The 72,089-nt window shown below is 33.0% G+C and overlaps 6 long non-coding RNA genes across 11 annotated transcripts; 3 read left to right on the top strand and 3 right to left on the bottom strand.

Moving 5' to 3' along the window:
• Positions 1-2,239: 2,239 nt before the first annotated feature.
• LOC149387828 (uncharacterized) lies at positions 2,240-3,644 on the top strand. Of its 2 annotated transcripts, none has more exons than XR_016300886.1 (3): positions 2,240-2,710; positions 2,899-3,072; positions 3,296-3,644. It is a non-coding gene; the product is annotated as an uncharacterized LOC149387828 (long non-coding RNA). The 2 variants fall into 2 exon arrangements; XR_016300885.1 differs by having other exon boundaries at positions 2,858-3,072.
• Positions 3,645-7,976: 4,332 nt separating this feature from the next.
• LOC149387827 (uncharacterized) lies at positions 7,977-11,436 on the bottom strand. Of its 2 annotated transcripts, XR_016300903.1 has the most exons (3): positions 11,320-11,436; positions 11,130-11,191; positions 7,977-8,067 (listed from the first exon to the last, which is right to left on the bottom strand). It is a non-coding gene; the product is annotated as an uncharacterized LOC149387827 (long non-coding RNA). The 2 variants fall into 2 exon arrangements; XR_016300902.1 differs by lacking the exon at positions 7,977-8,067 and having other exon boundaries at positions 11,122-11,191.
• Positions 11,437-24,965: 13,529 nt separating this feature from the next.
• Positions 24,966-32,925, bottom strand: LOC149387826 (uncharacterized). Its single transcript, XR_016300947.1, has 3 exons — positions 32,805-32,925; positions 32,615-32,676; positions 24,966-25,111 (listed from the first exon to the last, which is right to left on the bottom strand). It is a non-coding gene; the product is annotated as an uncharacterized LOC149387826 (long non-coding RNA).
• A 7,651-nt stretch (positions 32,926-40,576) lies between these two features.
• Positions 40,577-42,156, top strand: LOC149387825 (uncharacterized). 3 transcript variants are annotated; one of them, XR_016300845.1, is made up of 3 exons: positions 40,577-41,223; positions 41,417-41,585; positions 41,808-42,156. It is a non-coding gene; the product is annotated as an uncharacterized LOC149387825 (long non-coding RNA). The 3 variants fall into 3 exon arrangements; XR_016300844.1 differs by having other exon boundaries at positions 41,412-41,585; XR_016300843.1 differs by having other exon boundaries at positions 41,371-41,585.
• A 4,269-nt stretch (positions 42,157-46,425) lies between these two features.
• LOC149387824 (uncharacterized) lies at positions 46,426-49,940 on the bottom strand. 2 transcript variants are annotated; one of them, XR_016300946.1, is made up of 3 exons: positions 49,824-49,940; positions 49,634-49,695; positions 46,426-46,571 (listed from the first exon to the last, which is right to left on the bottom strand). It is a non-coding gene; the product is annotated as an uncharacterized LOC149387824 (long non-coding RNA). The 2 variants fall into 2 exon arrangements; XR_016300945.1 differs by lacking the exon at positions 46,426-46,571 and having other exon boundaries at positions 49,633-49,695.
• Positions 49,941-58,436: 8,496 nt separating this feature from the next.
• On the top strand, positions 58,437-59,172 carry LOC149387823 (uncharacterized). The gene is made up of 2 exons (XR_016300932.1): positions 58,437-58,601; positions 58,824-59,172. It is a non-coding gene; the product is annotated as an uncharacterized LOC149387823 (long non-coding RNA).
• The last annotated feature ends 12,917 nt before the right edge of the window (positions 59,173-72,089 follow it).

Below are 72,089 nucleotides of genomic sequence, written 5' to 3'. Positions count from 1 at the left end.
CTAATGCTTTTATCTTCTGCCAACCGAAATTTTTTACATTTCATTCATGTCCCACCTCGTTTTATTAGTTATTTTGTTGGACATAACATTAAATGACATTTCTCTCTAACCAAACAAATAATGGTTCGAATAGAATTAACCATGCAAGTGCCACTGTGAAGTTTCAAGACACATGAATGTGAACTAAAATAAATATCCACTTTCTATTCAAAAAGCCATGTTTACGCATGAAACATTATATATAATACGACAACAATATATATATATATATATATATATATGTGTGTGTGTGTGTGTGTGTGTGTGTGTGTGTGTATTGAGCAGGAAATAAAATTTCAGGAAAGGCAGATGTGTCTAAATTTATTTCATAAGGGTAAATTAAAATAATTATTTTATCATATGCTTAATTATTTCAACTCATTTAATTGTTCACTTGATTAAAAAATATGGTTATAAGTATATACTTGTCATGTGTAAACATATAAGATATATGTATGTCTATGGAATTTATGTATGGTATTATATATGTATTTATGTTATTATAAACCAAACCAAATATCAAATATCAGCCAGTTTACTGGTTCTTGAAAGGAAAAAATAAAAAGGTCCAGTCAAACCTATGTGTAATTGTGTGTTTTAGTCTTGCTCTTAATACAAAATTTCTCTCTTTCCTAAATAACAAGTTTCAAAGCACAAAAAGGACACCATGCATGATTGCCAGTATGAGTGGGATGCAATAATGGTGGGATGCAGAACATTCAACGAATTATTTTTTGTTTCAGCCATGAACTCAAATTATTAGTTTAAATTTTATATATATATATATATATATATCAAAATTTAAAAGCAGATTCATATATGAAGACAAAAGTCCCAATAGGACATATTTTTAACTGTAAATGTGTGAGTTGTCTATGCTTCTACTCGAGCATGATCAACTTTTTGTTTGCTCAACTTGCTCTCCATATATTTATTGTTTTGCGTTCATAGGCTCACAATTTTTTTTTTTTTTTAATATAAGCTTATTGTTTCTCACGAATTAACAAGTAATAAAAGACAATTTAAAATAATGATTGCATAACCACAAGTTTCCCTATAAATATAGACTTCATCCACAACAAGTTTTCATATCTTTCAACAAACACAGAAGTTAATAACATCACTGCGCTTCTCATCTCTCTCTCTCTCTCTCTCTCTCTCCCACTCTCTAAATTTGCCTATATCAAGTATCAACCACAAAAAGTTAATATCACCGCTAGAAGCATTTAAAAAAAATATTACCGCTACTCTCTCCCTCTCGCTTGATGTATATATATATATATATATACAAGCAAAATGCCCGCGCGTTGCTTGATGTCTTTTAACAGTAAATTATTGAAATAATAAAAAAAAAATTAATGATGAACATGACGTCAAATAACTTACTAATTGTTAAGATTACATCAATAATATTTCATACATATATTTACATATCTTAATTTATAATGACTGAATTGTACAACTCAAATTGTACCAATGTTATATTTTATTTTACTTCAATGAAAAAAATTATATACACATATACAATAATTACCATATTACAAATCCTATTTCTAAAAATCAAATAGAGAATAAATACAAAATTGCAAATATAGATTATATATACATCTAAGTGAGGAAATTTTCTTCATAGTTAATATTTGTATTATTATTGAAAATCACAATTTTTTTTTTTTTTTTATAAAATACACATTTCTAATTATAAATAAATATTTAGCTTCTACACCTTTTTCTTTATTGTTTTTTACATGTAATTTGAGATAGTTGATACAAAACATATACGAAATAGATCAATAACATCATTGTAAATATAAGAGAAACTACATCGAAGACAATATGCAAAGTTGCAAATACAGTCTATGATGCTATATTTTTGTGTGTTTTTATTAAAATTGCTCTACAAATGTGTATTATTCTAGTGGGCTTTCTTTTAAAAAAGAATAGTGGGCTTTTATAAAGCCCATCTGAAACCCTACTACCCCATTATCTCCTCTGCATTTCTCTTTTCACAGCCGCTTCCCCCTCTCTCTCTATACCGATCGTCAATGGCGAAACCTCCATTTTTTACTACCACCAAAAATACATATGCACGCCATAGTCTCGGACATAGTAGAAATATGTGGCTGCGGTGAAACGTCTATGGTATCGGTCTCAGTATCAGACAGTTCGTATTCGATTTATTTGAACCGGTAATCGCATCTCAAACGTATTATTTTTCAGTAGTTATACCTCTACTTTTTTATTCTCTGTAGGGTTTTCTTTTTTTGTTTCATTTGCCCAAAATAAGAAAAATAAGTATTTAACTTGTTATAAGAAAAATATTTCTTTCTTTCTGATGCAAAAAACTTTTCCCAAAAAATCCCAGCCTCTCATCAACGAAAAGAATGAGACCACCACTTCTCCATCCACGGGTGAAGGCTACTTCGCCGATCAGGTCTCATTTTGATGATGTTGTGATTTAAGTTCTGCTAACATTTTTTTGGAAATATTATGGAGGGATTTTTTTATTTTATTTTTTCATGGTAAAACACTTATCTGGGTATTAGTATTAAGCAATTTTCTATAGAAAGACTAATAAAAATAAAGCTTATATATTTCCAATTTGTTGACAGATGCTCCATTATTTTTTTAAGGGGAAGATCTTCTGAACTTCATCAAGTAGGATCTTCTGGTAATCCTTTCCTATCAAAACAATTTAATTAATCTATTTTTTTTGTGCGATACTCGATCTCTCATGAGTCCAGCTTTTCTTTCTTTCTCTTATTGTTCTCGATTGTATTTTTTTTGTTCTATTCTGAAATATACACTTTTTCTCCAGACTGTTCTAATTTACTTGATCATTTCCCCATGTTCGTCAAGATTAGTTCTGCGCTGATGTCGAAGTTGAAGGTCTAGATCTTCCGGCTTATTTACTATCTTAGGCTGAGTATTGCGGATCACATACACTCGGCTTCGAGGACTGCCATTGCCGCATCTTCAACTTCAAGTGGTGGTTCGAACTGATCCACGGGTGAACGTTACCTCGCCGATCAGGTCTGATTTTGTTACGTGTGGTGATGGAGGAAAAGTGAGACTGAACAAAGAGAATGAACAAAAAAAAGTAAAAGAATGAACAAAAGTAAAAAAAAAAAAAAGGTAAAAGAATGAACAAAAGATTAAAAAATGAAGTTAAACACAACAAATAGAAATTGATTGTGGTCAGATTGTTACATATTGATGTACAATGGCTGAATTTGTTGTATTGGTCTGATTGTAGTTTTGAAGACGAAAGAGCAGAAGTTGGTGTCGATTTCTTCGGTGAAGGAGCATGGAATATATAGGCCGCTTGGAAAGAAATGAAAAACTTTCCAGAAATTTCATGAAATAGCTGTTGATGATTTTTGCAATGCAAATATCTGGAGAATTCCAGACAATTAATTTACTTCGGGCAGCTCCAACGATTTAAAACTGTCATATGTGGATGTCGGTTTGTATTCCAGAATATTCTAAGTCAGAGTGGCATTTTTGTGATTTTTTTTTCTTTTAGGAGTAGTTGTAATATTTTAATCAGAATGACATTGGCATGCCATGTAATTATGAGACTTTTAAAGGGTATTTTTGTCAAATTTTTTAAGTGTACTGTAGACTTAACAGTAATATGAGTCTGCGTGAATAGTGATTCCGGATTCTCCTTTATATATATATAATAATATATATATATATATATACATATTATATTTATGTTTGTGTTAATTAAAGGAGACATTGGGGTGTATGTTTATAGATGCTGACAGAAGATAGAGAGCACAGATGATTTGAAATGCATGGAAGCTATAGCATCTCACTCATTCGTGCTCTCTATCTTTCTGTCGTCGTCACTTTGATATACAACATTATCACCTAAAGTCCCTCTGGTATAACCTGGTGTTTTTTAATCTAAATTTTTTTTATTTTTTTTATTTACTGTGTTATATTGTTCGTGGGGTATTTTTATGATAGTAGAGTTAATCTTTTGCTTTTATTACAGACGCATTGATTTTAAAATTTTGCCGATCTACATACATCTCTAGGGTTTTTTATGTATATGTATATTTCTAGGGCTGACCTCTAATTTCAGCGTGGCATACAATTTACAGATTCTCATTTGATTATGAGTGTATCGATGATCAAGTTCATTTCATATTTCTGATGCGTGATTTTCCTACCGAAAGCTAGTTTTGAAAATCCACTCTTTCCATTTAATGTTTTGAATACCTTTTTATTTTACTTTATCGTGACAGATTATTGCAATCCGTATATTTATTCCACTGTTAAGATATATCTGAAGAAATAATTCACCCATACAAATAACATATGAGTTCTGTTATGAACTAGTATTTTTTTTTAGCAACTACAAAACAAAAGCTTTGTTTGGCTTAGTTTAAGTGTTGTATATGTAATTTTGAGATGTTCTTTTCAATACCATCTGTATCAGTGTGCATACATTGGAATGTTTCTAAGAGCTGGAATCTATTTAGTGGCAAGTGTTTCGACACGTTTTTATCGTAAAAGGGTGTTTTGATGTCTGATGTCATAATTATTAAAAAGAAGAAGAAGAAATTTGAAGTCTCATTATGTACATTTTTTATTTATTAGAAGCAAAAATAACTTCCCGTTTATTGCAAACCCTAAACCTACATTATTAGCTATATATAACAAAAAACAAAATATAAGCAAAATAACATATATATATCTATGTATGGATTATATTTAATTTCTGCAGATTCAAAACCCTAGAATTGGAGGACGGTGGTGACCGAAAAGCCCTTTTGGAATGGTGGTGACCGGAAAAACCCTTTTGTAGGAACGATGTGATGAAATCAAGTGTGTCTTATTTGGTGAAAGCCAATATCATTCTTCAATAATCTTACCAGCTATTGTAACTTTGGACGATTACAGTTAATGTCGCCACAAACATTATACGACTAATTGGAAGAATGTATATGGGACTGAATGCAAATTAAGTTGTTTTTTAAGTCTTTATCTTTCTGGGAGAGTGTTTTTGAGGGATATAACTTTTTATAATGCCTTTTTATCAAGGGGTATACTTGCAAACATGGATTTAAATGTCGCCGAAATTCCCCGATTTTCGCCGGCGGTGTCGTTTTCGCCGGGAAAACGGCCGACGAACTCATGAAAGTCGTTTTTCCATGTTATTTCGTTTGATTTTCTCTGAAAATGACATGCCGTTTGTCCATGTTATGTCGTTTTCGGCTTGAAACTATAAACTCATATTCTGGAAAAATAAAATGGCGGAAGCAAAATGAGGAAGAAGAAGATGAGAGAGGGGAGAGGAGAGAGACGAAGTGAGAAGAGGGAGAGAGAGAGAGAGAGACCTGACCTACAATACACTACGTATATAATATACAATCACTGCATAATAGATAACATATCATATCATGACCTGACCTATATGCACTAAGGCCCATTTTCAACAAAAATGTGTAATAAGTGGGAAAATTACAATACTAACGCTTATACGCTTCTTTCAAAACATTATAATGTTTTTCTTTTTTTTTTTGAAATATTTAGGATATTAATACATTCAATATACACTCTTTAGTATATATATTACACAATTATACAATTTCAGTCTACATATTTTAGTATACAATTACATGGTACTGTATAAAAAAAAAATTAAAGTGATAACAATGATAAGAGTATACAAAATAATTGAATGAGCGAAAGACACAAATACTACTTCAAAAATGTTAATTTCGATGATAAAATTAATAAGAGCGTTCATTTTGCAGGTGCGTTTGCGCTTGGCCAATTTTGACGCACGTAGGTAAGAACTCAAATTATTATGATGAAATCATGAATTAGGACTACCAACATAATTGCAATCTGTATTGTATAATTTTGTAATAATTTTATTTAGCACTGCAGTTAAATAGCCTTCTTCAATCATTGAAATTTTATTTTAACAGCCAACGTTCGATTGATAATTGAAAATTCGTTACTCAACTTATTAACTAATCGAAAGGGTCAAAAATACCTTTTGACCGGTTTTAAATTAAAAAATAAATAAAATAATAAATTATTTACATGGCAGTTTCTTAACTTAATTAATATTTAATTAAATTTCTTTCTCCATATAATTGTTGATAAGTGTTAATGACAGTTTATCATAGTTTTGTTTTTTGTTTGCTGTTTAAATTGATTAATGGTAGTTTAACAAATGGGTTTTAGAATTACTTGTTTTTTTACGCTATAGTAGTTTATAACACACTTTTTTATTTAAAATATTCAGAAATGAAAGCTTACCCATAAATAATTGAAATCATACATGCATGTATTATACAAAGAATAATCAAACACGTGCAATTTATGATACTACATAACAAAAAATTGAAACGTAAAAGTCCTTGAATGCTCTCTTTCCTGGATTCAGGCTGAAATACAGCTCAATTAAAAAATAAATATTAATTATTAACTATACGAGATTTAGAAAGAAAAAATCAGAAACACATAATTGATAATTGTAGTAACTGTTATTACATATAGTGAACGCCGTTAAATAAAACTTGTTATCGTAGAGGGAGACATCTGGCTGAAAAAGCATAACATGCAATGACTAATGACTAAGTTAAGAATTGGAGAGATCGTGATTGTACCACCTTGCTTGTGTTTAGCAGCTGCTGACAAGTAACAGACATGTAATAACATTTGCCACGTTATAATAAGGAAGAATTTCGCAATAATGCGTTTTTTATGAGCAAAAAACAGCTGTATTTATATATATAGACAAATGTCAAGCGTATAAGAGAGGAAAGAAAATACAGCTGCCCAAAGCGACGTGGCTTGCTCAGGATTCATTAGCTTGTTCTTAATTTTTTTTTTAATTAATCTATGTAGATAAATGAAAGTTCAGGAAGTATATAACAACAACTCTTTTAATGAGTTGGTTTTGATTGCGAGATTCTACAAAGAAAACATGTCTGAAAATATTTTTGTATTGTTATGAGAAATATCTGATGTTGGACTTAATGTTATGATAGTACCTATAATAATAGAACCGAGAGAGAGAGTATGTGGATAGTAACAAATCTATTTTGAAAGGCGGTTTGACCCATTCTTGTTTGCTTTCTTCAAGTTTCATTATATCTCTGTAACAGTTTAAGAAGAAAAAAGCTTGCGTTTATGCATTGTTTTGAATAATGAAATGTTAAGCCACTTCTGATTCTAATTTTAAATTTTTTTGTATTATGCATTCATATATGTTAACGTTTGGATGGGAGGTATATCCAGGGTGGGCAAAGAAGGGGTGAGAGAGAGATAGAGAGATTGAATTCATAGAATCATCAATCAATATGAAAAACCATACACAATTCCGAGCCCAATACACCAAAACCTACTAGAAAATAAACTCTGTTCACAATTCAAGAAGTGAACCAATCCCTCCGATTAGACTCCACTATCCAGCTAATAGAAAATTAATAGTCTAAAATAATAGATTAAACAACTCTTTTCATAAGCCTACCCACTCCGAACACTTATTTATACTAAAACATAATTAAATAAATAAATAGCATGTAACTCAATAACTAATGTACTAATTTACCAAACCTAAGAGCAGCCAATGCATATGTCACGACCCGCGAGCTCTAGCTCGCACGCGAGCCGCGAAGTACTTACATCTCTTTCCTCCAGAATATTTAAATAAACATAGCATTTGTATATAGTAAGCGGAAATAAATTAAATAGCTATAAGACATATATCATAAGTAATAGAATTTTCGGGGAAATTTTTCGCTTTTATTTCACATACAAGTCTTATAGCGACTATATACATAACAAAACACACTCGTTTGTTTTGGACATATCTTACATATAACTTATATACAAACATGGACGCAAAACAAGTAACTAGAATACAAGTTTACTAGTTACATAATAAAACACCATTTTTCCCCGTTTAAAACAAAAACTCTCATTGCCACAGGTCGAGCGACGCAAGCCTGGACTAGATCTCCTCCTTCTACCCGAGTAAAGCCTTTCCTTTGCCTACATTACCAAGGGTCATAAACTATGAGTCGAAAGACTCAGCAAGTGGGAGTCTATCTAGTAATAAAAGCGACTAGATGACATGTGACGTGCACATAACACATAAATTATGCATGAAAGACATATGATTCCTATCATATGATATGCAAGCACGTGCATACTTACTACATGTGAACTTGTCATCCTGATCTTCAGGTCATCCAACCACCCACTGCAACAACCCTCAGAATGACAAGTAGCCAACCCTCAGACCCGAGCAATTTAATCATGAGGGTGACTCCAAGTTTTAAACTTCGTCTAGGATCCTCTAATGGTACCATCTCCAATCATAGGGGCGCTCAGGAGCTCCCTGAAAGCTCAGACGTGCCCGGCACGCCGGCAGTTACCAATTACAACACTGCGCCCGTCAGGTATCCCTGACAAAAACACAAGTCTTCAGACTTGCTGGTACCACCGACATCTGTTCTTTTTAAATGTTTGGTACCCGATGGAATCAGAGTACAGCCCTAAACTACAACGGGAAGAGCATCGTTTCGAGTAAAACTCGATTAAATATTGTTTAATATGCTCGTCATAGTATTTTGAAAGAGAAATCAAGGTGTGACCCTTGTAGTCCCTAGAACAGATATCTCAGCTGGAATCTGAGAAACGTCTGTCCCTGCTTTTCCCGTAAACCCGTCTATCGGGTGAATCTAAAATTAGTAAGTCAAAGGAAGATTAACTAATCAAATAAGAAACGGCTTGGGTTGTTAGCGGGTTACGCTTGAACTTAACGGGACAAACCCGAAGCTACATTTTCAATAATAGTAGCCGAAGCCTTAATCTTGATTAGTTTGTCAAATTCATGGGCTTTCAACTACTCTTGTTTACTAACACAGTAAAATGCACATAAACATGTGATTCCCTTGGTAAGTAGTTGACTTAATTCCCACTTACATGGACTCCTGATTCGCTAGCTCCTTCCCCCTCTAACGCCTAATCGTTACGGCGATAGCTGAAAATATCTGAGGAATAAAATGGAGCGTTGAACACCATTAGTTCTGCACTAGCAGAAATACTAGTCTACAAATTCTCATCCCAGAGAAACTGAACAAGGCGCACGGAACTCATATCCGTCACACGCAAAACATACGTTCTTACTTAAGAGAATCAGAGAAAACAAGAACACGATTCCCACATGAAACAGTGATCAAGAGAGAGAACAAGTCCTACAAGTAGCGACTAAACATGAAACTCGAGATTAGCTATGCTAAGGAAGCATTTAATAACCCAAATCCCTTGGGCCGAGCCCAAAACTAGAACCGAAACTCAACGTTAAGAACCCAAGAGGGAGAAAAACTTGTTCCTTTCCACAACGATCCACAAGAACCAAAATCACTACTCTTAGACTTGTAAAGAAAGTCTTACCTCTAAGATCATAGAAATTAGAATAACCCGTTGGTTAGACTATAAGCGTAGTTAATAAAACAACCCGTTTAAAAACTATAGATATAGGTTTTGAAAATAATACTAATCTTAATTATGGAAATATGTTATAATAAGTAAAATAATTAATTAAAAATAATTAGAATACTTAGCTTAAATAATAATCAAGAAAGAATAATAATAAGTAAGGTTGTACAAACCTTTATTTTCAAAACCACTTAATTATTTTTTTTCAAAACTTAATACTTGTAATAAGAAACATAAAATATGGTTTAGCTTAATTATGAGCTGTAACAAAAATACTTTAAGCTTAATCATAAGCTTATAGGTTATAAAATTATTTTTGAAAAACATTACAATACGGGAATGTTTCGGATTCAATCACACACGTTCGGTACTCGTAATTCACGGAAACCGACACTCACGGAAACCGACACTCTCGGTTTATCTCGAACCCACGAACCATAGCACACCTGAAGCACCCGATTTGAATCCGAAACAACTCACTAACTCACGTGATTAGTATCATAAACGTACATAACTATTTTACGAATAATATTACATATTATAGTTAAAAGACTTTTAGTAGAAACGACTCGGTTAACAATTAGAGTCGGGAGCCGGTACATTCACGACTCGTCGTCGCCGCCGTCGCTGTTCAAACGCATCGTCGCCGACGCGGAAACGAAAGGATGCCGAGTCGCTGTCGTCGCTGCGTAACTCACTCTGCCTCGACACGCTGAGGTTTCGCAGCCCGTGTCTGCACCGTCGCTGCGCGCTGTCACAGCCTCAAGACATCTCACCGAGCCGTTGACGTATCGCTCGAACTGAACAGCCCCTCTTTGCCTTGTCGCTGAACCCGAACAGCCCTCGCTGCTCGCCCGCGACTCGCCGGAACCATCCTTGCTGCATCCTCGTACCTGCGGTACGAGCTCGGAGAGACACGCAGCACCAACAAGAGAGCATGGTTAGATTAAAAATTGAACCGAGGATACCCAAGTTTCTCGATTCGAAATCAATTCCCGAACAAGGCATTCGGAAATCGAACACTCACCCGATCCTAACCCGTCCCACGCTCAGCAACAACAACAACAAAAACCAAAGACGAGCAACACTTTCAACCAAGTAAATTTTCTAAAAAGAACCTATGTTATTCACATCCTAGCGAGTCTCCGACTCGTCTAAAAACACCACAAATTCAGATCCGATCCTACGCATATCAGTACCACACCACAGACAAAACAAAAATCCACTCAACATACTTCAAAGCCAAGCACATACTCTGAAATCCGAAACCTCCAAAAATCAGCCCAAAAGTGAACCAAAACACAACTTACGTGAAAACTGAAATTGAACAAGTAAAACTCCAATTTTCAACACTTAAAATCAGAGTCCTAATCAACAATTAACTGATTCAAGCATCACACATGAAAACCCCCAATTTTCCCTTCCAAATTTTCGGCCAAAATATCCATAAAAATCTGAAAATCCTAACTCAAATAATTTCAGCTCACTACAAGCACAAACCGAGCCCAAACACAAGCAACCCACGAAATCAACCAAATGAACTCAAAAACCCCTAATAGGAAAACATAGGAATCGGACTAGAAACAAAGAAAACGAGTTGGATTTCCTACCTTGATGTAGAAAACGAACCCACAACTCTCGGCTTCTCCTACTCCACGAAATCCCGCTCAACCTTGTGGAGAGAACAAAATCGGAGCCAATGATTCTCAGCGTGATTGAAGAAGATGAACGAAGGAAAAGAAAAAGAAATGGAGATGAAGAAGATGAATAACGGGAAGGAGAAGAAGAGGACGAACTCACCTAAACCACTCCGGCGTCTCTCGGTCGTTGTTCTCTCTTTTTTTTTTCTTCCGTGCGTTTTTTTTTTTCCCCTTCTTGCTTTGGTTTGTTCCAACGTGAAAGTGAAAAGATAAGGGTAATAGAAGAGTCTAGAATACTATATGTGTGGCTGAGAAATTAATGGGATAAGGACCAAAAATAATCCTACTAACTTCCTCATTCTCAAATTTCCTTTCAAATAAACCACCTTTTGTTTGCAAATCGATCCTTTTACTCTCAAAATAAACATCTCGTCCATAATTAAATGGAAACGATTTAGAAAATAAACCGAGATAATTTCTCGTTGATTCTAATTTATTTTGAATATATTTAAGGTGTTTCGGAAATTATTTTCACTCCCGAGACTCTTCTTAGTACTCGAGGACTCACCGAAAATATTATTCGGGAAATTAAAATCATTCGAGTCCAACTCGAAATTCTCAACTCATTCCGAAATCTTTAATTGACCTTAAATATTTATTTTCTAAATCTAGGACCATTTCACGCTCTAGTGAAATTATAATTTGCAACAATACTCGATTCAAGGAAAAAACTCGTTCATTGATTCCAACGTTCACAAGACGAGTTACACAAAAAGCCTTACTTTACAGCATACCTCCGATGAGTCTACGGAACTGATGCTTCTGAGGAAGGGTGACAGATAGGCTAAAGGGTGGGCTTTCAGCTTTTCTATGAGGGGGTTTTTAATATTATTTTATTATTATAATGCTTTAGCTAGCTATAATGCTTTAACCCTATAGGCTACGTAAGCTAGCTAGGGTTTGTGAAAGCTCACACGTCCATTCACCTCTGCTCTCCTCAAAACCTGGTGGTACATTAATCTCTCTCTTCTCTGACACTCCCTTCCTCTGCCTCGTCACCTTGATACGTAATAACGTGTGATATATTAAAGCGGATTTATATATGTATGGTTCATTGATTTCAACTATCGCAATTATTGATTTTTGCATAAATGAGATTGTCGTTCGTCATATATAAATTGGGTTCACCGGCTTATCTGCTGTTTTTTAAGACCACAAGCAAAAAGTCACGCGCATGAGAATAGTTTGCGATGAAAAAGAAGAAGAAGAGAGCACAGTGGTTCCCAAAAAGTTCAACAAAGCTCTTCTTACTCTATCTATCTACTTCTTCTCACTTAATTCCTCGTCACGTGACTTCTATTATTATGGCTGTGTATTGCGATGACGATGTGATATGCCCTTGAAAAAGACGTAAATCATAAATAAACAACTAATTAACATATATATGGTTGTGCGTTGAATATAGGAATCTAACCACACTATGTGTATATATAAAAGCCGGAGGAAAATGTTTTTCTTTTAATCTTAATACTACCTTAATTTAACTGTTAACTATTTTCTTTCTCTCTCTCTTTTTTTTTTTGCTAGCAAACTGTTAACTATTTTCAGGAATCCCCGGTGGGCGATGACGAACAATTTTCATAGCAAGTTAGCAACTTCTTCAACTATAAAAAGTTTTGCCTAAAAATTAAAACCCGTCACAAAAGTATTAACAAAGAGAGTGAGAATAAAGAAACCCACATCCTCATTTTAAAGGAATAATACTAGAATTATGATCACTTTAATAATTTTGTACCAAAATTCATTAATTACATTTTAATAAAAAAAATTATTACTTATCTATAGGAGAGAGAAATGTTTGGTATCAAAATATTTCTAAATGACTAGTCATTTAATTTTTTTTTGTATTTATTTCTTAATCATTTAATTTAATTACATTTAATATTTTAACAAACACATTATGTTTAAAAAATAAATAAACTAACACATTTAACTCTCTCTCTCTCTCTCTCTCTCTCTCTCTCTCTCTCTCTCTCTCTCTTGCGTGGCTGATTATATGGGTTGTTAAATGCTAACGGCGTCGGACTGCATAAAAGCGACGTATGGTTCATTTTCGTTCTTGATATTTATTTTGTTCTTCGTGTTAGATTTTGTTCTTCCTTTACATTTTTTTCCTAGTTTAGAGTTTAGATCTTTTCATTAATATATAATGTATGCGAAATGGAGTGATATGTGAAGTAAATTAATATAATTTTTTAAAAGTTTTTTGGAATCTGGAAAAAAAAATTATTTCTTTGAAGATCTATTGATATCTTTGTCAATAAATTTTTGTACGTCAATAAATCTTCAAAGAATATGAAAGTGAAGTATTAAAAGAGATGTAATTTATAAGAGAAATGAAAAAGGAAATTAATAAAGTTAAAAAGGTGAATGTACAAAAGGCAGTAATAGTTCCAAATTAAAACACAAGTAATGGGTTTTGATACTATCAAAATGATCATAATTTCGATATTATCTCAATTTTAAATATATGTTTCTCTTTACTCTGGTTTCCATCGAATCTTCTCGAATCTAAATAATTCAATAAAAATTAAATTGGTTGTCGTTTTTTCTTAATTAGATTTTTCATGTTTTACGCATACCCAATTTTTCTTGTGTTGTTTAAATGGAGAGAATATATAAAAGAAAGGAAATTATGATGGAAAATGTTTAACTAACATTGGGATTTCATTGGAAAAATTACATGGATGGTATTTTAAAAGTGCAACGTTCCAAATATAGTTGGTGTTTTGAATCCTTTCAAAGTTTAGAGGTTTTCAAACTGTAAATGTCATCTTTCTTTTAAATAAAATAGTAAACAGTAAATTAAATTAAATATAACCCAAAACAGTAACAATTTTTGGATTAAAAAAAATCTATAAACATAAAAAAAATGACAATTAAAAACTTGAAAAAGATTATTTTTGTGATAAATATTTGGACCATATTAGTTTTAAAAAAAACACTATCACAAACAATTTTCACAAATATATTCTATTTTTCATGAAAAATAGGGTGGAAAATAAAGCGTCTAAATTTTAAATGCGGGCCGTATAAATTTCTATTTTCTCACTTTATTCTCATATTTACCCTTTATTTTCCATAACATCAAAAACAAGATATAATTTTTATTTTTCCTCTTAATTTCACTTCCATTTATATGATCACTCGTGTTTTCTCATTCTCTCATATATTGAATTCCAAACGGGTAACAGAGGATAGTCTATGAGGTGTCAGTTTCCTTCTAATACAATTCTTGCGTATGCGGTCAATCGTGGTATCCTTTTTTTTTTTTATATACAATTAAGAAGTAAAAAGTTATTCAACTTTTCGTTTTGTTGCAACTATTTACGATTTTGTATCTTAAGAAGCATAATAGAATTTCAAGGAATATGCAAATAAAAAAATAAAAATAAAAACTTGTAAATTTCGGATTCACACATCTTATAATACAATGAACTTGATAAGATTATAGCTAGTTTCTAGTAATGGTATCCGATTCTCTACCAAAGTTCATTGAAAAGACCAAGCATTTTGTGCCTTTCTTTTTCTTCTAGCACAAAACATAGCTCACAAAGTTCACAACATCATAGCAAAAAAATAAGAATTTTTTTTTTCCTTTGACATAAATTTTGTTGTTCAGTCACCATATCTTATCCAATGGTGAAAATAATAATAATAAATATTATTTTGCTAATTAATATTCAGAAATGAAAGCTTACCGATAAATAATTGAAATCATACATGCATGTATTATACAAAGAATAATCAAACACGTGCAATTTATGATACTACATAACAAAAAATTGAAACGTAAAAGTCCTTGAATGCTCTCTTTCCTGGATTCAGGCTGAAATACAGCTCAATTAAAAAATAAATATTAATTATTAACTATACGAGATTTAGAAAGAAAAAATCAGAAACCCATAATTGATAATTGTAGTAACTGTTATTACCAATTATTAATCATACGTGATAAAAAAAATAATAAAAAAAAAACCCAAAACTCAAGAATGAATTCATAGAATCATCAATCAATATGAAAAATCACACACAATTCCGAGACCAATACACCAAAACCTACTAGAAAATAAACTCTGTTCACAATTCAAGAAGTGAACCAATCCCTCCGATTAGACTCCACTATCCAGCTAATAGAAAATTAATAGTCTAAAATAATAGATTAAACAACTCTTTTCATAAGCCTACCCAGTACTCCGAACACTTATTTATACTAAAACATAATTAAAATAGCATAGACTCAATAACTAATGTACTAATTTACCAAACGAGTGTACCATGCTAAGTAGAACTAAAAAAGTCAGGATGAGTCTACGGAAGTGATGCTTCTGAGGAGGGGCTCTTAAGAACGGAGCGAAAGCGTGAGGCACAAAGAGACCTTTGACTCGCCTGACGTGAAGCGCTTCGTTTGTGGGAGCTCGAGCTTGGTGAATATGGTCAAGTTTGCAGCTGGAAAGCAGGATTTCTTCCTCGGTTTCTCCTATTTCGTTTGTGTTCGGTTCGTCCTCGGAATCCCGTGGATTTTCTCCCACGGGCTTGAGTTCGACGTCTTTCAACTCTACTGTCGGTATCTTTTGAATATAGTATACCAACAAAAAAAAATTATGATCAAGTCAGCGAAACATTCTTCTTCTGATTCACTTTAATTATTGTTGAACACTGAAATCACATTGTGAACGATAAATTAACTTTTAATATTTTGTCCCTTCTTTTGGATTTAGGCTTATAGTTTAGTGGCACGAGAATGGAGATCATCTTCGATCAACATGAATACCATCATTTAGACAAAATTCTGTAAGTGCTCTAAATAGTGGATCATTTTATATGTGTTTTTCGATTTCACAAGAAGAAAGAAAGCTGATATGAACCTTGAAGATTTCAATAGAATGGTACTGAATACAAGATAATCAAGGAATTCGAGAGACCCCAAACTCTCTCAGAAGGCTAGCCTTGCACAAAGGTAAATGATTATTTCTAACCTCTATTTATAGACTAAGTGACAGTCAACATATAAATTATATTTCCAGTCCTAACAAAAACATCTATAGTTCTGGACTATCCCACGAACCACGTATTAAATGAACATTTTGGAGCCAAAATTACCAAGACATGAGAAAAGGAAAGCAATTTTCTTTTGTGTTGTCATACATCTTTTGTGTTGTCATACATCTCTTGGCAACGTGAGTGTTGTCGTAACATAACCTTATCACATAATTATTAACCTTATCTCTTTCTGAAAAAAATAAACTTATCTTTTGCAGCCTTTTTTTTTTTTTTTTTTTTGCTTACCCCAATGCTTTTATCTTCTGCCAACTGAAATTTTTTACATTTCATTCATGTCCCACCTCGTTTAATTAAAGTCCCACCTCGTTTTATTAGTTATTTTGTTGGACATAACGTTAAATGACATTTCATTCAAACAACTAATGGTTCGAATAGAATTAACCATGCAAGTGCCACTGTGAAGTTTCAAGACACATGAATGTGAACTAAAATAAATATCCACTTTCTATTCAAAAAGCCATGTTTACGCATGAAACATTATATATAATACGACAACAATATATATACTCTCTTTTTTTTTCAACCCCTATGTGTGTGAATCAATGAGACAAGCTAGAGATATGACATGTGTGACGAGGGATTCTCTTTTGTGTTGTCATACATCTCTTGGCAACGTGAGTGTTGTCATTGTAACATTAATTATTAACCTTATCTCTTTCTGAAAAAAAAAAAAAAAAAAACTAATCTCTTGCAGCTTTTTTTTTTTTTTTTTTTTGCTTACCCTAATGCTTTTATCTTCTGCCAACCGAAATTTTTTACATTTCATTCATGTCCCACCTCGTTTTATTAGTTATTTTGTTGGACATAACATTAAATGACATTTCTCTCTAACCAAACAAATAATGGTTCGAATAGAATTAACCATGCAAGTGCCACTGTGAAGTTTCAAGACACATGAATGTGAACTAAAATAAATATCCACTTTCTATTCAAAAAGCCATGTTTACGCATGAAACATTATATATAATACGACAACAATATATATATATATATATATATATATATATATGTGTGTGTGTGTGTGTGTGTGTGTGTGTGTGTGTGTGTGTGTGTGTGTTTGTATTGAGCAGGAAATAAAATTTCAGGAAAGGCAGATGTGTCTAAATTTATTTCATAAGGGTAAATTAAAATAATTATTTTATCATATGCTTAATTATTTCAACTCATTTAATTGTTCACTTGATTAAAAAATATGGTTATAAGTATATACTTGTCATGTGTAAACATATAAGATATATGTATGTCTATGGAATTTATGTATGGTATTATATATGTATTTGTGTTATTATAAACCAAACCAAATATCAAATATCAGCCAGTTTACTGGTTCTTGAAAGGAAAAAATAAAAAGGTCCAGTCAAACCTATGTGTAATTGTGTGTTTTAGTCTTGCTCTTAATACAAAATTTCTCTCTTTCCTAAATAACAAGTTTCAAAGCACAAAAAGGACACCATGCATGATTGCCAGTATGAGTGGGATGCAATAATGGTGGGATGCAGAACATTCAACGAATTATTTTTTGTTTCAGCCATGAACTCAAATTATTAGTTTAAATTTTATATATATATATATATATATATATATATATATATATCAAAATTTAAAAGCAGATTCATATATGAAGACAAAAGTCCCAATAGGACATATTTTTAACTGTAAATGTGTGAGTTGTCTATGCTTCTACTCGAGCATGATCAACTTTTTGTTTGCTCAACTTGCTCTCCATATATTTATTGTTTTGCGTTCATAGGCTCACAATTTTTTTTTTTTAATATAAGCTTATTGTTTCTCACGAATTAACAAGTAATAAAAGACAATTTAAAATAATGATTGCATAACCACAAGTTTCCCTATAAATATAGACTTCATCCACAACAAGTTTTCATATCTTTCAACAAACACAGAAGTTAATAACATCACTGCGCTTCTCATCTCTCTCTCTCTCTCTCTCTCTCTCTCTCTCTCTCTCCCACTCTCTAAATTTGCCTATATCAAGTATCAACCACAAAAAGTTAATATCACCGCTAGAAGCATTTAAAAAAAATATTACCGCTACTCTCTCCCTCTCGCTTGATGTATATATATATATATATATATACAAGCAAAATGCCCGCGCGTTGCTTGATGTCTTTTAACAGTAAATTATTGAAATAATAAAAAAAAAATTAATGATGAACATGACGTCAAATAACTTACTAATTGTTAAGATTACATCAATAATATTTCATACATATATTTACATATCTTAATTTATAATGACTGAATTGTACAACTCAAATTGTACCAATGTTATATTTTATTTTACTTCAATGAAAAAAATTATATACACATATACAATAATTACCATATTACAAATCCTATTTCTAAAAATCAAATAGAGAATAAATACAAAATTGCAAATATAGATTATATATACATCTAAGTAAGGAAATTTTCTTCATAGTTAATATTTGTATTATTATTGAAAATCACAATTTTTTTTTTTTTTATAAAATACACATTTCTAATTATAAATAAATATTTAGCTTCTACACCTTTTTCTTTATTGTTTTTTACATGTAATTTGAGATAGTTGATACAAAACATATACGAAATAGATCAATAACATCATTGTAAATATAAGAGAAACTACATCGAAGACAATGTGCAAAGTTGCAAATACAGTCTATGATGCTATATTTTTGTGTGTTTTTATTAAAATTGCTCTACAAATGTGTATTATTCTAGTGGGCTTTCTTTTAAAAAAGAATAGTGGGCTTTTATAAAGCCCATCTGAAACCCTACTACCCCATTATCTCCTCTGCATTTCTCTTTTCACAGCCGCTTCCCCCTCTCTCTCTATACCGATCGTCAATGGCGAAACCTCCATTTTTTACTACCACCAAAAATACATATGCACGCCATAGTCTCGGACATAGTAGAAATATGTGGCTGCGGTGAAACGTCTATGGTATCGGTCTCGGTATCAGACAGTTCGTATTCGATTTATTTGAACCGGTAATCGCATCTCAAACGTATTATTTTTCAGTAGTTATACCTCTACTTTTTTTATTCTCTGTAGGGTTTTCTTTTTTTGTTTCATTTGCCCAAAATAAGAAAAATAAGTATTTAACTTGTTATAAGAAAAATATTTCTTTCTTTCTGATGCAAAAAACTTTTCCCAAAAAATCCCAGCCTCTCATCAACGAAAAGAATGAGACCACCACTTCTCCATCCACGGGTGAAGGCTACTTCGCCGATCAGGTCTCATTTTGATGATGTTGTGATTTAAGTTCTGCTAACATTTTTTTGGAAATATTATGGAGGGATTTTTTTATTTTATTTTTTCATGGTAAAACACTTATCTGGGTATTAGTATTAAGCAATTTTCTATAGAAAGACTAATAAAAATAAAGCTTATATATTTCCAATTTGTTGACAGATGCTCCATTATTTTTTTAAGGGGAAGATCTTCTGAACTTCATCAAGTAGGATCTTCTGGTAATCCTTTCCTATCAAAACAATTTAATTAATCTATTTTTTTTGTGCGATACTCGATCTCTCATGAGTCCAGCTTTTCTTTCTTTCTCTTATTGTTCTCGATTGTATTTTTTTTGTTCTATTCTGAAATATACACTTTTTCTCCAGACTGTTCTAATTTACTTGATCATTTCCCCATGTTCGTCAAGATTAGTTCTGCGCTGATGTCGAAGTTGAAGGTCTAGATCTTCCGGCTTATTTACTATCTTAGGCTGAGTATTGCGGATCACATACACTCGGCTTTGAGGACTGCCATTGCCGCATCTTCAACTTCAAGTGGTGGTTCGAACTGATCCACGGGTGAACGTTACCTCGCCGATCAGGTCTGATTTTGTTACGTGTGGTGATGGAGGAAAAGTGAGACTGAACAAAGAGAATGAACAAAAAAAAGTAAAAGAATGAACAAAAGTAAAAAAAAAAAAAAAAAAAAGTAAAAGAATGAACAAAAGATTAAAAAATGAAGTTAAACACAACAAATAGAAATTGATTGTGGTCAGATTGTTACATATTGATGTACAATGGCTGAATTTGTTGTATTGGTCTGATTGTAGTTTTGAAGACGAAAGAGCAGAAGTTGGTGTCGATTTCTTCGGTGAAGGAGCATGGAATATATAGGCCGCTTGGAAAGAAATGAAAAACTTTCCAGAAATTTCATGAAATAGCTGTTGATGATTTTTGCAATGCAAATATCTGGAGAATTCCAGACAATTAATTTACTTCGGGCAGCTCCAACGATTTAAAACTGTCATATGTGGATGTCGGTTTGTATTCCAGAATATTCTAAGTCAGAGTGGCATTTTTGTGATTTTTTTTTTCTTTTAGGAGTAGTTGTAATATTTTAATCAGAATGACATTGGCATGCCATGTAATTATGAGACTTTTAAAGGGTATTTTTGTCAAATTTTTTAAGTGTACTGTAGACTTAACAGTAATATGAGTCTGCGTGAATAGTGATTCCGGATTCTCCTTTATATATATATAATAATATATATATACATATTATATTTATGTTTGTGTTAATTAAAGGAGACATTGGGGTGTATGTTTATAGATGCTGACAGAAGATAGAGAGCACAGATGATTTGAAATGCATGGAAGCTATAGCATCTCACTCATTCGTGCTCTCTATCTTTCTGTCGTCGTCACTTTGATATACAACATTATCACCTAAAGTCCCTCTGGTATAACCTGGTGTTTTTTAATCTAAATTTTTTTTATTTTTTTTATTTACTGTGTTATATTGTTCGTGGGGTATTTTTATGATAGTAGAGTTAATCTTTTGCTTTTATTACAGACGCATTGATTTTAAAATTTTGCCGATCTACATACATCTCTAGGGTTTTTTATGTATATGTATATTTCTAGGGCTGACCTCTAATTTCAGCGTGGCATACAATTTACAGATTCTCATTTGATTATGAGTGTATCGATGATCAAGTTCATTTCGTATTTCTGATGCGTGATTTTCCTACCGAAAGCTAGTTTTGAAAATCCACTCTTTCCATTTAATGTTTTGAATACCTTTTTATTTTACTTTATCCTGACAGATTATTGCAATCCGTATATTTATTCCACTGTTAAGATATATCTGAAGAAATAATTCACCCATACAAATAACATATGAGTTCTGTTATGAACTAGTATTTTTTTTTAGCAACTACAAAACAAAAGCTTTGTTTGGCTTAGTTTAAGTGTTGTATATGTAATTTTGAGATGTTCTTTTCAATACCATCTGTATCAGTGTGCATACATTGGAATGTTTCTAAGAGCTGGAATCTATTTAGTGGCAAGTGTTTCGACACGTTTTTATCGTAAAAGGGTGTTTTGATGTCTGATGTCATAATTATTAAAAAGAAGAAGAAGAAATTTGAAGTCTCATTATGTACATTTTTTATTTATTAGAAGCAAAAATAACTTCCCGTTTATTGCAAACCCTAAACCTACATTATTAGCTATATATAACAAAAAACAAAATATAAGCAAAATAACATATATATCTATGTATGGATTATATGTAATTTCTGCAGATTCAAAACCCTAGAATTGGAGGACGGTGGTGACCGAAAAGCCCTTTTGGAATGGTGGTGACCGGAAAAACCCTTTTGTAGGAACGATGTGATGAAATCAAGTGTGTCTTATTTGGTGAAAGCCAATATCATTCTTCAATAATCTTACCAGCTATTGTAACTTTGGACGATTACAGTTAATGTCGCCACAAACATTATACGACTAATTGGAAGAATGTATATGGGACTGAATGCAAATTAAGTTGTTTTTTAAGTCTTTATCTTTCTGGGAGAGTGTTTTTGAGGGATATAACTTTTTATAATGCCTTTTTATCAAGGGGTATACTTGCAAACATGGATTTAAATGTCGCCGAAATTCCCCGATTTTCGCCGGCGGTGTCGTTTTCGCCGGGAAAACGGCCGACGAACTCATGAAAGTCGTTTTTCCATGTTATTTCGTTTGATTTTCTCTGAAAATGACATGCCGTTTGTCCATGTTATGTCGTTTTCGGCTTGAAACTATAAACTCATATTCTGGAAAAATAAAATGGCGGAAGCAAAATGAGGAAGAAGAAGATGAGAGAGGGGAGAGGAGAGAGACGAAGTGAGAAGAGGGAGAGAGAGAGAGAGAGACCTGACCTACAATACACTACGTATATAATATACAATCACTGCATAATAGATAACATATTATATCATGACCTGACCTATATGCACTAAGGCCCATTTTCAACAAAAATGTGTAATAAGTGGGAAAATTACAATACTAACGCTTATACGCTTCTTTCAAAACATTATAATGTTTTTCTTTTTTTTTTTTTGAAATATTTAGGATATTAATACATTCAATATACACTCTTTAGTATATATATTACACAATTATACAATTTCAGTCTACATATTTTAGTATACAATTACATGGTACTGTATAAAAAAAAATTAAAGTGATAACAATGATAAGAGTATACAAAATAATTGAATGAGCGAAAGACACAAATACTACTTCAAAAATGTTAATTTCGATGATAAAATTAATAAGAGCGTTCATTTTGCAGGTGCGTTTGCGCTTGGCCAATTTTGACGCACGTAGGTAAAAACTCAAATTATTATGATGAAATCATGAATTAGGACTACCAACATAATTGCAATCTGTATTGTATAATTTTGTAATAATTTTATTTAGCACTGCAGTTAAATAGCCTTCTTCAATCATTGAAATTTTATTTTAACAGCCAACGTTCGATTGATAATTGAAAATTCGTTACTCAACTTATGAACTAATCGAAAGGGTCAAAAATACCTTTTGACCGGTTTTAAATTAAAAAATAAATAAAATAATAAATTATTTACATGGCAGTTTCTTAACTTAATTAATATTTAATTAATTTTCTTTCTCCATATAATTGTTGATAAGTGTTAATGACAGTTTATCATAGTTTTGTTTTTTGTTTGCTGTTTAAATTGATTAATGGTAGTTTAACAAATGGGTTTTAGAATTACTTGTTTTTTTACGCTATAGTAGTTTATAACACACTTTTTTATTTAAAATATTCAGAAATGAAAGCTTACCCATAAATAATTGAAATCATACATGCATGTATTATACAAAGAATAATCAAACACGTGCAATTTATGATACTACATAACAAAAAATTGAAACGTAAAAGTCCTTGAATGCTCTCTTTCCTGGATTCAGGCTGAAATACAGCTCAATTAAAAAATAAATATTAATTATTAACTATACGAGATTTAGAAAGAAAAAATCAGAAACACATAATTGATAATTGTAGTAACTGTTATTACATATAGTGAACGCCGTTAAATAAAACTTGTTATCGTAGAGGGAAACATCTGGCTGAAAAAGCATAACATGCAATGACTAAGTTAAGAATTGGAGAGATCGTGATTGTACCACCTTGCTTGTGTTTAGCAGCTGCTGACAAGTAACAGACATGTAATAACATTTGCCACGTTATAATAAGGAAGAATTTCGCAATAATGCGTTTTTTATGAGCAAAAAATAGCTGTATTTATATATATAGACAAATGTCAAGCGTATAAGAGAGGAAAGAAAATACAGCTGCCCAAAGCGACGTGGCTTGCTCAGGATTCATTAGCTTGTTCTTAATTTTTTTTTTTAATTAATCTATGTAGATAAATGAAAGTTCAGGAAGTATATAACAACAACTCTTTTAATGAGTTGGTTTTGATTGCGAGATTCTACAAAGAAAACATGTCTGAAAATATTTTTGTATTGTTATGAGAAATATCTGATGTTGGACTTAATGTTATGATAGTACCTATAATAATAGAACCGAGAGAGAGAGTATGTGGATAGTAACAAATCTATTTTGAAAGGCGGTTTGACCCATTCTTGTTTGCTTTCTTCAAGTTTCATTATATCTCTGTAACAGTTTAAGAAGAAAAAAGCTTGCGTTTATGCATTGTTTTGAATAATGAAATGTTAAGCCACTTCTGATTCTAATTTTAAATTTTTTTGTATTATGCATTCATATATGTTAACGTTTGGATGGGAGGTATATCCAGGGTGGGCAAAGAAGGGGTGAGAGAGAGATAGAGAGATTGAATTCATAGAATCATCAATCAATATGAAAAACCATACACAATTCCGAGCCCAATACACCAAAACCTACTAGAAAATAAACTCTGTTCACAATTCAAGAAGTGAACCAATCCCTCCGATTAGACTCCACTATCCAGCTAATAGAAAATTAATAGTCTAAAATAATAGATTAAACAACTCTTTTCATAAGCCTACCCACTCCGAACACTTATTTATACTAAAACATAATTAAATAAATAAATAGCATGTAACTCAATAACTAATGTACTAATTTACCAAACCTAAGAGCAGCCAATGCATATGTCACGACCCGCGAGCTCTAGCTCGCACGCGAGCCGCGAAGTACTTACATCTCTTTCCTCCAGAATATTTAAATAAACATAGCATTTGTATATAGTAAGCGGAAATAAATTAAATAGCTATAAGACATATATCATAAGTAATAGAATTTTCGGGGAAATTTTTCGCTTTTATTTCACATACAAGTCTTATAGCGACTATATACATAACAAAACACACTCGTTTGTTTTGGACATATCTTACATATAACTTATATACAAACATGGACGCAAAACAAGTAACTAGAATACAAGTTTACTAGTTACATAATAAAACACCATTTTTCCCCGTTTAAAACAAAAACTCTCATTGCCACAGGTCGAGCGACGCAAGCCTGGACTAGATCTCCTCCTTCTACCCGAGTAAAGCCTTTCCTTTGCCTACATTACCAAGGGTCATAAACTATGAGTCGAAAGACTCAGCAAGTGGGAGTCTATCTAGTAATAAAAGCGACTAGATGACATGTGACGTGCACATAACACATAAATTATGCATGAAAGACATATGATTCCTATCATATGATATGCAAGCACGTGCATACTTACTACATGTGAACTTGTCATCCTGATCTTCAGGTCATCCAACCACCCACTGCAACAACCCTCAGAATGACAAGTAGCCAACCCTCAGACCCGAGCAATTTAATCATGAGGGTGACTCCAAGTTTTAAACTTCGTCTAGGATCCTCTAATGGTACCATCTCCAATCATAGGGGCGCTCAGGAGCTCCCTGAAAGCTCAGACGTGCCCGGCACGCCGGCAGTTACCAATTACAACACTGCGCCCGTCAGGTATCCCTGACAAAAACACAAGTCTTCAGACTTGCTGGTACCACCGACATCTGTTCTTTTTAAATGTTTGGTACCCGATGGAATCAGAGTACAGCCCTAAACTACAACGGGAAGAGCATCGTTTCGAGTAAAACTCGATTAAATATTGTTTAATATGCTCGTCATAGTATTTTGAATGAGAAATCAAGGTGTGACCCTTGTAGTCCCTAGAACAGATATCTCAGCTGGAATCTGTGAAACGTCTGTCCCTGCTTTTCCCGTAAACCCGTCTATCGGGTGAATCTAAAATTAGTAAGTCAAAGGAAGATTAACTAATCAAATAAGAAACGGCTTGGGTTGTTAGCGGGTTACGCTTGAACTTAACGGGACAAACCCGAAGCTACATTTTCAATAATAGTAGCCGAAGCCTTAATCTTGATTAGTTTGTCAAATTCATGGGCTTTCAACTACTCTTGTTTACTAACACAGTAAAATGCACATAAACATGTGATTCCCTTGGTAAGTAGTTGACTTAATTCCCACTTACATGGACTCCTGATTCGCTAGCTCCTTCCCCCTCTAACGCCTAATCGTTACGGCGATAGCTGAAAATATCTGAGGAATAAAATGGAGCGTTGAACACCATTAGTTCTGCACTAGCAGAAATACTAGTCTACAAATTCTCATCCCAGAGAAACTGAACAAGGCGCACGGAACTCATATCCGTCACACGCAAAACATACGTTCTTACTTAAGAGAATCAGAGAAAACAAGAACACGATTCCCACATGAAACAGTGATCAAGAGAGAGAACAAGTCCTACAAGTAGCGACTAAACATGAAACTCGAGATTAGCTATGCTAAGGAAGCATTTAATAACCCAAATCCCTTGGGCCGAGCCCAAAACTAGAACCGAAACTCAACGTTAAGAACCCAAGAGGGAGAAAAACTTGTTCCTTTCCACAACGATCCACAAGAACCAAAATCACTACTCTTAGACTTGTAAAGAAAGTCTTACCTCTAAGATCATAGAAATTAGAATAACCCGTTGGTTAGACTATAAGCGTAGTTAATAAAACAACCCGTTTAAAAACTATAGATATAGGTTTTGAAAATAATACTAATCTTAATTATGGAAATATGTTATAATAAGTAAAATAATTAATTAAAAATAATTAGAATACTTAGCTTAAATAATAATCAAGAAAGAATAATAATAAGTAAGGTTGTACAAACCTTTATTTTCAAAACCACTTAATTATTTTTTTTCAAAACTTAATACTTGTAATAAGAAACATAAAATATGGTTTAGCTTAATTATGAGCTGTAACAAAAATACTTTAAGCTTAATCATAAGTGTTGTTACATTAATTGGCGATTTAATGTTGGCAAAATAATATAGAATCGTGGAATATTTTATCGGATAGCGTTGGGCTTTGTTACAATTTTCGGTCACAAGTGTCGCAGTTTGTGTTGTAACAGTCCTGTATAACAGTCTCGGCCCATTGACTTTTGGGCTTCGCTACTCCGACTTGAAGAAGGATTCCAGCGTGGATTAATGAGATAATGGGCTGGTCTTCCTAATCCGACTTCAAGATTCGTGTTGACCTAGTTTTCTCATATAAATAGGTCATCACCTCACCTTCTACACTCACGCCTTTTGAGAGATTTATTTGAGTGTTTTAGCTGAGCTTAGAACGACTTGTGTTCAGGCTTTTAAGGTGTCTTTTACCTCTGCTTTGTTGCCTATATACGGGTGATTGTATTAGAAGCTAGAGGTTAGGTTTTTCAATTGTTTTTGTTGGGAAACACGTTTAGAAGTCTCGGGAGAGATTTTCTGTGGGAATCGAGGGGATCTCGTGCTTAGGGGGAGCCTAAGTTGCTGTTGAAGAGGATAGACGTAGGTTGGGTAGCTAGCGAGGGAGTCGTTGAGTGTAAATCCTTATTGTACCACGTTATCATAGTAAACTGCTTTCCACCGGGCAAAGGCCCTCCAGACGTAGGCACGGATTGCCGAACTGGGTTACCAACTCTGGTGTCTCTTTATTATTCCGCACTCATATCGTTTATCTTTTATTTTCTCTAAATTTCAGCAACTGTCGCATTTTCTGTTACAACACTTTCTGCAACAGCTGCGCAGATTCAGTAATTTCAATTGGTATCAGAGCGGTTCACTCAGTCTTGTTGAGTGTGATCTGTAGTGTTACTGATCTGTTTATTTAGAGATGGAGTTCATGAGAGAAGGTGCATCTATCGGTCGTCCGCCCCTCCTCGACGGTGGAAACTACTCGTATTGGAAAGCTCGGATGAAGGCCTTCCTAAAAGCACTAGACGAGAAAGCTTGGAGAGCCGTCCTCAGTGGCTGGAAGCACCCCACCACCACCGATGATGCCGGAGAGACTGTTTTGAAACCTGAAGTTGATTGGTCTGTGAATGAAGATAAACTGGCAAGCGGTAACTCTAAAGCTCTTAATGCGATCATGGCTGCCGTCGACCCCAACACATTCAAGCTGATTTCTACATGTGAAGTGGCCAAAGACGCATGGAATATCCTTCAAGTCACTCATGAAGGAACTGATACGGTACGAATGTCTCGTCTCCAGCTTTTGACTACTAAATTTGAGAACTTAAGAATGACAGAAGATGAAACGATTAGTGAATTCAATTCTAGACTTTGTGACTTGTCTAATGAATCGTTTGCCCTTGGTGAAAAAATGTCTGAGGAAAAACTTGTCAGAAAAGTTCTACGGTCGCTTCCGAAGCGGTTCATCTACAAAGTCACTGCCATTGAAGAGGCCAAAGACATATCCACAATGAAGCTGGAAGAGTTAATGGGTTCCCTCAGAACCTTTGAGATGAACGATGAGCACCACAATCCCGAGCCGAAGACTCATGGAATTGCATTGAAAGATGACCTCGACAACAACCATGGCCTTACTGAAGATGAAGACTTGACTAGGACTATCTCTCATCTGGCTAAGAACTTTGGCAAATTCATGAAGAGGATGAACAACAACACTCGCAGAAGTGTTTCAGAAACTGTCTCTGACAGTTCCCAAAACAGATCCAACGCCAACGAAATTTCCACAGATCTGAATGTCAAAGCTAAGGGGATTCAATGTCGAGAATGTCATGGATTCGGTCATATCCAAGCAGAATGTGCCAACACCCTCAAGAAGCGTAACAAAAGTTACAACACCCGTACTTGGAGTGATGAAGATTCAGAAGAGGAAGACATTATTGACAACTTCCTTGCTTTTACTGCCCGTGATTCTCAAGACAATTTGAAGCCATGCAACACTGTCGCAGGTTGTGTTAGTGACGCTTTCTACAACAACGACTCTGAAGTCAGCAGCAACGAAGAAGATGAAGAAGAATTAACACTTGAGTCTGTTACCAAGGCTTATGGACTTCTCTACAGCAAGTGGAATGAGGTTGTTAGTCTTAATCAAAGGCTTTATGAGAAGATTGCCACCGCTTCAAAAGAAAAGGATGAACTCATTGCCTCTGTTGCCTCCTTAAATGAAGAATTGAAATCTGAAAGATCTCAACAAGATAAGTTTCTTTCTGAAATAACTCTCTTGAAGAAAAATATTAGAATGCTCAATTCTGGAACGTCAAAACTCGATGAAATTTTATGTATAGGCAAAACCAGTGGCGATCATCATGGTCTAGGCTATCAGAGAGCAGAAGCATCCAGATCTAAGACTATATTCGTCCCGAGCATAAATTCCCAGAATGAAACTACTGGCTCAACAACTGTTACAACAGTTTCTGCAGCACCTGCGAAGGCAAGCCAAAAATCTTGGGTTTGTCATTACTGTGCGAAGAAGGGTCATATTAAACCCTGGTGTTACAAGCTCCTGAAAGATCTGAAAAAGCAAAGACGTTCAAGGTCAAATCCTCTTGCCATGAAAAAAGTTTGGAAAGTCAAAGATCCACAAAATCACGGTGCGTGTACTCCTCTGAAAGTCCCGACCAAAGACGAGCAATCTATCGTATGCGGTAACTTCATAAAAGAGGATGTTGCTCCAAAACAACAACTTGCAGATATTTTCACGAAAGACGATTCAAAGTTCGAATCACTTAGGCCTGTCGTGGGTCTTTGTGTGACTGATTCGTGATCTATCATCGACGTGTATTCGAGTATAAATATGGAAAATTAATGCTCGAATACACTTTTATTGAGGTACGATATTTTTTACCTCAAGTGCAAGTTGTCATGTTAATTCGGATTTTTAGTGTTCGTCCGAGGAGTTGTTTTTGTGTTTTTCGTTTAAAAAAAAAAAAAAAAAAAAAAAAAGTCAAAGTTCGAAAAAAAAAAAGTCAAAGTTAGAAAAAAAAAAGGTCAAAAGTCGAAATTAAAAAAAAAAAAGAAAAAAAAAGTCGAAATTCGAAAAAAAAAAAAAAAAAAAAAAAAAGTTGCAGATTTCCAGATTTTACTGCTCTGGTTTTTCACTCGGCAGACAGACTTCGGAGTCTCAGAATCCAATCTCCACCGTTCAGAATGTACCTTTATGTGTTACGACCATGGTGTACAAATTTCGTGACGATCCAACGGTTAACGAATTCAGAAAGTCGTGTTTGGCGACGCTGGTCGGAGTAGTTGCGATTTATTCCGAAATTTTTGGTTTCTTCTCCGATGAATCAACGTTTTTCTCCACCTCCGGAGTAGATTTACACCACCATGAGCGCCTCTTTTCTACACTCATTGAGCTAGAAGCTTTTGTATTGAGCTTGGGTCGTGTTTTCTCCGACGCCGTGATATTTTCTTTTCGACATGAAACGGTTTCTACGATGATGCATCACATTCAGGGGGAGCAAACTGTTGTTTGGTGGCTGTTCAAATTTGGAGGTATGTTTATGGCAAAAAGGGGGAGATTATGTGACTCTTGGTGACTCTGCTATAATGGTGTTGAAGCTTCGTCGTCGTCGTCATCGTCACAAGTGTCACAGGTACGATTCTGTTTTGCCTTTAAACGCCAAAGGGGGAGATTGTTGTTACATTAATTGGCGATTTAATGTTGGCAAAATAATATAGAATCGTGGAATATTTTATCGGATAGCGTTGGGCTTTGTTACAATTTTCGGTCACAAGTGTCGCAGTTTGTGTTGTAACAGTCCTGTATAACAGTCTCGGCCCATTGACTTTTGGGCTTCGCTACTCCGACTTGAAGAAGGATTCCAGCGTGGATTAATGAGATAATGGGCTGGTCTTCCTAATCCGACTTCAAGATTCGTGTTGACCTAGTTTTCTCATATAAATAGGTCATCACCTCACCTTCTACACTCACGCCTTTTGAGAGATTTATTTGAGTGTTTTAGCTGAGCTTAGAACGACTTGTGTTCAGGCTTTTAAGGTGTCTTTTACCTCTGCTTTGTTGCCTATATACGGGTGATTGTATTAGAAGCTAGAGGTTAGGTTTTTCAATTGTTTTTGTTGGGAAACACGTTTAGAAGTCTCGGGAGAGATTTTCTGTGGGAATCGAGGGGATCTCGTGCTTAGGGGGAGCCTAAGTTGCTGTTGAAGAGGATAGACGTAGGTTGGGTAGCTAGCGAGGGAGTCGTTGAGTGTAAATCCTTATTGTACCACGTTATCATAGTAAACTGCTTTCCACCGGGCAAAGGCCCTCCAGACGTAGGCACGGATTGCCGAACTGGGTTACCAACTCTGGTGTCTCTTTATTATTCCGCACTCATATCGTTTATCTTTTATTTTCTCTAAATTTCAGCAACTGTCGCATTTTCTGTTACAACACTTTCTGCAACAGCTGCGCAGATTCAGTAATTTCAATAAGCTTATAGGTTATAAAATTATTTTTGAAAAACATTACAATACGGGAATGTTTCGGATTCAATCACACACGTTCGGTACTCGTAACTCACGGAAACCGACACTCACGGAAACCGACACTCTCGGTTTATCTCGAACCCACGAACCATAGCACACCTGAAGCACCCGATTTGAATCCGAAACAACTCACTAACTCACGTGATTAGTATCATAAACGTACATAACTATTTTACGAATAATATTACATATTATAGTTAAAAGACTTTTAGTAGAAACGACTCGGTTAACAATTAGAGTCGGGAGCCGGTACATTCACGACTCGTCGTCGCCGCCGTCGCTGTTCAAACGCATCGTCGCCGACGCGGAAACGAAAGGATGCCGAGTCGCTGTCGTCGCTGCGTAACTCACTCTGCCTCGACACGCTGAGGTTTCGCAGCCCGTGTCTGCACCGTCGCTGCGCGCTGTCACAGCCTCAAGACATCTCACCGAGCCGTTGACGTATCGCTCGAACTGAACAGCCCCTCTTTGCCTTGTCGCTGAACCCGAACAGCCCTCGCTGCTCGCCCGCGACTCGCCGGAACCATCCTTGCTGCATCCTCGTACCTGCGGTACGAGCTCGGAGAGACACGCAGCACCAACAAGAGAGCATGGTTAGATTAAAAATTGAACCGAGGATACCCAAGTTTCTCGATTCGAAATCAATTCCCGAACAAGGCATTCGGAAATCGAACACTCACCCGATCCTAACCCGTCCCACGCTCAGCAGCAACAACAACAAAAACCAAAGACGAGCAACACTTTCAACCAAGTAAATTTTCTAAAAAGAACCTATGTTATTCACATCCTAGCGAGTCTCCGACTCGTCTAAAAACACCACAAATTCAGATCCGATCCTACGCATATCAGTACCACACCACAGACAAAACAAAAATCCACTCAACATACTTCAAAGCCAAGCACATACTCTGAAATCCGAAACCTCCAAAAATCAGCCCAAAAGTGAACCAAAACACAACTTACGTGAAAACTGAAATTGAACAAGTAAAACTCCAATTTTCAACACTTAAAATCAGAGTCCTAATCAACAATTAACTGATTCAAGCATCACACATGAAAACCCCCAATTTTCCCTTCCAAATTTTCGGCCAAAGTATCCATAAAAATCTGAAAATCCTAACTCAAATAATTTCAGCTCACTACAAGCACAAACCGAGCCCAAACACAAGCAACCCACGAAATCAACCAAATGAACTCAAAAACCCCTAATAGGAAAACATAGGAATCGGACTAGAAACAAAGAAAACGAGTTGGATTTCCTACCTTGATGTAGAAAACGAACCCACAACTCTCGGCTTCTCCTACTCCACGAAATCCCGCTCAACCTTGTGGAGAGAACAAAATCGGAGCCAATGATTCTCAGCGTGATTGAAGAAGATGAACGAAGGAAAAGAAAAAGAAATGGAGATGAAGAAGATGAATAACGGGAAGGAGAAGAAGAGGACGAACTCACCTAAACCACTCCGGCGTCTCTCGGTCGTTGTTCTCTCTTTTTTTTTTCTTCCGTGCGTTTTTTTTTTCCCCTTCTTGCTTTGGTTTGTTCCAACGTGAAAGTGAAAAGATAAGGGTAATAGAAGAGTCTAGAATACTATATGTGTGGCTGAGAAATTAATGGGATAAGGACCAAAAATAATCCTACTAACTTCCTCATTCTCAAATTTCCTTTCAAATAAACCACCTTTTGTTTGCAAATCGATCCTTTTACTCTCAAAATAAACATCTCGTCCATAATTAAATGGAAACGATTTAGAAAATAAACCGAGATAATTTCTCGTTGATTCTAATTTATTTTGAATATATTTAAGGTGTTTCGGAAATTATTTTCACTCCCGAGACTCTTCTTAGTACTCGAGGACTCACCGAAAATATTATTCGGGAAATTAAAATCATTCGAGTCCAACTCGAAATTCTCAACTCATTCCGAAATCTTTAATTGACCTTAAATATTTATTTTCTAAATCTAGGACCATTTCACGCTCTAGTGAAATTATAATTTGCAACAATACTCGATTCAAGGAAAAAACTCGTTCATTGATTCCAACGTTCACAAGACGAGTTACACAAAAAGCCTTACTTTACAGCATACCTCCGATGAGTCTACGGAACTGATGCTTCTGAGGAAGGGTGACAGATAGGCTAAAGGGTGGGCTTTCAGCTTTTCTATGAGGGGGGTTTTAATATTATTTTATTATTATAATGCTTTAGCTAGCTATAATGCTTTAACCCTATAGGCTACGTAAGCTAGCTAGGGTTTGTGAAAGCTCACACGTCCATTCACCTCTGCTCTCCTCAAAACCTGGTGGTACATTAATCTCTCTCTTCTCTGACACTCCCTTCCTCTGCCTCGTCACCTTGATACGTAATAACGTGTGATATATTAAAGCGGATTTATATATGTATGGTTCATTGATTTCAACTATCGCAATTATTGATTTTTGCATAAATGAGATTGTCGTTCGTCATATATAAATTGGGTTCACCGGCTTATCTGCTGTTTTTTAAGACCACAAGCAAAAAGTCACGCGCATGAGAATAGTTTGCGATGAAAAAGAAGAAGAAGAGAGCACAGTGGTTCCCAAAAAGTTCAACAAAGCTCTTCTTACTCTATCTATCTACTTCTTCTCACTTAATTCCTCGTCACGTGACTTCTATTATTATGGCTGTGTATTGCGATGACGATGTGATATGCCCTTGAAAAAGACGTAAATCATAAATAAACAACTAATTAACATATATATGGTTGTGCGTTGAATATAGGAATCTAACCACACTATGTGTATATATAAAAGCCGGAGGAAAATGTTTTTCTTTTAATCTTAATACTACCTTAATTTAACTGTTAACTATTTTCTTTCTCTCTCTCTTTTTTTTTTTGCTAGCAAACTGTTAACTATTTTCAGGAATCCCCGGTGGGCGATGACGAACAATTTTCATAGCAAGTTAGCAACTTCTTCAACTATAAAAAGTTTTGCCTAAAAATTAAAACCCGTCACAAAAGTATTAACAAAGAGAGTGAGAATAAAGAAACCCACATCCTCATTTTAAAGGAATAATACTAGAATTATGATCACTTTAATAATTTTGTACCAAAATTCATTAATTACATTTTAATAAAAAAAATTATTACTTATCTATAGGAGAGAGAAATGTTTGGTATCAAAATATTTCTAAATGACTAGTCATTTAATTTTTTTTTGTATTTATTTCTTAATCATTTAATTTAATTACATTTAATATTTTAACAAACACATTATGTTTAAAAAATAAATAAACTAACACATTTAACTCTCTCTCTCTCTCTCTCTCTCTCTCTCTCTCTCTCTCTCTCTCTCTCTCTCTCTTGCGTGGCTGATTATATGGGTTGTTAAATGCTAACGGCGTCGGACTGCATAAAAGCGACGTATGGTTCATTTTCGTTCTTGATATTTATTTTGTTCTTCGTGTTAGATTTTGTTCTTCCTTTACATTTTTTTCCTAGTTTAGAGTTTAGATCTTTTCATTAATATATAATGTATGCGAAATGGAGTGATATGTGAAGTAAATTAATATAATTTTTTAAAAGTTTTTTGGAATCTGGAAAAAAAAATTATTTCTTTGAAGATCTATTGATATCTTTGTCAATAAATTTTTGTACGTCAATAAATCTTCAAAGAATATGAAAGTGAAGTATTAAAAGAGATGTAATTTATAAGAGAAATGAAAAAGGAAATTAATAAAGTTAAAAAGGTGAATGTACAAAAGGCAGTAATAGTTCCAAATTAAAACACAAGTAATGGGTTTTGATACTATCAAAATGATCATAATTTCGATATTATCTCAATTTTAAATATATGTTTCTCTTTACTCTGGTTTCCATCGAATCTTCTCGAATCTAAATAATTCAATAAAAATTAAATTGGTTGTCGTTTTTTCTTAATTAGATTTTTCATGTTTTACGCATACCCAATTTTTCTTGTGTTGTTTAAATGGAGAGAATATATAAAAGAAAGGAAATTATGATGGAAAATGTTTAACTAACATTGGGATTTCATTGGAAAAATTACATGGATGGTATTTTAAAAGTGCAACGTTCCAAATATAGTTGGTGTTTTGAATCCTTTCAAAGTTTAGAGGTTTTCAAACTGTAAATGTCATCTTTCTTTTAAATAAAATAGTAAACAGTAAATTAAATTAAATATAACCCAAAACAGTAACAATTTTTGGATTAAAAAAAATCTATAAACATAAAAAAAATGACAATTAAAAACTTGAAAAAGATTATTTTTGTGATAAATATTTGGACCATATTAGTTTTAAAAAAAACACTATCACAAACAATTTTCACAAATATATTCTATTTTTCATGAAAAATAGGGTGGAAAATAAAGCGTCTAAATTTTAAATGCGGGCCGTATAAATTTCTATTTTCTCACTTTATTCTCATATTTACCCTTTATTTTCCATAACATCAAAAACAAGATATAATTTTTATTTTTCCTCTTAATTTCACTTCCATTTATATGATCACTCGTGTTTTCTCATTCTCTCATATATTGAATTCCAAACGGGTAACAGAGGATAGTCTATGAGGTGTCAGTTTCCTTCTAATACAATTCTTGCGTATGCGGTCAATCGTGGTATCCTTTTTTTTTTATATACAATTAAGAAGTAAAAAGTTATTCAACTTTTCGTTTTGTTGCAACTATTTACGATTTTGTATCTTAAGAAGCATAATAGAATTTCAAGGAATATGCAAATAAAAAAATAAAAATAAAAACTTGTAAATTTCGGATTCACACATCTTATAATACAATGAACTTGATAAGATTATAGCTAGTTTCTAGTAATGGTATCCGATTCTCTACCAAAGTTCATTGAAAAGGCCAAGCATTTTGTGCCTTTCTTTTTCTTCTAGCACAAAACATAGCTCACAAAGTTCACAACATCATAGCAAAAAAATAAGAATTTTTTTTTTCCTTTGACATAAATTTTGTTGTTCAGTCACCATATCTTATCCAATGGTGAAAATAATAATAATAAATATTATTTTGCTAATTAATATTCAGAAATGAAAGCTTACCCATAAATAATTGAAATCATACATGCATGTATTATACAAAGAATAATCAAACACGTGCAATTTATGATACTACATAACAAAAAATTGAAACGTAAAAGTCCTTGAATGCTCTCTTTCCTGGATTCAGGCTGAAATACAGCTCAATTAAAAAATAAATATTAATTATTAACTATACGAGATTTAGAAAGAAAAAATCAGAAACCCATAATTGATAATTGTAGTAACTGTTATTACCAATTATTAATCATACGTGATAAAAAAAATAATAAAAAAAAAACCCAAAACTCAAGAATGAATTCATAGAATCATCAATCAATATGAAAAACCACACACAATTCCGAGACCAATACACCAAAACCTACTAGAAAATAAACTCTGTTCACAATTCAAGAAGTGAACCAATCCCTCCGATTAGACTCCACTATCCAGCTAATAGAAAATTAATAGTCTAAAATAATAGATTAAACAACTCTTTTCAATAGCCTACCCAGTACTCCGAACACTTATTTATACTAAAACATAATTAAAATAGCATAGACTCAATAACTAATGTACTAATTTACCAAACGAGTGTACCATGCTAAGTAGAACTAAAAAAGTCAGGATGAGTCTACGGAAGTGATGCTTCTGAGGAGGGGCTCTTAAGAACGGAGCGAAAGCGTGAGGCACAAAGAGACCTTTGACTCGCCTGACGTGAAGCGCTTCGTTTGTGGGAGCTCGAGCTTGGTGAATATGGTCAAGTTTGCAGCTGGAAAGCAGGATTTCTTCCTCGGTTTCTCCTATTTCGTTTGTGTTCGGTTCGTCCTCGGAATCCCGTGGATTTTCTCCCACGGGCTTGAGTTCGACGTCTTTCAACTCTACTGTCGGTATCTTTTGAATATAGTATACCAACAAAAAAAAATTATGATCAAGTCAGCGAAACATTCTTCTTCTGATTCACTTTAATTATTGTTGAACACTGAAATCACATTGTGAACGATAAATTAACTTTTAATATTTTGTCCCTTCTTTTGGATTTAGGCTTATAGTTTAGTGGCACGAGAATGGAGATCATCTTCGATCAACATGAATACCATCATTTAGACAAAATTCTGTAAGTGCTCTAAATAGTGGATCATTTTATATGTGTTTTTCGATTTCACAAGAAGAAAGAAAGCTGATATGAACCTTGAAGATTTCAATAGAATGGTACTGAATACAAGATAATCAAGGAATTCGAGAGACCCCAAACTCTCTCAGAAGGCTAGCCTTGCACAAAGGTAAATGATTATTTCTAACCTCTATTTATAGACTAAGTGACAGTCAACATATAAATTATATTTCCAGTCCTAACAAAAACATCTATAGTTCTGGACTATCCCACGAACCACGTATTAAATGAACATTTTGGAGCCAAAATTACCAAGACATGAGAAAAGGAAAGCAATTTTCTTTTGTGTTGTCATACATCTTTTGTGTTGTCATACATCTCTTGGCAACGTGAGTGTTGTCGTAACATAACCTTATCACATAATTATTAACCTTATCTCTTTCTGAAAAAAATAAACTTATCTTTTGCAGCCTTTTTTTTTTTTTTTTTTTTTTTGCTTACCCCAATGCTTTTATCTTCTGCCAACTGAAATTTTTTACATTTCATTCATGTCCCACCTCGTTTAATTAAAGTCCCACCTCGTTTTATTAGTTATTTTGTTGGACATAACGTTAAATGACATTTCATTCAAACAACTAATGGTTCGAATAGAATTAACCATGCAAGTGCCACTGTGAAGTTTCAAGACACATGAATGTGAACTAAAATAAATATCCACTTTCTATTCAAAAAGCCATGTTTACGCATGAAACATTATATATAATACGACAACAATATATATACTCTCTTTTTTTTTCAACCCCTATGTGTGTGAATCAATGAGACAAGCTAGAGATATGACATGTGTGACGAGGGATTCTCTTTTGTGTTGTCATACATCTCTTGGCAACGTGAGTGTTGTCATTGTAACATTAATTATTAACCTTATCTCTTTCTGAAAAAAAAAAAAAAAAAAAACTTATCTCTTGCAGCTTTTTTTTTTTTTTTTTTGCTTACCCTAATGCTTTTATCTTCTGCCAACCGAAATTTTTTACATTTCATTCATGTCCCACCTCGTTTTATTAGTTATTTTGTTGGACATAACATTAAATGACATTTCTCTCTAACCAAACAAATAATGGTTCGAATAGAATTAACCATGCAAGTGCCACTGTGAAGTTTCAAGACACATGAATGTGAACTAAAATAAATATCCACTTTCTATTCAAAAAGCCATGTTTACGCATGAAACATTATATATAATACGACAACAATATATATATATATATATATATATATATATATGTGTGTGTGTGTGTGTGTGTGTGTGTGTATTGAGCATGAAATAAAATTTCAGGAAAGGCAGATGTGTCTAAATTTATTTCATAAGGGTAAATTAAAATAATTATTTTATCATATGCTTAATTATTTCAACTCATTTAATTGTTCACTTGATTAAAAAATATGGTTATAAGTATATACTTGTCATGTGTAAACATATAAGATATATGTATGTCTATGGAATTTATGTATGGTATTATATATGTATTTGTGTTATTATAAACCAAACCAAATATCAAATATCAGCCAGTTTACTGGTTCTTGAAAGGAAAAAATAAAAAGGTCCAGTCAAACCTATGTGTAATTGTGTGTTTTAGTCTTGCTCTTAATACAAAATTTCTCTCTTTCCTAAATAACAAGTTTCAAAGCACAAAAAGGACACCATGCATGATTGCCAGTATGAGTGGGATGCAATAATGGTGGGATGCAGAACATTCAACGAATTATTTTTTGTTTCAGCCATGAACTCAAATTATTAGTTTAAATTTTATATATATATATATATATATATATATATATATATATATCAAAATTTAAAAGCAGATTCATATATGAAGACAAAAGTCCCAATAGGACATATTTTTAACTGTAAATGTGTGAGTTGTCTATGCTTCTACTCGAGCATGATCAACTTTTTGTTTGCTCAACTTGCTCTCCATATATTTATTGTTTTGCGTTCATAGGCTCACAATTTTTTTTTTTTTAATATAAGCTTATTGTTTCTCACGAATTAACAAGTAATAAAAGACAATTTAAAATAATGATTGCATAACCACAAGTTTCCCTATAAATATAGACTTCATCCACAACAAGTTTTCATATCTTTCAACAAACACAGAAGTTAATAACATCACTGCGCTTCTCATCTCTCTCTCTCTCTCTCTCTCTCTCTCTCCCACTCTCTAAATTTGCCTATATCAAGTATCAACCACAAAAAGTTAATATCACCGCTAGAAGCATTTAAAAAAAATATTACCGCTACTCTCTCCCTCTCGCTTGATGTATATATATATATATATATACAAGCAAAATGCCCGCGCGTTGCTTGATGTCTTTTAACAGTAAATTATTGAAATAATAAAAAAAAAATTAATGATGAACATGACGTCAAATAACTTACTAATTGTTAAGATTACATCAATAATATTTCATACATATATTTACATATCTTAATTTATAATGACTGAATTGTACAACTCAAATTGTACCAATGTTATATTTTATTTTACTTCAATGAAAAAAATTATATACACATATACAATAATTACCATATTACAAATCCTATTTCTAAAAATCAAATAGAGAATAAATACAAAATTGCAAATATAGATTATATATACATCTAAGTAAGGAAATTTTCTTCATAGTTAATATTTGTATTATTATTGAAAATCACAATTTTTTTTTTTTTAATAAAATACACATTTCTAATTATAAATAAATATTTAGCTTCTACACCTTTTTCTTTATTGTTTTTTACATGTAATTTGAGATAGTTGATACAAAACATATACGAAATAGATCAATAACATCATTGTAAATATAAGAGAAACTACATCGAAGACAATATGCAAAGTTGCAAATACAGTCTATGATGCTATATTTTTGTGTGTTTTTATTAAAATTGCTCTACAAATGTGTATTATTCTAGTGGGCTTTCTTTTAAAAAAGAATAGTGGGCTTTTATAAAGCCCATCTGAAACCCTACTACCCCATTATCTCCTCTGCATTTCTCTTTTCACAGCCGCTTCCCCCTCTCTCTCTATACCGATCGTCAATGGCGAAACCTCCATTTTTTACTACCACCAAAAATACATATGCACGCCATAGTCTCGGACATAGTAGAAATATGTGGCTGCGGTGAAACGTCTATGGTATCGGTCTCGGTATCAGACAGTTCGTATTCGATTTATTTGAACCGGTAATCGCATCTCAAACGTATTATTTTTCAGTAGTTATACCTCTACTTTTTTATTCTCTGTAGGGTTTTCTTTTTTTGTTTCATTTGCCCAAAATAAGAAAAATAAGTATTTAACTTGTTATAAGAAAAATATTTCTTTCTTTCTGATGCAAAAAACTTTTCCCAAAAAATCCCAGCCTCTCATCAACGAAAAGAATGAGACCACCACTTCTCCATCCACGGGTGAAGGCTACTTCGCCGATCAGGTCTCATTTTGATGATGTTGTGATTTAAGTTCTGCTAACATTTTTTTGGAAATATTATGGAGGGATTTTTTTATTTTATTTTTTCATGGTAAAACACTTATCTGGGTATTAGTATTAAGCAATTTTCTATAGAAAGACTAATAAAAATAAAGCTTATATATTTCCAATTTGTTGACAGATGCTCCATTATTTTTTTAAGGGGAAGATCTTCTGAACTTCATCAAGTAGGATCTTCTGGTAATCCTTTCCTATCAAAACAATTTAATTAATCTATTTTTTTTGTGCGATACTCGATCTCTCATGAGTCCAGCTTTTCTTTCTTTCTCTTATTGTTCTCGATTGTATTTTTTTTGTTCTATTCTGAAATATACACTTTTTCTCCAGACTGTTCTAATTTACTTGATCATTTCCCCATGTTCGTCAAGATTAGTTCTGCGCTGATGTCGAAGTTGAAGGTCTAGATCTTCCGGCTTATTTACTATCTTAGGCTGAGTATTGCGGATCACATACACTCGGCTTCGAGGACTGCCATTGCCGCATCTTCAACTTCAAGTGGTGGTTCGAACTGATCCACGGGTGAACGTTACCTCGCCGATCAGGTCTGATTTTGTTACGTGTGGTGATGGAGGAAAAGTGAGACTGAACAAAGAGAATGAACAAAAAAAAGTAAAAGAATGAACAAAAGTAAAAAAAAAAAAAAGTAAAAGAATGAACAAAAGATTAAAAAATGAAGTTAAACACAACAAATAGAAATTGATTGTGGTCAGATTGTTACATATTGATGTACAATGGCTGAATTTGTTGTATTGGTCTGATTGTAGTTTTGAAGACGAAAGAGCAGAAGTTGGTGTCGATTTCTTCGGTGAAGGAGCATGGAATATATAGGCCGCTTGGAAAGAAATGAAAAACTTTCCAGAAATTTCATGAAATAGCTGTTGATGATTTTTGCAATGCAAATATCTGGAGAATTCCAGACAATTAATTTACTTCGGGCAGCTCCAACGATTTAAAACTGTCATATGTGGATGTCGGTTTGTATTCCAGAATATTCTAAGTCAGAGTGGCATTTTTGTGATTTTTTTTTCTTTTAGGAGTAGTTGTAATATTTTAATCAGAATGACATTGGCATGCCATGTAATTATGAGACTTTTAAAGGGTATTTTTGTCAAATTTTTTAAGTGTACTGTAGACTTAACAGTAATATGAGTCTGCGTGAATAGTGATTCCGGATTCTCCTTTATATATATATAATAATATATATATACATATTATATTTATGTTTGTGTTAATTAAAGGAGACATTGGGTGTATGTTTATAGATGCTGACAGAAGATAGAGAGCACAGATGATTTGAAATGCATGGAAGCTATAGCATCTCACTCATTCGTGCTCTCTATCTTTCTGTCGTCGTCACTTTGATATACAACATTATCACCTAAAGTCCCTCTGGTATAACCTGGTGTTTTTTAATCTAAATTTTTTTTATTTTTTTTATTTACTGTGTTATATTGTTCGTGGGGTATTTTTATGATAGTAGAGTTAATCTTTTGCTTTTATTACAGACGCATTGATTTTAAAATTTTGCCGATCTACATACATCTCTAGGGTTTTTTATGTATATGTATATTTCTAGGGCTGACCTCTAATTTCAGCGTGGCATACAATTTACAGATTCTCATTTGATTATGAGTGTATCGATGATCAAGTTCATTTCGTATTTCTGATGCGTGATTTTCCTACCGAAAGCTAGTTTTGAAAATCCACTCTTTCCATTTAATGTTTTGAATACCTTTTTATTTTACTTTATCCTGACAGATTATTGCAATCCGTATATTTATTCCACTGTTAAGATATATCTGAAGAAATAATTCACCCATACAAATAACATATGAGTTCTGTTATGAACTAGTATTTTTTTTTAGCAACTACAAAACAAAAGCTTTGTTTGGCTTAGTTTAAGTGTTGTATATGTAATTTTGAGATGTTCTTTTCAATACCATCTGTATCAGTGTGCATACATTGGAATGTTTCTAAGAGCTGGAATCTATTTAGTGGCAAGTGTTTCGACACGTTTTTATCGTAAAAGGGTGTTTTGATGTCTGATGTCATAATTATTAAAAAGAAGAAGAAGAAATTTGAAGTCTCATTACGTACATTTTTTATTTATTAGAAGCAAAAATAACTTCCCGTTTATTGCAAACCCTAAACCTACATTATTAGCTATATATAACAAAAAACAAAATATAAGCAAAATAACATATATATCTATGTATGGATTATATGTAATTTCTGCAGATTCAAAACCCTAGAATTGGAGGACGGTGGTGACCGAAAAGCCCTTTTGGAATGGTGGTGACCGGAAAAACCCTTTTGTAGGAACGATGTGATGAAATCAAGTGTGTCTTATTTGGTGAAAGCCAATATCATTCTTCAATAATCTTACCAGCTATTGTAACTTTGGACGATTACAGTTAATGTCGCCACAAACATTATACGACTAATTGGAAGAATGTATATGGGACTGAATGCAAATTAAGTTGTTTTTTAAGTCTTTATCTTTCTGGGAGAGTGTTTTTGAGGGATATAACTTTTTATAATGCCTTTTTATCAAGGGGTATACTTGCAAACATGGATTTAAATGTCGCCGAAATTCCCCGATTTTCGCCGGCGGTGTCGTTTTCGCCGGGAAAACGGCCGACGAACTCATGAAAGTCGTTTTTCCATGTTATTTCGTTTGATTTTCTCTGAAAATGACATGCCGTTTGTCCATGTTATGTCGTTTTCGGCTTGAAACTATAAACTCATATTCTGGAAAAATAAAATGGCGGAAGCAAAATGAGGAAGAAGAAGATGAGAGAGGGGAGAGGAGAGAGACGAAGTGAGAAGAGGGAGAGAGAGAGAGAGAGAGACCTGACCTACAATACACTACGTATATAATATACAATCACTGCATAATAGATAACATATTATATCATGACCTGACCTATATGCACTAAGGCCCATTTTCAACAAAAATGTGTAATAAGTGGGAAAATTACAATACTAACGCTTATACGCTTCTTTCAAAACATTATAATGTTTTTCTTTTTTTTTTTGAAATATTTAGGATATTAATACATTCAATATACACTCTTTAGTATATATATTACACAATTATACAATTTCAGTCTACATATTTTAGTATACAATTACATGGTACTGTATAAAAAAAAAAATTAAAGTGATAACAATGATAAGAGTATACAAAATAATTGAATGAGCGAAAGACACAAATACTACTTCAAAAATGTTAATTTCGATGATAAAATTAATAAGAGCGTTCATTTTGCAGGTGCGTTTGCGCTTGGCCAATTTTGACGCACGTAGGTAAAAACTCAAATTATTATGATGAAATCATGAATTAGGACTACCAACATAATTGCAATCTGTATTGTATAATTTTGTAATAATTTTATTTAGCACTGCAGTTAAATAGCCTTCTTCAATCATTGAAATTTTATTTTAACAGCCAACGTTCGATTGATAATTGAAAATTCGTTACTCAACTTATGAACTAATCGAAAGGGTCAAAAATACCTTTTGACCGGTTTTAAATTAAAAAATAAATAAAATAATAAATTATTTACATGGCAGTTTCTTAACTTAATTAATATTTAATTAATTTTCTTTCTCCATATAATTGTTGATAAGTGTTAATGACAGTTTATCATAGTTTTGTTTTTTGTTTGCTGTTTAAATTGATTAATGGTAGTTTAACAAATGGGTTTTAGAATTACTTGTTTTTTTACGCTATAGTAGTTTATAACACACTTTTTTATTTAAAATATTCAGAAATGAAAGCTTACCCATAAATAATTGAAATCATACATGCATGTATTATACAAAGAATAATCAAACACGTGCAATTTATGATACTACATAACAAAAAATTGAAACGTAAAAGTCCTTGAATGCTCTCTTTCCTGGATTCAGGCTGAAATACAGCTCAATTAAAAAATAAATATTAATTATTAACTATACGAGATTTAGAAAGAAAAAATCAGAAACACATAATTGATAATTGTAGTAACTGTTATTACATATAGTGAACGCCGTTAAATAAAACTTGTTATCGTAGAGGGAGACATCTGGCTGAAAAAGCATAACATGCAATGACTAATGACTAAGTTAAGAATTGGAGAGATCGTGATTGTACCACCTTGCTTGTGTTTAGCAGCTGCTGACAAGTAACAGACATGTAATAACATTTGCCACGTTATAATAAGGAAGAATTTCGCAATAATGCGTTTTTTATGAGCAAAAAACAGCTGTATTTATATATATAGACAAATGTCAAGCGTATAAGAGAGGAAAGAAAATACAGCTGCCCAAAGCGACGTGGCTTGCTCAGGATTCATTAGCTTGTTCTTAATTTTTTTTTTAATTAATCTATGTAGATAAATGAAAGTTCAGGAAGTATATAACAACAACTCTTTTAATGAGTTGGTTTTGATTGCGAGATTCTACAAAGAAAACATGTCTGAAAATATTTTTGTATTGTTATGAGAAATATCTGATGTTGGACTTAATGTTATGATAGTACCTATAATAATAGAACCGAGAGAGAGAGTATGTGGATAGTAACAAATCTATTTTGAAAGGCGGTTTGACCCATTCTTGTTTGCTTTCTTCAAGTTTCATTATATCTCTGTAACAGTTTAAGAAGAAAAAAGCTTGCGTTTATGCATTATTTTGAATAATGAAATGTTAAGCCACTTCTGATTCTAATTTTAAATTTTTTTGTATTATGCATTCATATATGTTAACGTTTGGATGGGAGGTATATCCAGGGTGGGCAAAGAAGGGGTGAGAGAGAGATAGAGAGATTGAATTCATAGAATCATCAATCAATATGAAAAACCATACACAATTCCGAGCCCAATACACCAAAACCTACTAGAAAATAAACTCTGTTCACAATTCAAGAAGTGAACCAATCCCTCCGATTAGACTCCACTATCCAGCTAATAGAAAATTAATAGTCTAAAATAATAGATTAAACAACTCTTTTCATAAGCCTACCCACTCCGAACACTTATTTATACTAAAACATAATTAAATAAATAAATAGCATGTAACTCAATAACTAATGTACTAATTTACCAAACCTAAGAGCAGCCAATGCATATGTCACGACCCGCGAGCTCTAGCTCGCACGCGAGCCGCGAAGTACTTACATCTCTTTCCTCCAGAATATTTAAATAAACATAGCATTTGTATATAGTAAGCGGAAATAAATTAAATAGCTATAAGACATATATCATAAGTAATAGAATTTTCGGGGAAATTTTTCGCTTTTATTTCACATACAAGTCTTATAGCGACTATATACATAACAAAACACACTCGTTTGTTTTGGACATATCTTACATATAACTTATATACAAACATGGACGCAAAACAAGTAACTAGAATACAAGTTTACTAGTTACATAATAAAACACCATTTTTCCCCGTTTAAAACAAAAACTCTCATTGCCACAGGTCGAGCGACGCAAGCCTGGACTAGATCTCCTCCTTCTACCCGAGTAAAGCCTTTCCTTTGCCTACATTACCAAGGGTCATAAACTATGAGTCGAAAGACTCAGCAAGTGGGAGTCTATCTAGTAATAAAAGCGACTAGATGACATGTGACGTGCACATAACACATAAATTATGCATGAAAGACATATGATTCCTATCATATGATATGCAAGCACGTGCATACTTACTACATGTGAACTTGTCATCCTGATCTTCAGGTCATCCAACCACCCACTGCAACAACCCTCAGAATGACAAGTAGCCAACCCTCAGACCCGAGCAATTTAATCATGAGGGTGACTCCAAGTTTTAAACTTCGTCTAGGATCCTCTAATGGTACCATCTCCAATCATAGGGGCGCTCAGGAGCTCCCTGAAAGCTCAGACGTGCCCGGCACGCCGGCAGTTACCAATTACAACACTGCGCCCGTCAGGTATCCCTGACAAAAACACAAGTCTTCAGACTTGCTGGTACCACCGACATCTGTTCTTTTTAAATGTTTGGTACCCGATGGAATCAGAGTACAGCCCTAAACTACAACGGGAAGAGCATCGTTTCGAGTAAAACTCGATTAAATATTGTTTAATATGCTCGTCATAGTATTTTGAAAGAGAAATCAAGGTGTGACCCTTGTAGTCCCTAGAACAGATATCTCAGCTGGAATCTGAGAAACGTCTGTCCCTGCTTTTCCCGTAAACCCGTCTATCGGGTGAATCTAAAATTAGTAAGTCAAAGGAAGATTAACTAATCAAATAAGAAACGGCTTGGGTTGTTAGCGGGTTACGCTTGAACTTAACGGGACAAACCCGAAGCTACATTTTCAATAATAGTAGCCGAAGCCTTAATCTTGATTAGTTTGTCAAATTCATGGGCTTTCAACTACTCTTGTTTACTAACACAGTAAAATGCACATAAACATGTGATTCCCTTGGTAAGTAGTTGACTTAATTCCCACTTACATGGACTCCTGATTCGCTAGCTCCTTCCCCCTCTAACGCCTAATCGTTACGGCGATAGCTGAAAATATCTGAGGAATAAAATGGAGCGTTGAACACCATTAGTTCTGCACTAGCAGAAATACTAGTCTACAAATTCTCATCCCAGAGAAACTGAACAAGGCGCACGGAACTCATATCCGTCACACGCAAAACATACGTTCTTACTTAAGAGAATCAGAGAAAACAAGAACACGATTCCCACATGAAACAGTGATCAAGAGAGAGAACAAGTCCTACAAGTAGCGACTAAACATGAAACTCGAGATTAGCTATGCTAAGGAAGCATTTAATAACCCAAATCCCTTGGGCCGAGCCCAAAACTAGAACCGAAACTCAACGTTAAGAACCCAAGAGGGAGAAAAACTTGTTCCTTTCCACAACGATCCACAAGAACCAAAATCACTACTCTTAGACTTGTAAAGAAAGTCTTACCTCTAAGATCATAGAAATTAGAATAACCCGTTGGTTAGACTATAAGCGTAGTTAATAAAACAACCCGTTTAAAAACTATAGATATAGGTTTTGAAAATAATACTAATCTTAATTATGGAAATATGTTATAATAAGTAAAATAATTAATTAAAAATAATTAGAATACTTAGCTTAAATAATAATCAAGAAAGAATAATAATAAGTAAGGTTGTACAAACCTTTATTTTCAAAACCACTTAATTATTTTTTTTCAAAACTTAATACTTGTAATAAGAAACATAAAATATGGTTTAGCTTAATTATGAGCTGTAACAAAAATACTTTAAGCTTAATCATAAGCTTATAGGTTATAAAATTATTTTTGAAAAACATTACAATACGGGAATGTTTCGGATTCAATCACACACGTTCGGTACTCGTAACTCACGGAAACCGACACTCACGGAAACCGACACTCTCGGTTTATCTCGAACCCACGAACCATAGCACACCTGAAGCACCCGATTTGAATCCGAAACAACTCACTAACTCACGTGATTAGTATCATAAACGTACATAACTATTTTACGAATAATATTACATATTATAGTTAAAAGACTTTTAGTAGAAACGACTCGGTTAACAATTAGAGTCGGGAGCCGGTACATTCACGACTCGTCGTCGCCGCCGTCGCTGTTCAAACGCATCGTCGCCGACGCGGAAACGAAAGGATGCCGAGTCGCTGTCGTCGCTGCGTAACTCACTCTGCCTCGACACGCTGAGGTTTCGCAGCCCGTGTCTGCACCGTCGCTGCGCGCTGTCACAGCCTCAAGACATCTCACCGAGCCGTTGACGTATCGCTCGAACTGAACAGCCCCTCTTTGCCTTGTCGCTGAACCCGAACAGCCCTCGCTGCTCGCCCGCGACTCGCCGGAACCATCCTTGCTGCATCCTCGTACCTGCGGTACGAGCTCGGAGAGACACGCAGCACCAACAAGAGAGCATGGTTAGATTAAAAATTGAACCGAGGATACCCAAGTTTCTCGATTCGAAATCAATTCCCGAACAAGGCATTCGGAAATCGAACACTCACCCGATCCTAACCCGTCCCACGCTCAGCAACAACAACAACAAAAACCAAAGACGAGCAACACTTTCAACCAAGTAAATTTTCTAAAAAGAACCTATGTTATTCACATCCTAGCGAGTCTCCGACTCGTCTAAAAACACCACAAATTCAGATCCGATCCTACGCATATCAGTACCACACCACAGACAAAACAAAAATCCACTCAACATACTTCAAAGCCAAGCACATACTCTGAAATCCGAAACCTCCAAAAATCAGCCCAAAAGTGAACCAAAACACAACTTACGTGAAAACTGAAATTGAACAAGTAAAACTCCAATTTTCAACACTTAAAATCAGAGTCCTAATCAACAATTAACTGATTCAAGCATCACACATGAAAACCCCCAATTTTCCCTTCCAAATTTTCGGCCAAAATATCCATAAAAATCTGAAAATCCTAACTCAAATAATTTCAGCTCACTACAAGCACAAACCGAGCCCAAACACAAGCAACCCACGAAATCAACCAAATGAACTCAAAAACCCCTAATAGGAAAACATAGGAATCGGACTAGAAACAAAGAAAACGAGTTGGATTTCCTACCTTGATGTAGAAAACGAACCCACAACTCTCGGCTTCTCCTACTCCACGAAATCCCGCTCAACCTTGTGGAGAGAACAAAATCGGAGCCAATGATTCTCAGCGTGATTGAAGAAGATGAACGAAGGAAAAGAAAAAGAAATGGAGATGAAGAAGATGAATAACGGGAAGGAGAAGAAGAGGACGAACTCACCTAAACCACTCCGGCGTCTCTCGGTCGTTGTTCTCTCTTATTTTTTTCTTCCGTGCGTTTTTTTTTTTCCCCTTCTTGCTTTGGTTTGTTCCAACGTGAAAGTGAAAAGATAAGGGTAATAGAAGAGTCTAGAATACTATATGTGTGGCTGAGAAATTAATGGGATAAGGACCAAAAATAATCCTACTAACTTCCTCATTCTCAAATTTCCTTTCAAATAAACCACCTTTTGTTTGCAAATCGATCCTTTTACTCTCAAAATAAACATCTCGTCCATAATTAAATGGAAACGATTTAGAAAATAAACCGAGATAATTTCTCGTTGATTCTAATTTATTTTGAATATATTTAAGGTGTTTCGGAAATTATTTTCACTCCCGAGACTCTTCTTAGTACTCGAGGACTCACCGAAAATATTATTCGGGAAATTAAAATCATTCGAGTCCAACTCGAAATTCTCAACTCATTCCGAAATCTTTAATTGACCTTAAATATTTATTTTCTAAATCTAGGACCATTTCACGCTCTAGTGAAATTATAATTTGCAACAATACTCGATTCAAGGAAAAAAACTCGTTCATTGATTCCAACGTTCACAAGACGAGTTACACAAAAAGCCTTACTTTACAGCATACCTCCGATGAGTCTACGGAACTGATGCTTCTGAGGAAGGGTGACAGATAGGCTAAAGGGTGGGCTTTCAGCTTTTCTATGAGGGGGTTTTTAATATTATTTTATTATTATAATGCTTTAGCTAGCTATAATGCTTTAACCCTATAGGCTACGTAAGCTAGCTAGGGTTTGTGAAAGCTCACACGTCCATTCACCTCTGCTCTCCTCAAAACCTGGTGGTACATTAATCTCTCTCTTCTCTGACACTCCCTTCCTCTGCCTCGTCACCTTGATACGTAATAACGTGTGATATATTAAAGCGGATTTATATATGTATGGTTCATTGATTTCAACTATCGCAATTATTGATTTTTGCATAAATGAGATTGTCGTTCGTCATATATAAATTGGGTTCACCGGCTTATCTGCTGTTTTTTAAGACCACAAGCAAAAAGTCACGCGCATGAGAATAGTTTGCGATGAAAAAGAAGAAGAAGAGAGCACAGTGGTTCCCAAAAAGTTCAACAAAGCTCTTCTTACTCTATCTATCTACTTCTTCTCACTTAATTCCTCGTCACGTGACTTCTATTATTATGGCTGTGTATTGCGATGACGATGTGATATGCCCTTGAAAAAGACGTAAATCATAAATAAACAACTAATTAACATATATATGGTTGTGCGTTGAATATAGGAATCTAACCACACTATGTGTATATATAAAAGCCGGAGGAAAATGTTTTTCTTTTAATCTTAATACTACCTTAATTTAACTGTTAACTATTTTCTTTCTCTCTCTCTTTTTTTTTTTTGCTAGCAAACTATTAACTATTTTCAGGAATCCCCGGTGGGCGATGACGAACAATTTTCATAGCAAGTTAGCAACTTCTTCAACTATAAAAAGTTTTGCCTAAAAATTAAAACCCGTCACAAAAGTATTAACAAAGAGAGTGAGAATAAAGAAACCCACATCCTCATTTTAAAGGAATAATACTAGAATTATGATCACTTTAATAATTTTGTACCAAAATTCATTAATTACATTTTAATAAAAAAATTATTACTTATCTATAGGAGAGAGAAATGTTTGGTATCAAAATATTTCTAAATGACTAGTCATTTAATTTTTTTTTGTATTTATTTCTTAATCATTTAATTTAATTACATTTAATATTTTAACAAACACATTATGTTTAAAAAATAAATAAACTAACACATTTAACTCTCTCTCTCTCTCTCTCTCTCTCTCTCTCTCTCTCTCTCTCTCTCTCTTGCGTGGCTGATTATATGGGTTGTTAAATGCTAACGGCGTCGGACTGCATAAAAGCGACGTATGGTTCATTTTCGTTCTTGATATTTATTTTGTTCTTCGTGTTAGATTTTGTTCTTCCTTTACATTTTTTTCCTAGTTTAGAGTTTAGATCTTTTCATTAATATATAATGTATGCGAAATGGAGTGATATGTGAAGTAAATTAATATAATTTTTTAAAAGTTTTTTGGAATCTGGAAAAAAAAATTATTTCTTTGAAGATCTATTGATATCTTTGTCAATAAATTTTTGTACGTCAATAAATCTTCAAAGAATATGAAAGTGAAGTATTAAAAGAGATGTAATTTATAAGAGAAATGAAAAAGGAAATTAATAAAGTTAAAAAGGTGAATGTACAAAAGGCAGTAATAGTTCCAAATTAAAACACAAGTAATGGGTTTTGATACTATCAAAATGATCATAATTTCGATATTATCTCAATTTTAAATATATGTTTCTCTTTACTCTGGTTTCCATCGAATCTTCTCGAATCTAAATAATTCAATAAAAATTAAATTGGTTGTCGTTTTTTCTTAATTAGATTTTTCATGTTTTACGCATACCCAATTTTTCTTGTGTTGTTTAAATGGAGAGAATATATAAAAGAAAGGAAATTATGATGGAAAATGTTTAACTAACATTGGGATTTCATTGGAAAAATTACATGGATGGTATTTTAAAAGTGCAACGTTCCAAATATAGTTGGTGTTTTGAATCCTTTCAAAGTTTAGAGGTTTTCAAACTGTAAATGTCATCTTTCTTTTAAATAAAATAGTAAACAGTAAATTAAATTAAATATAACCCAAAACAGTAACAATTTTTGGATTAAAAAAAAATCTATAAACATAAAAAAAATGACAATTAAAAACTTGAAAAAGATTATTTTTGTGATAAATATTTGGACCATATTAGTTTTAAAAAAACACTATCACAAACAATTTTCACAAATATATTCTATTTTTCATGAAAAATAGGGTGGAAAATAAAGCGTCTAAATTTTAAATGCGGGCCGTATAAATTTCTATTTTCTCACTTTATTCTCATATTTACCCTTTATTTTCCATAACATCAAAAACAAGATATAATTTTTATTTTTCCTCTTAATTTCACTTCCATTTATATGATCACTCGTGTTTTCTCATTCTCTCATATATTGAATTCCAAACGGGTAACAGAGGATAGTCTATGAGGTGTCAGTTTCCTTCTAATGCAATTCTTGCGTATGCGGTCAATCGTGGTATCCTTTTTTTTTTATTATATAAAATTAAGAAGTAAAAAGTTATTCAACTTTTCGTTTTGTTGCAACTATTTACGATTTTGTATCTTAAGAAGCATAATAGAATTTCAAGGAATATGCAAATAAAAAAATAAAAATAAAAACTTGTAAATTTCGGATTCACACATCTTATAATACAATGAACTTGATAAGATTATAGCTAGTTTCTAGTAATGGTATCCGATTCTCTACCAAAGTTCATTGAAAAGACCAAGCATTTTGTGCCTTTCTTTTTCTTCTAGCACAAAACATAGCTCACAAAGTTCACAACATCATAGCAAAAAAATAAGAATTTTTTTTTTCCTTTGACATAAATTTTGTTGTTCAGTCACCATATCTTATCCAATGGTGAAAATAATAATAATAAATATTATTTTGCTAATTAATATTCAGAAATGAAAGCTTACCCATAAATAATTGAAATCATACATGCATGTATTATACAAAGAATAATCAAACACGTGCAATTTATGATACTACATAACAAAAAATTGAAACGTAAAAGTCCTTGAATGCTCTCTTTCCTGGATTCAGGCTGAAATACAGCTCAATTAAAAAATAAATATTAATTATTAACTATACGAGATTTAGAAAGAAAAAATCAGAAACCCATAATTGATAATTGTAGTAACTGTTATTACCAATTATTAATCATACGTGATAAAAAAAATAATAAAAAAAAAAAACCCAAAACTCAAGAATGAATTCATAGAATCATCAATCAATATGAAAAACCACACACAATTCCGAGACCAATACACCAAAACCTACTAGAAAATAAACTCTGTTCACAATTCAAGAAGTGAACCAATCCCTCCGATTAGACTCCACTATCCAGCTAATAGAAAATTAATAGTCTAAAATAATAGATTAAACAACTCTTTTCATAAGCCTACCCAGTACTCCGAACACTTATTTATACTAAAACATAATTAAAATAGCATGGAACTCAATAACTAATGTACTAATTTACCAAACGAGTGTACCATGCTAAGTAGAACTAAAAAAGTCAGGATGAGTCTACGGAAGTGATGCTTCTGAGGAGGGGCTCTTAAGAACGGAGCGAAAGCGTGAGGCACAAAGAGACCTTTGAATCGCCTGACGTGAAGCGCTTCGTTTGTGGGAGCTCGAGCTTGGTGAATATGGTCAAGTTTGCAGCTGGAAAGCAGGATTTCTTCCTCGGTTTCTCCTATTTCGTTTGTGTTCGGTTCGTCCTCGGAATCCCGTGGATTTTCTCCCACGGGCTTGAGTTCGACGTCTTTCAACTCTACTATCGGTATCTTTTGAATATAGTATACCAACAAAAAAAAATATGATCAAGTCAGCGAAACATTCTTCTTCTGATTCACTTTAATTATTGTTGAACACTGAAATCACATTGTGAACGATAAATTAACTTTTAATATTTTGTCCCTTCTTTTGGATTTAGGCTTATAGTTTAGTGGCACGAGAATGGAGATCATCTTCGATCAACATGAATACCATCATTTAGACAAAATTCTGTAAGTGCTCTAAATAGTGGATCATTTTATATGTGTTTTTCGATTTCACAAGAAGAAAGAAAGCTGATATGAACCTTGAAGATTTCAATAGAATGGTACTGAATACAAGATAATCAAGAAATTCGAGAGACCCCAAACTCTCTCAGAAGGCTAGCCTTGCACAAAGGTAAATGATTATTTCTAACCTCTATTTATAGACTAAGTGACAGTCAACATATAAATTATATTTCCAGTCCTAACAAAAACATCTATAGTTCTGGACTATCCCACGAACCACGTATTAAATGAACATTTTGGAGCCAAAATTACCAAGACATGAGAAAAGGAAAGCAATTTTCTTTTGTGTTGTCATACATCTTTTGTGTTGTCATACATCTCTTGGCAACGTGAGTGTTGTCGTAACATAACCTTATCACATAATTATTAACCTTATCTCTTTCTGAAAAAAATAAACTTATCTTTTGCAGCCTTTTTTTTTTTTTTTGCTTACCCCAATGCTTTTATCTTCTGCCAACTGAAATTTTTTACATTTCATTCATGTCCCACCTCGTTTAATTAAAGTCCCACCTCGTTTTATTAGTTATTTTGTTGGACATAACGTTAAATGACATTTCATTCAAACAACTAATGGTTCGAATAGAATTAACCATGCAAGTGTCACTGTGAAGTTTCAAGACACATGAATGTGAACTAAAATAAATATCCACTTTCTATTCAAAAAGCCATGTTTACGCATGAAACATTATATATAATACAACAACAATATATAAACTCTCTTTTTTTCAACCCCTATGTGTGTGAATCAATGAGACAAGCTAGAGATATGACATGTGTGACGAGGGATTCTCTTTTGTGTTGTCATACATCTCTTGGCAACGTGAGTGTTGTCATTGTAACATTAATTATTAACCTTATCTCTTTCTGAAAAAAAAAAATAAAAAAACTTATCTCTTGCAGCTTTTTTTTTTTTTTTTTTTTTGCTTACCCTAATGCTTTTATCTTCTGCCAACCGAAATTTTTTACATTTCATTCATGTCCCACCTCGTTTTATTAGTTATTTTGTTGGACATAACATTAAATGACATTTCTCTCTAACCAAACAAATAATGGTTCGAATAGAATTAACCATGCAAGTGCCACTGTGAAGTTTCAAGACACATGAATGTGAACTAAAATAAATATCCACTTTCTATTCAAAAAGCCATGTTTACGCATGAAACATTATATATAATACGACAACAATATATATATATATATATATATATATATATGTGTGTGTGTGTGTGTGTGTGTGTGTGTGTGTGTGTGTGTGTGTGTGTGTGTGTGTATTGAGCAGGAAATAAAATTTCAGGAAAGGCAGATGTGTCTAAATTTATTTCATAAGGGTAAATTAAAATAATTATTTTATCATATGCTTAATTATTTCAACTCATTTAATTGTTCACTTGATTAAAAAATATGGTTATAAGTATATACTTGTCATGTGTAAACATATAAGATATATGTATGTCTATGGAATTTATGTATGGTATTATATATGTATTTGTGTTATTATAAACCAAACCAAATATCAAATATCAGCCAGTTTACTGGTTCTTGAAAGGAAAAAATAAAAAGGTCCAGTCAAACCTATGTGTAATTGTGTGTTTTAGTCTTGCTCTTAATACAAAATTTCTCTCTTTCCTAAATAACAAGTTTCAAAGCACAAAAAGGACACCATGCATGATTGCCAGTATGAGTGGGATGCAATAATGGTGGGATGCAGAACATTCAACGAATTATTTTTTGTTTCAGCCATGAACTCAAATTATTAGTTTATATTTTATATATATATATATATATATATATCAAAATTTAAAAGCAGATTCATATATGAAGACAAAAGTCCCAATAGGACATATTTTTAACTGTAAATGTGTGAGTTGTCTATGCTTCTACTCGAGCATGATCAACTTTTTGTTTGCTCAACTTGCTCTCCATATATTTATTGTTTTGCGTTCATAGGCTCACAATTTTTTTTTTTAATATAAGCTTATTGTTTCTCACGAATTAACAAGTAATAAAAGACAATTTAAAATAATGATTGCATAACCACAAGTTTCCCTATAAATATAGACTTCATCCACAACAAGTTTTCATATCTTTCAACAAACACAGAAGTTAATAACATCACTGCGCTTCTCATCTCTCTCTCTCTCTCTCTCTCTCCCACTCTCTAAATTTGCCTATATCAAGTATCAACCACAAAAAGTTAATATCACCGCTAGAAGCATTTAAAAAAAATATTACCGCTACTCTCTCCCTCTCGCTTGATGTATATATATATATATATATATACAAGCAAAATGCCCGCGCGTTGCTTGATGTCTTTTAACAGTAAATTATTGAAATAATAAAAAAAAAAATTAATGATGAACATGACGTCAAATAACTTACTATTTGTTAAGATTACATCAATAATATTTCATACATATATTTACATATCTTAATTTATAATGACTGAATTGTACAACTCAAATTGTACCAATGTTATATTTTATTTTACTTCAATGAAAAAAATTATATACACATATACAATAATTACCATATTACAAATCCTATTTCTAAAAATCAAATAGAGAATAAATACAAAATTGCAAATATAGATTATATATACATCTAAGTAAGGAAATTTTCTTCATAGTTAATATTTGTATTATTATTGAAAATCACAATTTTTTTTTTTTTATAAAATACACATTTCTAATTATAAATAAATATTTAGCTTCTACACCTTTTTCTTTATTGTTTTTTACATGTAATTTGAGATAGTTGATACAAAACATATACGAAATAGATCAATAACATCATTGTAAATATAAGAGAAACTACATCGAAGACAATATGCAAAGTTGCAAATACAGTCTATGATGCTATATTTTTGTGTGTTTTTATTAAAATTGCTCTACAAATGTGTATTCTAGTGGGCTTTCTTTTAAAAAAGAATAGTGGGCTTTTATAAAGCCCATCTGAAACCCTACTACCCCATTATCTCCTCTGCATTTCTCTTTTCACAGCCGCTTCCCCCTCTCTCTCTATACCGATCGTCAATGGCGAAACCTCCATTTTTTACTACCACCAAAAATACATATGCACGCCATAGTCTCGGACATAGTAGAAATATGTGGCTGCGGTGAAACGTCTATGGTATCGGTCTCGGTATCAGACAGTTCGTATTCGATTTATTTGAACCGGTAATCGCATCCCAAACGTATTATTTTTCAGTAGTTATACCTCTACTTTTTTATTCTCTGTAGGGTTTTCTTTTTTTGTTTCATTTGCCCAAAATAAGAAAAATAAGTATTTAACTTGTTATAAGAAAAATATTTCTTTCTTTCTGATGCAAAAAACTTTTCCCAAAAAATCCCAGCCTCTCATCAACGAAAAGAATGAGACCACCACTTCTCCATCCACGGGTGAAGGCTACTTCGCCGATCAGGTCTCATTTTGATGATGTTGTGATTTAAGTTCTGCTAACATTTTTTTGGAAATATTATGGAGGGATTTTTTTATTTTATTTTTTTCATGGTAAAACACTTATCTGGGTATTAGTATTAAGCAATTTTCTATAGAAAGACTAATAAAAATAAAGCTTATATATTTCCAATTTGTTGACAGATGCTCCATTATTTTTTTAAGGGGAAGATCTTCTGAACTCCATCAAGTAGGATCTTCTGGTAATCCTTTCCTATCAAAACAATTTAATCAATCTATTTTTTTTGTGCGATACTCGATCTCTCATGAGTCCAGCTTTTCTTTCTTTCTCTTATTGTTCTCGATTGTATTTTTTTTGTTCTATTCTGAAATATACACTTTTTCTCCAGACTGTTCTAATTTACTTGATCATTTCCCCATGTTCGTCAAGATTAGTTCTGCGCTGATGTCGAAGTTGAAGGTCTAGATCTTCCGGCTTATTTACTATCTTAGGCTGAGTATTGCGGATCACATACACTCGGCTTCGAGGACTGCCATTGCCGCATCTTCAACTTCAAGTGGTGGTTCGAACTGATCCACGGGTGAACGTTACCTCGCCGATCAGGTCTGATTTTGTTACGTGTGGTGATGGAGGAAAAGTGAGACTGAACAAAGAGAATGAACAAAAAAAAGTAAAAGAATGAACAAAAGTAAAAAAAAAAAAAAGTAAAAGAATGAACAAAAGATTAAAAAATGAAGTTAAACACAACAAATAGAAATTGATTGTGGTCAGATTGTTACATATTGATGTACAATGGCTGAATTTGTTGTATTGGTCTGATTGTAGTTTTGAAGACGAAAGAGCAGAAGTTGGTGTCGATTTCTTCGGTGAAGGAGCATGGAATATATAGGCCGCTTGGAAAGAAATGAAAAACTTTCCAGAAATTTCATGAAATAGCTGTTGATGATTTTTGCAATGCAAATATCTGGAGAATTCCAGACAATTAATTTACTTCGGGCAGCTCCAACGATTTAAAACTGTCATATGTGGATGTCGGTTTGTATTCCAGAATATTCTAAGTCAGAGTGGCATTTTTGTGATTTTTTTTTCTTTTAGGAGTAGTTGTAATATTTTAATCAGAATGACATTGGCATGCCATGTAATTATGAGACTTTTAAAGGGTATTTTTGTCAAATTTTTTAAGTGTACTGTAGACTTAACAGTAATATGAGTCTGCGTGAATAGTGATTCCGGATTCTCCTTTATATATATATAATAATATATATATACATATTATATTTATGTTTGTGTTAATTAAAGGAGACATTGGGGTGTATGTTTATAGATGCTGACAGAAGATAGAGAGCACAGATGATTTGAAATGCATGGAAGCTATAGCATCTCACTCATTCGTGCTCTCTATCTTTCTGTCGTCGTCACTTTGATATACAACATTATCACCTAAAGTCCCTCTGGTATAACCTGGTGTTTTTTAATCTAAATTTTCTTTATTTTTTTTATTTACTGTGTTATATTGTTCGTGGGGTATTTTTATGATAGTAGAGTTAATCTTTTGCTTTTATTACAGACGCATTGATTTTAAAATTTTGCCGATCTACATACATCTCTAGGGTTTTTTATGTATATGTATATTTCTAGGGCTGACCTCTAATTTCAGCGTGGCATACAATTTACAGATTCTCATTTGATTATGAGTGTATCGATGATCAAGTTCATTTCGTATTTCTGATGCGTGATTTTCCTACCGAAAGCTAGTTTTGAAAATCCACTCTTTCCATTTAATGTTTTGAATACCTTTTTATTTTACTTTATCCTGACAGATTATTGCAATCCGTATATTTATTCCACTGTTAAGATATATCTGAAGAAATAATTCACCCATACAAATAACATATGAGTTCTGTTATGAACTAGTATTTTTTTTAGCAACTACAAAACAAAAGCTTTGTTTGGCTTAGTTTAAGTGTTGTATATGTAATTTTGAGATGTTCTTTTCAATACCATCTGTATCAGTGTGCATACATTGGAATGTTTCTAAGAGCTGGAATCTATTTAGTGGCAAGTGTTTCGACACGTTTTTATCGTAAAAGGGTGTTTTGATGTCTGATGTCATAATTATTAAAAAGAAGAAGAAGAAATTTGAAGTCTCATTACGTACATTTTTTATTTATTAGAAGCAAAAATAACTTCCCGTTTATTGCAAACCCTAAACCTACATTATTAGCTATATATAACAAAAAACAAAATATAAGCAAAATAACATATATATCTATGTATGGATTATATGTAATTTCTGCAGATTCAAAACCCTAGAATTGGAGGACGGTGGTGACCGAAAAGCCCTTTTGGAATGGTGGTGACCGGAAAAACCCTTTTGTAGGAACGATGTGATGAAATCAAGTGTGTCTTATTTGGTGAAAGCCAATATCATTCTTCAATAATCTTACCAGCTATTGTAACTTTGGACGATTACAGTTAATGTCGCCACAAACATTATACGACTAATTGGAAGAATGTATATGGGACTGAATGCAAATTAAGTTGTTTTTTAAGTCTTTATCTTTCTGGGAGAGTGTTTTTGAGGGATATAACTTTTTATAATGCCTTTTTATCAAGGGGTATACTTGCAAACATGGATTTAAATGTCGCCGAAATTCCCCGATTTTCGCCGGCGGTGTCGTTTTCGCCGGGAAAACGGCCGACGAACTCATGAAAGTCGTTTTTCCATGTTATTTCGTTTGATTTTCTCTGAAAATGACATGCCGTTTGTCCATGTTATGTCGTTTTCGGCTTGAAACTATAAACTCATATTCTGGAAAAATAAAATGGCGGAAGCAAAATGAGGAAGAAGAAGATGAGAGAGGGGAGAGGAGAGAGACGAAGTGAGAAGAGGGAGAGAGAGAGAGAGAGAGACCTGACCTACAATACACTACGTATATAATATACAATCACTGCATAATAGATAACATATTATATCATGACCTGACCTATATGCACTAAGGCCCATTTTCAACAAAAATGTGTAATAAGTGGGAAAATTACAATACTAACGCTTATACGCTTCTTTCAAAACATTATAATGTTTTCTTTTTTTTTTTTGAAATATTTAGGATATTAATACATTCAATATACACTCTTTAGTATATATATTACACAATTATACAATTTCAGTCTACATATTTTAGTATACAATTACATGGTACTGTATAAAAAAAAATTAAAGTGATAACAATGATAAGAGTATACAAAATAATTGAATGAGCGAAAGACACAAATACTACTTCAAAAATGTTAATTTCGATGATAAAATTAATAAGAGCGTTCATTTTGCAGGTGCGTTTGCGCTTGGCCAATTTTGACGCACGTAGGTAAAAACTCAAATTATTATGATGAAATCATGAATTAGGACTACCAACATAATTGCAATCTGTATTGTATAATTTTGTAATAATTTTATTTAGCACTGCAGTTAAATAGCCTTCTTCAATCATTGAAATTTTATTTTAACAGCCAACGTTCGATTGATAATTGAAAATTCGTTACTCAACTTATGAACTAATCGAAAGGGTCAAAAATACCTTTTGACCGGTTTTAAATTAAAAAATAAATAAAATTATAAAAAATAATAAATTATTTACATGGCAGTTTCTTAACTTAATTAATATTTAATTAATTTTCTTTCTCCATATAATTGTTGATAAGTGTTAATGACAGTTTATCATAGTTTTGTTTTTTGTTTGCTGTTTAAATTGATTAATGGTAGTTTAACAAATGGGTTTTAGAATTACTTGTTTTTTTACGCTATAGTAGTTTATAACACACTTTTTTATTTAAAATATTCAGAAATGAAAGCTTACCCATAAATAATTGAAATCATACATGCATGTATTATACAAAAAATAATCAAACACGTGCAATTTATGATACTACATAACAAAAAATTGAAACGTAAAAGTCCTTGAATGCTCTCTTTCCTGGATTCAGGCTGAAATACAGCTCAATTAAAAAATAAATATTAATTATTAACTATACGAGATTTAGAAAGAAAAAATCAGAAACACATAATTGATAATTGTAGTAACTATTATTACATATAGTGAACGCCGTTAAATAAAACATGTTATCCTAGAGGGAGACATGATCTGGCTGAAAAAGCATAACATGCAATGACTAATGACTAAGTTAAGAATTGGAGAGATCGTGATTGTACCACCTTGCTTGAGAAGTAACAGACATGTATTCATAATAACATTTGCCACGTTACTAGTAAGGAAGAATTTCGTAATGCGTTGTTTATGAGCAAAAAACAGCTGCACCAAATATAGACAAATGTCAAGCATATAAGAGAGGAAAGAAAATACAGCTGCCCAAAGCGACGTGGCATGCTCAGGATTCATTAGCTTGTTCTTAATTTTTTTTTTATAATTAATCTATGCATAGATAAATGAAAGTTCAGGAAGTATATAACAACAACTCTTTTAATGAGTTGGTTTTGATTGCGAGATTCTACAAAGAAAACATGTCTGAAAATATTTTTGTATTGTTATGAGAAATATCTGATGTTGGACTTAATGTTATGATGGTACCTATAATAATAGAACCGAGAGAGAGAGTATGTGGATAGTAACAAATCTATTTTGAAAGGCGGTTTGACCCATTCTTGTTTGCTTTCTTCAAGTTTCATTATATCTCTGTAACAGTTTAAGAAGAAAAAAGCTTGCGTTTATGCATTGTTTTGAATAATGAAATGTTAGGGTGTCGATTACCTCGACCGGGACAATTAAAACCGATTCTCATTTTATTAATATCATTGAAACTGTTTGATCATTGCTTTTTTGCCTTACCTTTTTTTGTTGTTTATCAGCAGTGGTTGAGACTGCTTTTTTCGTTAAAGAGCAGGTTCAAAATTGGAGATGCTGGATCGGATTTGCTTCCCAAGCAAAGCGAGAAGTGTAGAAGAGGCTCGATTCTTTGGATGGCAAAAGCTTTCCGAGCATCTCCAATTTTGAACCTGCTCTTTAACGAAAAAAGCAGTCTCAACCACTGCTGATAAACAACAAAAAAAGGTAAGGCAAAAAAGCAATGATCAAACAGTTTCAATGATATCAAATTTAGAGGTTCTAATTTGATAAGAAAAATAATGGCTTCAAAAGAAGATATGGTAGTGTTAGGTGTGGCATGCCGCATGTGCAGTCTATCATAGAGCTATCAATTGAGAATGTTTTGAGAAATACAAGGAATATTTAGGTCAATTGTTAAAAAAAATATTTTGAGTTTTCAAAATTAAATTAAATATATGTATTTTGTTTACATTTTAGTTTATGTATTCGATAGTCGTTAACAAGCTTTTATTGATAACATGGCATTGATTACAATGCTCTTATCCATATAAATTGTATTATGGTATTTTTAACAAATATATATATATGCTCTTCAATTCATGGTAACTAAACTTTAAGAGGTTATGGATCTCTATCCTCTATATTGAAACTGATCATGCACTCTTATTTGAAGACCCGGATTTATTGGTTAAAATATTTATCTCGAAGTTTTGTGGCATCCAAACTTTCGATTTAGTGTTATATTTGAAACCTCTTGTCTCGATCTTGTGATTATTCCTTAGTTTTGTCGACTTGATCAATACAATGTAGTGTTATATCAAATTATCAATACAATATAATATGTATTGATTTGACTATGTATCAATCAAAGCCGGAGAAAGGTAGAAACGATGGGGGCATATGCGCTTTTGAACTTTTAAAAATTGTATAATTATTCTTATTATATTATTTATATATATATATATATATATATATATATATATAGTATAAATTTCTTATATGATATTTTCCCCTTTGAATTTTTTTCTTACACACCCCTGATTTTTTTAATTTTTTTTTTAATATAATATCTCCCCCTTACCTCCTTAGTTTGTTTGAATTATGACTTTGCTACGTACCGCTACAAATTATTCATTGTATTTCTTTTCGAAATAGCGTCCGAAACTCTATTATTACACATATAATATTGCTTGCACCGGTCTAAGTTTAAATATTTATGAAAAATCATATACATGGCTATAGCTATATGTTAAAAGCAAAAATTATAACATAGAGCAAGGTTTTAAATAATAATTAGTCTTTCATATATAATAATTAAGGCCTACCGACCGCACTAGAGCATTGCTTAAAAGTTAAAACCTATCACCTGTTAGACATGACGAATAATTGCATTAGTTTATAATAACATAATAACTAAATACGTAAGTAGGTAACTAATGCGTACATGGTCCCTTTTTCAGGTAATTTTTTTTTTTTTTATCACGTACGTATGATCCCTTTCCAGCTAAGCAAAGTGGATAAACAATCACAAGCCACAAACCATATAACAGTTCTGTATTATTTAACTATTTATATATATTAAATCAACTTGGTAATATTATAACGTTGCATTATTGGTGATGCATGAAAAATACGCTTTTTCTCGAATGTCTTCATACCTTCTCGTTATTCAAATAGTTCACGGTCCCATTTGTCAGACTAATGTTTCTCACATCACTCAGACAAATGGTATTATATATAATTATCATATGGTATATGACCCATTCTTTTTCAAAAGTTAGTGCGCTTGATGTAAGTAATGTTAAATGTTAGGCTAATATATGCTATATCACAATCGTTCGTATTAATAACAAATCACTTTGAAGCCTATCTAACAAGTCATGACCTTTATGGATAAGTATGAACTGCCATGTGGCTATCAACTTGGGACATTATTATAGACTGGCATGTTATATGCCCGGTCAATATGTACACACCACATAAATATACTAAATATATTGTAACGTGGCAATACAAAACAAAATTAATTGTCTTAAGATCTTCACAAATCTTTAATATCCTATGAAGACACGGTTTGGTTAATAACCCACCGCTTTTAAGAAGACTAGATTTCCCTGTCAACTTAATTATACTTTTTTTAACGTAATTTTTCTGATAAGCATATATTATATTGTGCATATTTAAACGTTAAGTTGCTTAATCATGATGATAAGATAATATAACTTGATTTCGCAAGTTTATTCGCCTCAATTATTTGTTATATTGTATGTATAATTATATATATAAACTTTCTAGGGTACGTACTTTACTACGAATTTTTATGGGATTAATATTTAATGTTATTATAAGTTTGTGACAAATAACGGAATTTCTCAACGCTATAGAAATATAAATGATGTGTCAATCAAGAGAAAACTTCAAAGTTCAAACAGCGTACACTTTATTTTCTAAAGGATTTTACCAGCAATATGTCGAAGTCATATTTTCCACGCTAAATCAATAACGCATTTGTACAGTTCAGATTTACCATCTCATGATCAAAAGTTAGCAATATTATTACATAAAATAGATCTAAATCTAAATAAATCGACAAGCAGAGAGAGTGTCTAAATCCTTATAAATCTAAGTATAAAGTTCTAAATCTAAATCAAATCACAGTAAGTGATATGTACACTAGCCAACAGAAAAAGTTCCAATTTTACGAAAGTAAAGTTTAATTAGGGTTTAGCTAATAAAATAAAATTAGTCGCTTGCATTCAAAGCGGTGAGAGAGAGAGAACGATGTGGCCTTTGGTGAGCTCAAATAGCCGTTCACGCTCAAAAGGTCGCTTAAAAGAAACACCAACCGCAAAGAAGCTTCATAAAAATTTAAAAGAAATAATTGAGCAAAGCAAAGTAGGGTAATCACCATATGCCACGTAACCACATCTCATCCGATTGTCTCCGAAATTCAGCAATACATAAATACCCACAAATCCTGACCAAGTTTTCGGATTAAAAAAGAAAAGCAGTGCGAAGCGGAGAGAAGCGGACGTTCAAAAAAGCCCTCACAAATTCATAAAGAAAAAAAAAGGAAAAAGCGCACATAAATTATTCATCACAAATACTACTATTTATATCCTCATCCATAGTCTCTGGTTTGTATCACATTGAAAGAGAGCCACCAAAAAGAGAAGAGAAAGAAAGAAGCAAAAATGGTGCTACAAAGAATGGAAACTTGCATAGAGATGGTGAGAATGGCGATTCATTTCGTGGTCGTCGTCGCCGACGCCGTCGAAGTCGCGATTAAGAAGAACTCTTCGCCGCCGCGGCCAGTGGCGCTCTCCCATACTCCGATCCCGTTCGTCGGATTTTTCCCCTAGAGAAGCTTGCGGAGAGAGAGGAGATTCAACTTTTCTTTTTCTTTTTCTTCAAAATTTTGTTCTCTCTTGTGTGAAAAGTAATTATATCTCCTGTATCGGATCCGTAGGCGCAATAGTTTTCGGTGTGAATATTGTACAGTTTGATATAAATCAATTTTGTTTGAATTTTTGGCGTACTTCTCTAGCTATGGTTGTGGAAGAGGTTGAGTTGTGTGTAATTCTGAGTAAGTGGCCAAACCAGGAATTGCAGGATCAGATTTGAAAAACAATTATTGAGAAGGGCACATATGAAATAATCATATACTTTTGAGCTAAAAGTATAAAATGGATAAAAAAAAAACTACAGTGAAAAATATAATTGTAAAAGTTCACGTCTCCTAAGCTCCGCCAATGTTATTAATTGCGAAGCCAGAGAGAGATCAGGAGGTATATGACTATATGCCGCTTTTAAAAATTGTATTTTTACCCCTTAGAATTTTTAAAAAATTCTATATTTTATCTTATATTTTTCAAATTATGGCTCCGCCTCGGCCTATATGAGAAAATTGAGGGGGAGGAAGAGCTGAGGCCATCTCCATCCGAACGGCAAAGGGTGGGAATAGCGTAATATATATCTCCAGTCAGTAATGGAGCCAGTATAGGCTCAGCAGGGGCTTAAGCCCCCCTCAAAATTTTTTTTTTTGCACTTTTTGCCCATTTTAAAATTACATTTTTTTCCCTTGAAAATTTATACTTTTGGCCCAATTTTTATAAATTTTTTACAATCAAGCCCCCCCTGAATTTTTTTTTTCAAATTAGCCCCCCCTGATGAGCTTTTCTGGCTCCGCCACTGTCTCCAGCCATACCTTATATCTCACGTCATTATGGCGTGGGATATTACATGAGGTTGGTGTCACGCCAAATATGGCGTGACACTATTCCTACTCTAAAATATTTTTTTGTCCCTATAAAGTTTATAATTTATATACTTGTATTGATTCATAAAATTATATCGTATTTATCCTTAAATTATTCATTAAATTTATTTTCAAATACAACATTAACATTTGGAGTTTGGGAAAAACTAAAACGACATTAATATTAAAAGGGAAATAAAATAACATTACAACGACATCGAAATGTAAAAAAAAAAAGAACATTAAAATAAATAAAAAACAAAATACAACAAAATAAAATTAAAAATAAATTTACAATACATAAACTAGTAGTCGGGAAGATTAGGGCCGGATCCTCCAAGACCGGTGAAATATTGTGAATATGAATCAGAATTGGAAAATGGTGTTTGAGATTGTTGTTGTTCAACTCTCTTTTGTAAAACTTTGGCTTGTTCAGCTTCCCAAAATGCACGAACCTGAGGATCTGATATTTTATTTAAATTCATTTTCATTATTTTATTTTCTTCTTTTATTGTTTTCAAATTATTAGCCTTATCTATACTTTCTAAGATGCGTTCTCTCATATCACCTGACTTCTTCATCTGCTCAAGAAGTAGTTTATTTCCTTCATCAACCTTGTTGATGGAGGAAGCTACTTTGTCATCCGTATTCATTTTTAGTTTGGCTTTTTTCACTCCAATCAGTCGCTCAGAAGGAGATGGTTGTCTAACCGACTCAGGAGTTTGTTGTTCGGACTCCGAAAAAGAACACGAACCTCGAGATGTTTGTCTCGCACTTGAGGCTCCGTCTTGAAATTTTTCAAAATTCTAAATGATGTTCCACACATGATCAAACTTCCAACCTTTCTTGAATTTTTCATCATCTGCAAGCAACACTTTAGCTTGATCCATTTGCAAGTCGATATAACCAATTACAATTACATAATATTAAAAAAAGAAGATAAAATAGCTAAAATACTCACAATATCTTCAGCTGAAGCACCGCTCGGGTGTCTATTATTGTTCAAACTATTCGAGAATCTCGTGGCCGAAAAAAACAATATTTTGCAATGAAGCAAGAATCCTGTAGAAAAGACGTAGAACGTGCATTTGGAGTTCTCCAAGAACGGTTTGCAATCGTGGCGGGACCGTCAAGATTTTGGAGAAAAGATGTCTTAAAAGATATAATGACTACATGCATAATTATGCATAACATGATAATAACATGATAATAGAAGATGAGCATGATCTCAACATGCCCATTGAAGTTAGCATAGAAATGCCACCATTGAGGGTTGAATTAGCGGAGAATGATGATACATGATTTCAAGAGTTTTTCAGTCGCTACAGACAAATAAGGGATAAAGATGCACATATCACGCTCCGAAATGCATTGATCGACCATTTGTGGGAGAGATATTCTAATTCGGATGTGTAATTGTACTTTTTTTATTTTATTTTATGTTATTTGTTTTGTATTGTATTTTGTTTTTGATAAATATTAAGTTTACTTTGTGTTAATTTGTATTTTGAATAATTTTATGGAGTAATACTTCATTATTAAATAATGAATACGTGGCATAATTGAAAGATATTAAATAAATATAAGGGTATAGAAATAAATAAGAGAAAGTTGAATATAAAATTAATATTTCAATTTGATATAAAAAATAGAGTTCGGTTGGAGATAAAGTAGTGTTTGATGTGACATGTATTGTAAAATAGAGTATAAAATTGTGTTATCGGGTGGAGTTGATCCGAACGTATGAGTGAAAAAGACTCGATATTGATAGTAGGCTAATAGCAAATATAGCCACCATGAACTACATTACATTTCACAAATAAAGTTATAAACACAATCAAGATAGGAATACAAAAGTTTGGAGAGTCGCGCCAATCCGAAGGACGAAATTAAGGGTTAATTTTTAACATAAAAAAGAGAATGTATTATGGTAAACGAAATCATGGAATCTCAAATGAACAATGAGACTAAACGTTGTCGAAAAGAATCTTTTCGTTCATGTGACCACATGGAGAACAAATGACTTATAATGACATCAAACAATTAAAAAAAAAAAAAACGAAAACAAGCAACGTCAAACATCACACGACTACATCAAACGACGCTTAAAAATGTTCGACTTAATTGAAGTAATAATTTAATTTATGTTAAAATAGTAGTCGATTATTTTCAAATAACTTTGAAGTAAAAGTTAAGAATCAGGCTGGGAATAGACGAACTGCTGTGACGAAGTTCTTAATCACACGATGGGCGAATCAACGAGGAAAATTGTGGAGGATCGCCGTTTTTAATAACATTTGGATAAGTTTGAACCTCTGCCCTCAAATGATGTCCCCATATGAACGATGACATGCCATCCTGACTAAGCCATTGGAGAGGATAGATTACGTAGCATATAATGTTTTTGGCAAAATTCTGTAGTATAATATAGCCCTTTGATATTGTATTCTACATACTTTAAAATGTGGAAATTGCTTATGATAGTTGTTTTTTTTGTACTTAATATCATCGCAAAAGTAGCATGTTTATATTTTCTAAAAAAAAATAGTATTTTTAAGTTGTTACTAGTATTTTTTTTTGGATAAATTACATTATTCCCCCCTCAACTATGACACTAATAACGATTCACCCCCTGATATATGAAATCTTACATGACAGACCCTGAAATCCTACATTGTAACGAAACTCAACCTTCTGTCAAATATTTAACAGAAGTATTTGACAGAAATTGTGATGGACAATGAATTTACTTTACTACCCTTAATTATTTTCTTTTTTAATTTATGATTCATTGGTTCCACAATTGCAGACAATTGATTTCTGACGCTTCAAATATTGAAGAATAGACTCTCTGACCTACAACACAAAAAGAGATTTTATAGAAGAAAAAAATAAATCCATACTTTCTCGAAAGAGTGTGTTAATTAATCACATAAATCATTAGTATCGTGCTGGTTTTTCGGGTACGCTTGTCTTTACTGCTCGATCTGCTGCAAAAATCCCCGTCAACATCTGTCCGAAATTTGCGTTCCCATTCGATCTTCTTGCCTCGTTCACCACTGCAAAACTCTCTAGCGACGCCACTGGCTGCAGAGTTTAAAATAAGAAAACTCGGTTTAAAACATGTTAACTTAAACTTAGGGTGACGAAGAAAAAAAGAGCACTTGCTTCGGCTCTGCTCATGGGAGTGTTTCCATGTCCAGGCTCTTTTACCCAAAAAAATGAAAACAGAAACAGAGACAAATAGAGTGATTGGAAAGATGAACCTCAATTGAGCTCCTTAGTAAGTTATAGTATCAAACTCAAAGATAAGCAATGATCAGACAAACCTTACTTAAATCTCAACAACATATCAATCATCGCCAAAATAAAAAAACAATCAAAATCCTCATAGATACTCAGAGGAAAAGGGTTTGTTGGACTTGTAAGCCTGGGCTAAAAAGACGGAACGAATTCAATGAGGTAGCGGCGATCGGTTAGGTCGAGGTTGAGGGAGTTGACGGAGCCTCGGTGAGCGGAGACGATGTCTTTCCGATTGGATAGTCGGAGGGATTGAACTCTGCTCCGCTCAATGCGATTCGAGAACGAATTTGGGCGAATTTTGCCCGCTTCTCTGTCTCCGATTTCCCTCCACATTTCCTTAGCATCTTTCGATTTTCCTCTCTGTCGCTCACTCGATGTCTCTCTAAGAGTCCGTGTGAATGATTCTCTCTCTTTCTCTAAGAGTGTCTGCGATTGTTTCTCAGTCACACAAAATAAATGAGGCACAAAATAAATAAAGTAATAGTTTTTTAATTGTAAAATTACCGATTTACCCTTTAAACACTTAACAGTCGTTAATAAAACTTGACAGAAGGATGTGTTCGTTACAATGTAGGATTTCAGGGTCTGTCATGTACGATTTCATATTTCAAGGGGTGAATCGTTATTAGTGTCATAGTTGAGGGGGGAATAATGTAATTTATCCTTTTTTTTTAGGTCCGTTTTCTTAATTTATTTACTATTTTGACTTCTATATAATTTTTTTTACTTTTTAAAATTTTTTATAAAGAAAATAAATTTCTGTTGCTATGATTATAAAGAGGACAATTGTTTACCGTTTGAAAGCAATGCTATTTTTCAAAGCTTTTTATTTTGGAAATGTTACACATAAAAAACGTTATTTTTGTAAATTCCTGCTTAAAATCAATTTGAAAATTGTCTGTCAGTCCAGAGAAAATTGTTTATGACATTTTCTCCATTAAATGCAGTCCAGAGAAAATGTAGTGAAGTGACGTATTTAAACAAGCCCAATACCATTCTATTATTTTTTTGGGCAAATTTCACAAGTATGTTATTTGAAGATAATAATTCTCTGAATATTTATCTTGAGCATGCCATAAAGGCCTATTTTCAGTTTCAGATGATTTTTCCTTTATTTTGAATGAATTTGGATACAGCAAGTAAAAAAGATAAAAAAAAAAAAAAAAAACTGTAATTAAAAGCACGTAAAGCTATAAACAACAAAAAAATTTACTACGAAAAATAAGTAATTATGAAGGGGAAATGAACTCAACTAGTAACAATTTTGATAATTTAGATAAAAATAGTAACAATTATGTTTTTGTTCACTTTAACTAGTAACCGTAAACTTGTATATCTAAACTTGTAAGTTTACAATTTATGACAATTGTATACTTTTTACAGTTCCTAGTAAAAGTGTCAAAAAACGTAATTGTTAATATTTTGGTCTAAATTATCAAAATTACTACTAGTTGGGACCGTTTTCCTAAATAGAAATATAAACGGGCCCTTTGAAAAATGAAATTTGAAGGCTTTATATTTTCCCTGGTTTATGTGTGTTTTTTTTTTTTTTTTTTTTTTTTTTTTTGGCTCAAGAAAAGGACCAGTGTATGTGTGGTTACTGGTATGAGACCAAAATTAGTACTCTCTCCCTTGCGAAGGTTCTGATTAGGACAACTGAACAATTAACCCGACCAAGGTTCAATTGTT

The sequence above is a fragment of the Urtica dioica genome, chromosome 8 (genome assembly GCF_054948205.1).
Source record: "Urtica dioica subsp. dioica isolate 48M chromosome 8, U.dioica_male_clone48M_v1_H2, whole genome shotgun sequence".
NCBI lineage: Eukaryota > Viridiplantae > Streptophyta > Magnoliopsida > Rosales > Urticaceae > Urtica > Urtica dioica.
This window is presented reverse-complemented; position numbering and strand designations above follow the sequence as displayed.